This window comes from Styela clava, chromosome 5 (assembly GCF_964204865.1).
Source record: "Styela clava chromosome 5, kaStyClav1.hap1.2, whole genome shotgun sequence".
Taxonomy (NCBI): domain Eukaryota; kingdom Metazoa; phylum Chordata; class Ascidiacea; order Stolidobranchia; family Styelidae; genus Styela; species Styela clava.
In genome coordinates this window covers 5553221-5618708 of record NC_135254.1, presented here as the reverse complement: position 1 = coordinate 5618708, position 65488 = coordinate 5553221, and the positions used below count along the sequence as shown (strand labels likewise).

Below are 65488 nucleotides of genomic sequence, written 5' to 3'. Positions count from 1 at the left end.
ATGTTTTGAAAATGTAAAAATTTAATCCCACCATGCATGGCCGGGGGAGTGTTGAATTGTAAACAAGAGTAGAACGTAAATTCAATCATGAATTTTGCCCTTAACAATGCTTACTAGCTCATTTACGAATTGTTGTGCCTAATATCATTATAAATTATTACATGTGTTGTATTTTGAAGCGTTTTAGCGGTAAATAATTAGGTATGGCGTGACACCATCAAAATCTGTCGAGTTTGCAAATTCCGTATATAAAATTGTGAATTACTCGGTAACGATTTTAGCGATAATAATCGTTGGGGTATTGTTTTGTTGAAAAAAAAAAGGTTGAAACTTGAGGGAATCAGTTATAATTAGCGTCTGAACCTATATCAGGCTGAGATAAACTGCCGGGTGTATTTAATTTTAATACGTATTTTTGGAATCTCGCGAACCTTGTTAATGTCGTTAGAAAAATCTCAATAACTGATATAAAATCCCGTAGAGTACAATTTTACTTCGTACAATGAAAATACATTCAAAGTATATCGTTGAATCAAAAATAGATATTCATCGCCGCGATTAGGACACTTGTTAAAAGAGCTTACAATGAATAATGAGTTTTCTGTTGTGCAAATTAATCAATTCGTGACCGATAAGGGCATATTTAAAATGTCTTGCTTTATTATTGTCTTAACCAGCGGTTGAGTCGACAAAATAAAATCTTCACAATTTTACCACGGCAATCTGCGGACATAAAGTGTGGTAAACTGCCCGAATATATAAAGCTTGATCCTTATTTACAGGACTTGTAACATCAAAAAATCCATAAATCTGCTGTAAAATCTCAGGTTAAAATTTATTTTAGCACAATAATTTTGATTGAATATACATTTGATTGATTATCTTTTATATATCACCACAACCCGGGGAAAATTATCCCGTTTCAAACCTTGTATAATGTTGAAAACAAAATTTTCGACGGCAATTTACAGTAATGGATAATAAGGCCAATCCCGCCCACAATTAACAGTGCTGCGATTTCAGTGACGATATGTTTTCTAAATGCAGACCAAACATAATGTGTTCGGAAGGCACACGAAATTTTGCGATTTTCAATGTCTAAAAAGGCGTTTTTAAACTGTCGCAGGTCTCAATAAAACTCATATTGTCACGGATCTACTCCTCCATTTGTCTTTAGAACCTCGGCGCCGATGAACGTATAATAACTCTCGTCGAATTCACAATTCCGTGCAAGTACAAAAATAAAATAATTATCATGTTTATCGTGGCCCAAATTTTTGATTTAGAGAGAATAAACACTAACGTAAACACGTTTACAGACTAAATAACACGCTGATGAAAGCAATCGACAATTTTAGCAGAAGGCAATTGCACGCGTTATCGGCAACTTTTTCAGTTTTCAGAAAAAAAAATTAAAAGCGGGGGGGGGGGGGTAGGTTCGAACCCACGCAGAGTAATTAGAGGTGCGGAGGCGAGCGTATTCCTAACGCTTAGCCAGTTGAGCCACACCGCCGCGCCAGATATAATCTAATAGGACTAGGATCAAATTTTGATAATGCTCGGATATAAATGAATAAACGTTGAGATACCGGTAGCATATTCTACAATAAGGCTCAAAACTTATCAAACTTTAATATAGCGGTACGGTAGTAAGAAGTTAGAACTGTGGCGCAAACATTCACACGGAGAGACAGAGGAACAGTGAAAACAAACAACAGAACAAAGACTAACTTTCATACCGGCACCGTTAGTTAGAGTTATCTTTTTTTAGGTTCTATAAAACTAGGGCATAAACGAATGTTAGGCTATTTGTAGAGCTGTTTTCATATTAAATTCCCTAAATCCGAAACGACAGAGCAACGTAACTTATGTGCGCAAAGGCAAAGTGCAGTCGATTTTTAGTCGCTGAAGCAACTGTAGTTGAATTTTTTTATTCGAAATTAATCCTACGCGGAAATATTACATATGGCATATATAATATTCGAAATGGGTTTTACTTCAAGTATCGACTTTATTGAATATTTATTCAGTTTTTGTGTCTTCCCGTAACAATGGCTTTTTATACATAACCTAACGGTGATTTACCAATTGTAATTTCAGCAGCTGCTGGAGCATCAATTTTGGAATGGAAGGACTTAGTTGACAAACAGATAAGGCCAGTTATCCCCCTTGTCGCTTTCATTGGACGTTATACGATTTACATATTTATTATTCTGCAGATACTGTGAGATTTATAATAAAATTATACCCGCATGGGCGCTAGTGAAAAATTCGGAAAAAAAGTTTTGTTTTATTTTGCTAATACTGTATAACAAAAAATGATAAGGGAGGACAAGATAGTTGTGCTCACCGACATAGTATGCCATAGTTGCATGCCTTTGTTTTTATTTAGGATATACATCCCAGTGTCAGAACTAGGTAGCAGATAATCAGTAAATAGCCAACAACAGTACAGCCATCAAGCAGCGTGGAAATTATTGGACACGTAGTGGACATAGCGATTGTTTCAATATTATGTTGTTTTCCTCGTTATAGGACACGTAGTGGAAATATTAAAAAACCGCTTTTCCTTTCGATCACTGGACCAATTGCTTTCAAATTTTTAGTGGTTAAAGATGAAATTTTTCTCCAGAAGGGTATTACTTTTATCCATTTCAAATATTTCTGTTAGCTTTGTGAGTTTTGTTTGCTATGACGTCACTGACCGTTCTGCGGACATCGGACGCCATTTTGTGTCTAATGGACCATCTTGCAATTTCAATTCACGCTGTCACAAGACATGAACTTTTAAAGCAGTGTTTCCCAACCCGAGTCCGCGGTCTCAAATGAGTCCGCGGGGCGTTTGAATGAGTCCGGAACGAGCCGGAAAGTCACTGCGGGCGGCAAACGTTTTTGCGAAACTTAGCCATCAGCCAAGTTACGATTTACGTTAGAATTTACATAAAACATAAAAAGAAAAGTTTATTCACATAACATTAATTGAGTCATTAATTACTGAATACTGAGTAGGGCTGGGCATATATTCGAATATTCAACTATTAAAATAGCAATTTACTATTTGAAAATTTGGTAACAGGTGAATGCTAAATCAAATGATTGGATTTCACAACTCACTTGGATTTCCGACGAAAACACGGCGTCGGCACACGCGTGGATATTTACCTAAGTGGTGTTTCTCGCGAGCTCGAACAACAAGAAATAGTTTTTTTTTTCTAGTAGGTGTCAATGGTGGCAACCTAAATTTTCTGAATTGAAAAGCGACGATACAAAATACTAAAAATTAAACAGAGAACACCATGAGTTTTGTTTTATGATGGTCCGAAACCGATTAAAAAAGCTTTTTTAGAAATTACAAATCGCAAAATTTCGGGTGCTACTGTAGTATACGTATCAAGGGATTTTCCCTTAGGATTTTTTGCTTTATTGCCTCCACATTGGTATACGTACAGTACTGGAGCGTCGTAAGTGGCGTCTCAGGACGCGGTGCGAGATGGACGTTTCGACGTCTTTGCGATGATACGATAATAAAACTCGGTTATAGGACTTGGAAACAAATGGTAAAAGTCAGGAACAGTTTATACTCGGAACGATAGACAACGGAAGAATTTTGTTAAAAGAAATTTGAATAATTCTACATGGTACCGGTAATAATATTGAGGTAACATGGTATTTGAACTGGACACAGGAGGAGCGAGGCCTGATTCAATGTATTTCACGGAAAAGGCATGCATACTCAAGACTTTGGGTCGGTAACTGGTGTCAGATCTATCCTATTATGTTAATTTAATGACTGACCATCATTTGCCAATGCTCAGGATTTCAAATTTTTGAATGAAAACTATCTAAATTCCATCCACAAAAAGCAACGCCCGAAACGAGTTTTTATGTTTGTTGTCTACTTTTTGTTTTGTTTACACTTTGTTTGTTCTCCAAGTAAAACAGAAGCTGATCACCTAAATGCTATTATTGGGATTTGCATTTCGGCAAAGGCACCTTCACACGACTTAAAATTGTTTTCAACACTTTCGCTCATCAAAATTTATGTATAATTCTACAAGTAAGCTTTGCCCGTGAATTTTACTTTCTCGTGTTTATGTACATGCCGTTTAATAATTTTCCGTATAATTGCTGTGATGTGTTTTCCACTTTTGTGAGTGTGGGTAAATGGGCACAAACGCTTGCAGCGTTCGCTATAAACCTTTCTTTAGGTTTTGCCCATTTTCCCGATCTTTTCGTCGCCTTTGTCTGTGTTTTTATTTTGTGTTCTGTGTTGTCAAGTTGTAGACGAAAGATCAAAATAAAATTGTATTGTAAGCAATGTTCCCTCTAATTTTTGTAGTATGTGTGCGCAGAAATTTTGGTGTGTGCGCACTTTTTTGGAAATGACTAACATTTGTGCAAAAACCAATGTAGAAATTTTGGCGTTCTAACCGCGTAATAAGTGGGCTTATTAAGAAAATTTTGGTTATTCAATAAGTTTTTCTATAGATTGTGAATGCTTTAATGGGGGGCTATATGTTATCAGTAGATAACAATGAACATACATGGAAAATAATAAATGAAATTAATTGTAACAGATGGTTTTATTTGAATTCAAATAAAGGGTGAAAAAAGAACATTGTTACATTACATCGAAACGTCTGTGCGCAGTAAATCTATGCGTGTGCGCAACCTCTGAAAGCTGTGTGCGCGCGCACACCTTAGAGGGAACACTGATTGTAAGTGTTGTACTAACAGCTCAGATTTGTCGAGTTCACAAAAAAACGAATCAAGACAAAATACGAGAATATCGGTCAGAGACCGAAGACCCATCAACAATTAATTAATAACTTGCTAATTACACGACATAATTCGCCCAAAATCAATAGGCTTTTGGTCCGAGATATGATGAATGCACATGCAAAATCTGGAGCAGATTCGATTCCGCTTCCGTGAGATATCGCGTGCATCTAACAGACATACACACAGACAGGCAAATACCCATCAACATACATACCGATTAAAATCGATAAGTAATAATCGGGCCTTTTACCACGCATTTTTGTGTCCACGGATTATCGTGATATTTTTTGAGTAGTATTACTTTTATTTCGTCAACACAACCGCAGATTAAAATGATCACAATTAAATTAATATTGAAGCAAGGAGATAAATAGTTTTATTTTATTTATTTACTATTATACTTTAATTACATTCGGTTCAGGGCGTGGTAGTGTGAGGTCTTTTCTGCGCTGGTCTGAGCCAGGTATCGAGAGCTCGGCCTGAAAGGACGTGTTCGTGTTGGACTTTACAATTTTCCAATCGACGGTGACCTTGGAAAGAGGACAAGACAAGGGATGTGAACATTTATTACTTTGTGTAGTGAGCGTATACTGGCATAACGTCATCCTACCCCACTTTTTAACATGAGTGATGGTGGGAACGGTATGGAAGGTATTCATCAAAAAGAAAGTTAATTGAGAATGGGAATAGCAATGATGTTGAACCTTCGAGTAGGATAAAGTCGTCTGTGGTTTCTTACGAAAACCATAAACAGACTAAAAGCAATGTTTTAATCAAGGGTACTGCTAAATCCATGCGTACTTATAATCCAATCAAAGTTAATTCATGTCTGATTTCGCTAATTGGGAACTATGGCAATGCTAAAATACTATCATCTGGAGATCTATTGATAGAAAACCTTTTTCCGGAACAGATCAAAGCCGTTCTAGAATGCGAAAAACTAGGTTCTGACGAGGTAAACATTCCAATTAGGGCAACATTCTTTCATAAACGGGACTTTATCGGACGTTGTGTAATCAGTGGGGTGCCTGTTGATATATCTGACAAAGAAATTACAGAGGCTCTTAAATCACAATATGTGACGAATGCAAGACGTTTTCAAATTAATGGTGAAGCGGGTATGAAACCATCTGGTGTGCGCCTTGATGTTAGGACTGAGCGTGTTCCTGCTACATCAACTTATTTTACATGAGATTTAGAACGAGAATTTATGATCCCCCACCTGTGGGGTGTTTTAAATGCCATAGATATGGCCATGTGAAAAAAAAACTGTATGAGCTTCCAGCTTTGCGTAAGATGCGGGGGTCGCCATGAAGCTGATGTATGTATCAGAGTCCAGCGTTTCCCAAACTTTTTCCGCCACGGAACACCTCTACTTTTTATCTCGCCTCGCGGAACACCAAAAAATAAAAGGGTAAAATTGATAAAGAAAAAGTTGTCAAATGCGCGGCGAAAACTAACAGAATTGTGTTAAAATACTTAAAATAGGATTGAATATTTTACATGTTGCATTTATTATCAATGTTTCTTAATTTAAATGGTGTGTATATGAATCAATAAATTCATTTTACCATTCTATGTCGTTTACTCTCCATTACGTAGTGTTTGCCTCTAATGTTACGTCTAATGGAGATAGAAAGTTAGACATTTATCACAGGTGTCGCTGCTAGATAACCAACATTGGTTTTTTCGCGTCACCCTTCACCATGAAATGCCTTTATTTATGTTTTCTCTAATTTTTGTTCGCATTACGTGTATGTTCATTTTGGTGAAAAATAAACGACTGACTGACTGACTGATGTACTTGCTGCAATTTCGCTGCATTTATCTACTTAATAGAGTTTAGCGAAAATGAGTAATTTTTTTCAGCATTTCGAAGTTCGAAACCAGGCAGAGATGGAGGAAGAAGAGTTGACCCTTTGTCTTTATTCTTTAGGTCTACTCGTTTGCCTATAGCAGGGATGGCGAACCACTGACCCGCGGGTCACAAAGTGACCCACCGCGTTTTATTTGTCCCGCCAAGCGAAGGCACGAATAAAATAAAATGCTAATATATCAGTGATAAAAATTGATAAAACCGGCCTTAAATTAATCTAACAATAACTAAACTATTATGATGTCCCGTCAGTTGGACAGTCAGGGAGGGATGCGATCGATCATATTCAAAATGTTTCGGGCCGGTACGGTAATTTTTAAAACCCCTAATCTTGTACGCGTGTATGCACCGCTGTGTACCGTTATGCAATTCATTTCTAGCAACGCCTGTCTTTTTTGGAATTGCATCTGCAGACTGTTTTAGGGAATATACGAGAACTAGATGCTACTTTGCATTTAGTTAGTTTCTCGCCTACAATGCCGTTGTGAAAACAAAATCTTTCAGACTTGAAATAAAAATCTAGAAATCTGATATTACAATGGGGCAGTGTAAAAGTACCTTAATGTGGTTGGAAGCTGATCCAAAATTTTAACACTATCAAAGCGGAATTACCTCCAAACACTAGAACCGTAAAATAATTTAACGCATCATCCTAAACGTTTTTGGTAATTCATATGCGTTTTTTTCGCACTCTAATATCATAAAACCGAGGGCCATAAAAAGTCCCTGATAGAAGTGCTGCATAAGTAAAGCCCAAAACTACACCAACACCAGCTTATAAGATTTGTTTCTGAAGTTTCTTATAAATATAAACGTGAATTAAATATCTGTGACCCACTCTCTTCTGTTCCGCAATAAAATTATAATTTTTGACCCATTCATCGAAAAAGGTTCGCCATCCCTGGCCTATAGCAAAACCAAAATGATTGCTGTAAACTTGATAATGGACTTAACAGTGAAAAAGCTAGGCCGACAGTTATCGAAAATGCCACTATCCCTCCTCAGTTAGTACGATTTAAGCCGATGGTGACGCGACACTGACCGGTCAGTTGGGCGACAACTTCAGGGCTTCCCAAACTTTTGAGCTCGCGATCTCTTTTAATATAGATATATATTTAATAATAATATATTTATATTATATTAAAAATTTTTGCGCCCCTCGTCCTCGTTAATAATGGTAAACAATCCGGAATATGCGTTTTTGATGTTTTGTAAAATTGGTGTACTCTTTGCGGCCTTAAAATTCGTTTAGCGGCCCCTAGGTTGGGAAGCCCTACCATAGATCTCCATGGCGACTATTTAAGACGTTTTTTGATTCCTTTTTCACGGAACACTTCGAAGATGCTCCACAGTTTGGGAAACGCTGTGATAGAATATGCTATCAGAGGATTCGACATCTGTCTACAGAATGCTTGGATATTTTACTGCAACTTTTTAATTCAATATGGCTTTCTGGTCGTGTCCCCACCCCCTGGAAACATTCAGTTGTTATTCCAATATTGAAGCCCAACAAACCAAATCATGATCCAGCGTCATATAGACCGATTGCTCTCACGAGCAATCTTTGTAAACTTGATTGAGAGAGTATGAATAATTATAGAATTAAATTGTTCCTCCACGAATAATCTATTGAATTCAAGTCAAAGTGGATTTAGAAGTAACAGATCGACCACGGATAAAATTCTCGCTCTACATCAGGGGTCTCAAACTCGCGGCCCGCGGGATGATAGTTTGTGACCCCCGCCTTGGTATTAAAGTTTAATGTCAGTGCGGCCCGCAAGCCACTTAGCATGATTAATGCTTTTAATATACCATGCGTTTCCCAAACTGTGTTCCGCGGAACACTAATGTTCCGCGAGAATCTTCCGAGTGTTGCGTGGAAAAGGAATCAAAAATACATCTAAATCAGTCACCATGGCGATCTGAGAATCATGAGGTTGTTGCCCGAATGACCGTTTAAAATCGCGTCACCGTCGGCTAAAAGTGTGCTAACTGAGTAAGGTGGTGGAATTTTCGTTAACTGTCGGTTTAGCTTTTTGACTGTTGATTTCATTATCAAATTTACAGTACTTCTTTTGGTTTTGTTAAACACAAACAGGTAAGTCTAAATAATAAAGGCAAAAGGTCAACCGTTTTTCCTCAATCCCTACCTGGTTTTACTTTGAAATGCTGAAAGTTTGTCGCGCATTTGCAACTCGCCACGGCGAAACCCTTGGGAACCGCTTCATTGCACCGTTTTTCTTTATCAATTTAACCCTTTCATTTTTTGGTGTTCCACGAGGAGATATAAAAAAAGTGTAAGTGTTTCGTGGCCGAAAAAGGGAAACTCTCACGTAGGTCAAAACAAAATATTTTATCATCTATCCCCTGGAAGTAATATGCGGTGCGGTAACCTACCAGCACCATACCTGTAGGCCTGATATTAGATCGCGGGACCGTCTGAAATAATTTAAAAACAGTGTTCCATGATTTGATGTCACAATAACTAACGCTTAGATTTATCTTGATACATTGTAACCATGTTTCCCATGTGGCGAAACATCACTGTACATCGGCTAAATGCTTGATTGAAACATCAGCGCAACAGTTATTACAAGATGGAATTTTATAATTTCGTACATCCCTAAACGTGTCGTTGGAAGTGAAGTTTCAGTAAACAGAAAAGTTGGTGATGAGCACAGACAACTTCAAAAAACTGGGAAATGCAATATTTCGTTGTTGAGCACAGGAGCATCCCGACATGTTTTATTTGCACAGTTAAAGTTGCAGAGCACAAGGAATACAATTTAAACGAGTTGCTAAGCTTTTATTGTGGAAAACCTGATGCGGCCCGGACTCATCCAGACTCTGCCCCAGTGGCCCCCAAGTAAATTGAGTTTGAGACCCCTGCTCTACATGATGAAGTATACAAAGCCCTTGGAAATAAGCGGTATGTGATTGCAGTCTTTTTAGATATTGAAAAGGCTTATGACACGGTGTGGAGAGGGGGTCTGTTATATAAACTATTCAAAATTGAAGTACGTGGCATGATTCATCGATGGATTAGATCATTTCTCACAACACGCTCTTAGTCAGAGTAGATTCGTCGATGTCTGCTACAAATTTCCTACAAAACGGTATTCCTCAAGGCAGTGTTCTCAGCCAAATTCTGTTTTCCGTTATGATCAATGACTTACTACAAAAGTCCCTTCATTGGTGAAACTTTTTGCTGATGATGGAGCTTTTTGGGAGACCGGATTGCATATCCCGGAAATAGTACCAAAAGTTCGAGCTTCCTCAAATGCCATAATAACCTGGTGTGATAGGTGGGGGTTTAAACTTTCCACCACAAAATCCTGTATTATGCTTTTTACCAAGCGCAAGAAAATCCCTACAATCCAACTTAGAATCAAAGACTCAGTAATACCTGTCACATCCGAATTTAAATATTTGGGCGTTGTGTTTGATTCAAGACTCAATTACAAAAGACATGTCGAGTACATACATGAGAAATGTCTAAAAAAAAAATAATATATTGCGGTTACTCAGTGGTACAACCTGGGGATGTGCAAAGGCACCTCTCCTATCACTATATAGGGCACTCATTCGATCAATATTGATGTATGGCATTGAAGCCTACCATTTTATCTCGCCGTGGATTTTACAGAAATTGCAAAAAATACAAAATACGTGTCTACGTATTTGCTGTGGCGCTATGAAGGGCACTCCGATAATATCACTTCAAGAGGCCTTTTACGAAATGCCGCTCCATATACAACATCTTAACTGCTGCCTTGCATACAAATGCCTGCTCTTTTCTCACAAGAATCATCCTAATGAATCACTCATTAAGCAGTCTTGGCATGAGTATTATCCAGACTCTGATCCCTTTGTAACCTTTAATATGCTTACAATCTCTCGAATTTTTTCCAACATAGTTGTCAATAGCACTAAATTTTTCCCCATACCACCCTGAAATATACCTCCGCCTGAAGTGGATACAGTTTTACAACTATGTCTGTTACATCCAACAATCCTACTAGTGTTGTGTTACAATGTTTGGAGTATATTGAAATGGAATATCCAGGCTATCTGGAGATCTATACTGACGGTTCAAAATCTGCAACTCGCCGTGGTGCTGTCTTTTTTATTCCAGATTGTGACGTTTCGAATAAATTCCGCCTCGATTCATTGGCTACTTCCTACTGTACGGAATTATATGCCATATATCGAAGTTTGATATGGATATCACAAAATAGGTCTTCAAAAGTATTAATATTGTGCGATTGTCTTTCTGCATTGGAAAGCATACAGAATATTTGGGATGTTAAACATCTTTTATCGACAAAAATACAACTACTTCATTCTATCATTTGTCACACGACTGATATCAAGTTTCTGTGGATACCAGCACATATTGGAATTAACGGTAATGAGGCAGTGGATCGACTGGCGAAAGACGGAGCAAATGGAATTGTCATCAATGCTGTTCTCCAACGGTCATTGAAGGAAGCTAAGACATTGTGCAAGCAAGCATGTCTTGCAAAATGGAATTTAACATACTAAGCTAACGATACTGCAAGCCATTATAGGAACTTTCAAACTCATATAGCCCAAAAGACTGTCTATTTCAATTTTTCCCGCCAAGAAGAAATAGTATTTTTCCGGCTTCAAACTGGACATATCAGACTCAACTATCATTTATTTAAAATAGGGCTACAACCCACAGGGCACTGTAGTCGATGTGACAGAAATGAAACTGTTTTTCATTTTAATTTATATTGTTCCAAGTATAATAACTTACGATGCGAATTAAGACGTGAAGCAGCAAAAATGAATGTGCCCTGGGAAATTATTTGTATTTTCAGTGTTCCTGATTTGATTCCATTTATTATTAACTTTTCTATATCCACCAAACGAGAGTTGTGAACCTATTTTATTGTATCATACTGACTACTCTTTTTGATATTTGGCGCAAAAGACCCAGTTGTCCAAAGGCGCCATTAACCCTTTTACCTTACATAGTAAATTTGCCAGTAACGGCGCGTGGTCATTTTGACAACCGGGGCAAGCTACTGCGGGACCAAGTCACCCCCATCTACGGGGACAGAATGAGCGCTGTAAGTTCTCTCATCATTTTATGAGTATAAAAACCATTATATCGGTAACAACCAATCGGCAAAAGCGACAATTTTTAACGATAAGAAAGTGTCTTTAAAACCGGTCCAAGTCAAGGGATTAATAAATATAGACATAGTTTATTTTGAAACCTCTTTCAAAAGGAAAGGCAATATTTACCCAGATAAATACAATGACATATTAACAGGAACTTCGGGAAAGCAGACAAAACCTAAAATAAGGTTTAAAACGTTACTATGAAGAAAGGAAAGTTAATGCAAAGATAAGAACAGGCGTCGCTCACTCATAGATATATATGCTGCTAGACTTCTACTGCTTGAACATATATGCAACACGCCGCGGTTTCTTGGAAGCAAAATGCTCAATAACGCGCTGATTAAAGTCATGCATCCCAGAAAAAACGTCTCTGTGAATGGATAAAACAGCCAAGGAATTTAATCTATCTTGCTGCATTGTGTTTCTGAGATACGTTTTAATACGCTTCAGCGTGCCGAATGTTCGCTCTGCGTCGGCGGAAGAAATAGGCGTCGTCAAAATGATGTCAAGAAATTTTGCAGACGCCGCAAAGGTAGTTACTAGAGTGTTATCTATGAGGAACCCATAGAGCGTGCAAGTTGATGTGATGTTCAAAAAAGTTTGATTGGTGTATATACATCGCAATTCATTTCCCAATTTACCCACGTTTATCATGGGGTAAAATTTGGAGACAGTAGCCAACAAATGGATGGGAAATTGACGTGCAAATTTTGAAAAATTTTTGGGGTTCATCAAAGAGAACGCGGCAAGGTGTTCAGTGCGCAGACGATCGCCTATTTGATTCACCAGAATGTCACACCATTCCTTTGCAGACAAAATCAAACGCTGCGTTGTTTGCCCGCGGCGTAAAGAAGCACTCCATGTGTCGTCGTATTTTATTGTTTCCCGGATACGAGATACAGCATCGCAGAAGTCTGAAATACACGACTGCACAGACGCTCCATCCATTAGCCTTGACTGCAATGCGCCGTATAATACATCCACGTGATAGAATATTGTGGAGAAAAAAGCGAGAAAAAATGAAAACTTACCATCTTCTAGCAGACGCTTTAGACCTGCCGCCTCCCTCACAGAGCGTTCGTCCCGAACCGGAGAGCTCTGAATGCCATTGAAACACTCAATGAGCTCAGACCTAATTTCGGACACGCCCTGCACAACGCGTGATTGGAAGTTCCAACGTGTTGGTGCACAAGCTGGGAGACGGCAGCTACATATCTGGCGAAGGAGGTCAGAGCGCTTCGGCGAAACGGAAAAAAATGAAGAAAACCCCGAAACATTTGCAAAAAATATACGGACGAGAGGGGTATCAAGACACATATTTTTAATAACGAGGTTAAATTGGTGTGCATAACAATGTAAAAAATGCGCATGAGGAAAATCTTCTTTTATATAAACTTGAACAGACCCACTCGTGACTGCCGCGCCGTCATAAGTTTCAGCTATCAATTTTGACTTCGCGTTGTAAGGCTGTAACACTTCTTTCAGTACAGCCGATATCCCGCAAGCCGTGCGATCAACGATTGGTACAAAGCTGTGAAATCTCTCGGTAGGTTTACCATCTTTCACAAACCGAAAAATCACAGCCAGTTGGGAAACGCACGTGATGTCAGTTGTCTCGTCAGACTGAATCGAAAGGAACTGGCAATTCTCAATTTCCAGAGCCAAATGTTGTAAATAAATTTTATACATTGAGTCGAGCAAATCATTTTGGATATCCTTAGATGTCCCTTTCGAAACAGTTGCGGCATCAAGATGATCTCTCAATACTGTATCTAGGGATGCGGTGTATTCCACCATATCCAAAATACCCCTCTATTAGAAGAGCCAGCCCATTCATCGTGCCCACGTAGGGACAGCTCGTGACAACCACTGAACTTCAAAACATCTATCAATCGACCGAGAACATGGCGGTTTTTCTCGACGTTTCGGTTGTGCCGACGAATAGAATAGACGAATAGAAACGGGCGGTAGCAAAAAGTAGGCAATAAAAACAAAAAAGTGCATTTTTGTCCTCGCTGTAACACAACCATTCGTGTTTTTTATACCAAGTTTCTGCGCAGAATGTACGCCGACGCTTTCCTCCGTCATGGGATTGTTCCAGTGAACAATTTTTTGGTTGATAAGGCCCAAGGCGTTGTACCTCTAATTTTTGTTCCAGCGGCAGCTGCGAAAACGGAGTGCGAAGTAGTGCATCAACCTTATTCATTATGAGGTCTAAGGCTAAGAAACGCGAAGCCGGAAAGAAGTGAGGAGCTCAAAAGGAATGTGGAAAATCGAAAGCAAATGGACTAAAGGTCTCTAACTGATTCAAATAGCGAAACAAGCGACAAAAACGAGGGCGAGGAAACTATCAACTCTTCAAGCAACCAACGAACGAGAAGGAATGCGTGAATATGTCAACACGTTGATGTAAGAAACGTCGGCATTGTGTCGTCATAATTTCGGGGCTAGCCCCGATGATTTAGTACGGCGTCGCCCCGTCGACGTTCGGCGAAGGCTTTGCGAGCGAAAAATGAACCATGTCGGGAGAATATGGCTAGTGTAGACAGTCTGTGCAACCGATATTGAGGTATTTTTCGAATATTTTTATTATACCGAAAAAACAACCGGGGCATTGCCCCGGTTGGCCCTATTGACGCGCCGCCACTGTGCTTTACCATTACTAAACTATTTTAATATTTTGTGTAAATGTTTTTGCTAGGTAGACTAGGTGACAATTTCGAAGTCAACTCAATTTATTCATTCCTATAGTAGAAAACACATACAAATTACGAGAAAACGGTAATTTTAGTTTCACTGAGGGTGGAAGCCTCATGGGATCGACCTTCAACGTTTATAAAGCCGTTCGAGTGAATGAGATAAGATATAATTTTATCCCAGGAAGTCTAGCATTTTCTTTACATATAATAATCTCAGTTGGATTCGAACCTGCGAACCCACGCTGAGTAATCATGGGCCCATTCGTCAAAATTTATTACTATTCAACGTGTTAGTAAAGCACCAACTTTCTCGTACAATGAAAAATTCGGGGGTGGTTATGTGTGAGAGGATTGCTGGACTCTTGGTCGGCGGATACGGCTTCCTTCCTTTACCATCGGGTCCATGCTTTCGAAAACAACAAACTGACCTAACCAGGGGTGCAACCGTTTTTTGAAGGCGGGCCAAATACGAGTAACTGGGTGGAGCCGCGGGCCGCTCCTAGAAACTCTACCTACGAAAGCCTCTGGATACAAAAAAATTGTAATTTTTATTCGGTATTTCTCTGTTATTTCTTTTTACCATGTGTACCTTAATAAAGAATTTTCTACTTGCGAAGGAGTTTCCGTAATCGGAACAGAATGAAAATGCATTAATCCGAATACTTCAGGAGGTCCGAAAATTGTTTATAACAACTTTAAAGCTATTTAGTGTTTTCAGCGATAATAGTTAATTGTTGTAATGAAATACAGTTTGTTTGCCACTTTCATTTCCCTCGCAAGTGCCGACAATAACACTATTGAATGATTTTGGCAATTGAAGAAACCTATTGGATTGTAACAAAAAAGTGAGAATAAATGCGATAATAATAAGGGCGTAACGTGGAAGGACGAGCAAAACCCAAGCGCGTGATCAGCGGTGCGTTTGAAGACCACGTATTACCCGTGCGGCCGCGCAACTTTTACAAGAATGTGAGGTGCTCCGAAGTTTGCATTAATTTAAGAAAACAGCTCTAATCGGTAACTATTAACCATTCGTTCGCGTTCGACTATCGCACTCTTAATGGGTAGATCCAGAAAGCTATATAGTGTGCCGCAATAAAAAAAAAATGTTGGGAACCACTGCCCTAGATGCTCCAATATTTCTGCGTCGATATTACACGAAATAAATACGTGATTTTATTGCCGTGCAAGTTGTTTTAATTTTTTACTTAATCCCGGGATTATACGGCTCAATACCGGGATTTCAAAAACTGGTCCGAAAGTCCAACCCTAGCAAGGAGGTCGATTTGCACACACGTTCCAGATTAATAAAACTAAGAGCTCGTTTCGAGGGCACATCCTTCAAAATTGGCACTTCTCGGCGGGCCGCACAATTCTTCTTTGCGGGCCGCAGTTTGCACACCCCTGAACTAAACTATTCCCATACCGACATGAACTTGTAACCGAATGCGAGGCCGTGGTTCACCATATGATTAAGACGCCTTATCGGCTCTCCCCCGAGATAAATATGTAAATCTTATTCTATCCTGACGATTGCAAGTGGTTAGATGGTGGTCTTCAACGACGATCGTGCGTAAGATATCGAGAATGTGCGAGTGCGAAAGTTTTTACAAGATTTTCAATGAATCGCACGTTTTTGAGAGACAGTTACGTGATCGTAAACCTTTTTTATGAAGTTAGACAAATGACCACAACGCTCAGCGCAACTATGCGGCCCCGATAAAGTTTTGCGGCTTGCTGAAGTTTTTATGCGGCTCTTCTCGCCGGCAATAATTATTATTCAAATTTAATTAAGAGGAACTGTAGCGTAAATTGTGTTTTAAAAAGAAAATCGTAGCGTGGAATTTGAAGTTCAATCAGTCAAACGACTAATCTTACATCACAATGATCAAATGTTTGATGCTGCGTTGGCGGTTTGTTGTAGCTTTATTGCGGTTAGTCTCAGTAACAGTGCGATATGTCCTGCACTGCATTGACTATATATCTAGGGTTACCATATTTTTGGGACTTCAAAGCGGGACGCCTCCAACGACCCCTTAGCTGTGATTTTGTAACTTAACATTTTCCGATTTTACTACAAAAACCTACATTTAAAGCAAACCCGGGTGTCTTCATTGACCATATTGTCGAGAGTTTATGTGCATATTCTCTGTCTAAATATCGGGTTCAGTTCGAAAAATGGAAAGGAATTGACGTTAACGATACAAGATTTTTCATGTACAACAAAAGGAAGAAAGAATAATAAAATAGTCTGCCGCTTTCAAGCACTGAGACTTTACTTATTTGCCTAATCATACTTTTCTGTAGATAACACCTTCGTCAAAAAGACGTTGTTCAATATTACTTTCACGTAAAAGTCAGCAGGACCAATTAGTATTGATTTTACATGTGATGGGTTCCCTAACAATGGAACAAACAAAATAACGCATTCACCTTGGCGGGACGTATGGTAAGTCTATGCATGCGGCTCTTATATTAAAAAAATTTTGTCCATCCCTTCCATACTGTGTGCCTCAAGAGATTCTCAGGTGTGCCGTGGAGCGTTTTGAATTTTGGAAACTAAGGCTATTCGTATTACACATAGGCATGCATGCAACGGACAGTCTTGTGAGACGCGAGTATGCAGTATTAGGCTGGTGATATTATTGCATTTGCCTTGTCGTTGTAGTAAGGGTGATAGTCACAGTATAATTATATTGTGTCATAATCAACCAGTCATTTATTTTGGTTCTCTGACATGAACAATACAAAGGGTAAACGGACAAAACAAAATGCGGAGATACCTGGGAGACGGGCATAAAGTTGAAAAGCGTACAATGCCTGCCCACCAAAAAAGTAGATAATTGAATGTAATAAAATTCTGACAAATGAAAATTTGAACCACATGTTGGTATCCAATTAGGATTTATAGAGAGATCACCAGAATAAATATATAAATAAAGCCAATTTTGAATACTGCAAATACTGGGTATGCCTATGGAATTCTTGGTTGTCTATAGCACAAATCCGTATAAGTAGAAAGCGAGAGGACATATCGTTGCTTTTAGAAACACACAAAAAAAAATGCAGTGCAGCATTGCAGAATCAGTCCTAATATCCTTAATTGGCTCCATAGAAGCATTGTTGTGATAAGTTTGTGAACAATACCAAACACAGCAAATCTGAATAATGTATTTGTAAACAAGACTTCCACTTTCCACCATGTTGACTTGCGCGCTTAGTTAGGCTAACAGGGGAGCAAGTTTTGGTTTGCAAATTCTATTCAATCATCGGTACAAAAGCCACTAAAACAATTTTCTAGCCCAGTGGTTCTCAAACCTTTTGAACCGCGCCCCTTTTATAGAATAAGCTGCAGATAGTATTTTTATTCAAAAAGACGTTGAAAATATGTGGACGTAATGTAAATAATGGAATGTGAATATCTGAAATAAGACGGGAATGTCTAACAAATATTTTAGTTTTAAGGAGCTTTTTCTACCACAACCCCCAATTGTGAGGCGCGTAGAAGGAAAAAAAGGGAGCGATGTCCCAATTGTTTTTCAAAACAGTCACATACATCGCATTAACATTTGCGGAATAACTTGTTCAAAGACTTTTAACGAGCAAAAAAAGTTCGAGAACCACTGCCATATACACTTCCGTCTCTAGTCCTTCATTATGTTACCGTCATTAGCATTTGATCATTAACACTCCCAGTTTTCAAAGCACAATAAATATTACATTGTCTACATTAAATGAAAAGTAACTGGGATATTTGCGTAAATCCTTACCACATTGTTTACCGACATGAAGATTCTTTCAAGTATGTCTTCGCTCATGGGCATGCAAAGTGGATAAATGATAAATGCTCATCATCATTTATTATAATTAGTGATCTCACCGATCATTTTCCTATTATGTGTACTTTATCAACAACTAGTGCTCAAGTCCAAACAAAAACACGCATGAAGCGTGACATGGCAAATTTTTCTGCCGACACATTCAGATTGGAAGTTGAGATGATGTGTAGAAATTATGCCAGTGGTATATTATCCAAAGAAAATTTTATTAGTTCATTTGACCTCTTTCTTAGCCATTTTAAGTGGTTGATAAATAAGCACGCACCATTACGCCCTCTGTCACGCAGAGAAAATAAATTGTATTCCAAGCCCTGGATAACCAGGGGAATTCGCAAGTCCATCAAACACAAAAACGCCATGTTCAGAATAATGTTTCTGAACGGAAACGCATCGCAGCGTCATTACTTCAAAAAATATAAGAATATTTTAACACACTTGTAGGCGCCAAATCGGAGTCGCTATCTAGCGCCAACACGCGTTAACGGACGGTTGCTCTCTGAATCGTTTCGAGACTCCACAATAAAAATACGCGTACAAATTGCCTTTTGAAATTTCTTGTTGTCACGAAAAAGGTACGTTTAAAATGCAGTGTACGTACGATTGAATGTAGCACGATAGTACCAAGTACGTAGTACGGTTTTCTAAACAGAAATGAAAAACAGTCTCAAAATATGTCACACAATAAAACTTACCAAACATCTAACTAATTAGCACTTAAAAAGCACAATATTTATCAATTTAGAATCACAAATTAATTGAAAAAGCCAAAAATACAGCACAATTGTTTACCTTAAAATTGCAGTTTCATATCACTAAATAAAGCATAAAATACGATAAATCAAAGACTTACTTGACGATGTAGCCTTCAACTCAAAGAACAACCAATTATTTGACTGGAAGCTATTATTTTAACTAGCTCTATATTTGATCAGATCTAACAAATAAACACACAAAATATCATGAAATAACTACTTGCAACTGTTTTCCTAGCCTACTGAGAATAACGAACATCTAAACGCGAATAGAGCTGGGAAAGATTCAAAGGTAACTTTTACTGAATATATGACTTAAAAACCCGGTTCCTTGAGACATTAAACAACTAAAAATCTAACAAAACTGGAGAGCAGATAATCACTGCCAACATTCCCGCCAGGAAAGCAGCGAGCGAAAGAACGAGCGTTGCCAGAAATAAGCAAGAACACAAAGAGAGCTGGCCTAGCAACACAGGACAAATTAGCATAATTATATGTTCTAATTTGTTAACAGTCTGCAAATTGGGGTAGGTTGTCATCAGAAAAATATCATAAATTACACTAGTACTAAACCCTACTTGAGCAGCATTAAATTTGCCCAATACAAACCTAGAAATAATTACAAAACAATACTAGAAACATGGCAACATCAATGTGTGAGGTTATGTTGCAATCGCAGAATACGCAAATCACAAAATCAGTCAAGTGTGAAATAAACGAAAACAAATGCGAGGCGGTTTCAACACTTGCTAAGGAAATCGAAACAGCAGTACTACCACAATATTCTAGTCAACAACAGAGGAGACGTCAAACGCACATGGCAAACCATCAATGAGATTATAAAAATTAAGACAAGAGAGGTCCCCACCGTCTCAGAATTAAAATTGGAAAATGGTACTACTGTGACAGACCCCGTCTATGTGGCCACTGAATTCAACAAATTCTTCTCTTCTATAGGGAAAAAACTCGCAGATGAAATCCCACATAGTACCAAATAGGCTTGCACGTAATTGACAAAAATCAATTCCGTAATTACGGCCAAATCGATTACGTAATGACCCCGTAATTGCGATATTTTTTTCACACATTTAAACCTATCATAACAACCAATTTAATCCACTTCTATTCCGAATGGGACATCAAAGTTTGGTTTTCATATTCCCGGCAGTACTACACGCCGGCGACAGATGTTAAAGATAAATATAAGGAGTGAATTCAAAATAAATTTATTCTGATTTTTATCTTTTGTATTATAGGCCGCGAGCCGAGGCCCTGAAAAACGCCTAGAACGTGAATTTCGTAGCGCACATCAGGTAACTACCTGAAAATGATTTTAAAATGTTCCTTAAAAATTTAGTAACAAATATTGCCTTGTTCCCACTTCCAAAAGTTGCACGTTTTACGGAAAAGACGCTTTTACTACAAGAAATATGTGCTACGATCTGTCCTATATTCTCTACATTTTCGGCAATGAACAATGACTTCTGCATGATGTAACAATTGAATCGAATCAGCTGTTAGCGAGCGGATGAATATTAGTTATTACTGCTCGATCTTGCGTTGAGTTGGGCAGCCTTTCCATAGCCCTGTTTAGTTATTATTAGTTAAGTTATGCTAAGACGTTGTTAAAAAAATGTATAAGTAAGTTATTAAACACTTGTAGATCCTTACCACGGATATGGGCCGTGAGACGAAGCCTTGAAAACGCCCAGAAAATGAGTTTCGTAGCGCACATCTGGTAACTAAATAAATTCTTCAGTTTTGTGTGAAAAAGAGCATAATGAACGCATTACCGCTTGTTCCACAATCCTGATGCGAAATTGAATATAGGAGGTTCCCGGAAATTCATTAACCATAAGTTTACAACACATACATAAGAACTATGCAATTCGAGAGCCCTACAGCACACTAACACAAATGTATTCCTGTAATGTTTTGCCTGACCAAAATCGGACTTCCTCAGTCAATCATAATTTATTAGGTAGATTACGAAAAATATGGCATACATGTAACCAACAACAAAAAATACTTTAATTGTGTGACAGGAGTCGCGAGTGACCTCGAAAGCAGCGACACCAACAACGCTGATTCACATTAGCGAATAAATCTTATGTAATAACCACAAGCAGTTTACAACAAGAACAGCATAAAAAGCTACATCCATTTTATAGAAGCTATCAAACGTATTTATTTTTAAGCAATGAAGTCACAAATTAACATCGTTAGCACGAAAACACAATTAAATTAGTTATTTCTCACTTAGAAATTTTCCAGAAAAGTCAAGAAAATTAAATAAATGTACAATATGTACATAACAGTGAACAGAAATATTACAATTAGTCTTTTTTTAGTTTATGTGGTTATGTATTTGAACAAAGGCAATATTATTTCTAGAAACAGGACTACGACACTAACAAATGTCCGAAAATAAAAAACAAATAAATGATACTTATTAAATCAACTGCAATATCTAATTCACTTTCTTCTGAATTGTTTTCGAAATCCACTATCTCGAAAATCGACTTTTCCTCTATAAGTGTACTGTGATTTTGCAGTCAATACAAAAACAAAAATCTGTGCAATTTAAGTTGATTTTGGCACACTTGCATAAATTATTTTGACTATTTTTCTTACACTTGCAGTTTGCCAACTCAAGAACTGATTTGAGGGCCACATGCTTCTTCAGTGAATTATTGTTGGGTGGAAGAATTTAATCCTTATGTTTGCCAGTGTTAAATAGACGTGCCCTGGTATCATTTACATTCTTCATATCCTCTTCATACAGTGAACAAACAAATTTCTCAGCTTTATTTATTGATGCCTCGTTAACTTCAAAAGATCTTCATAGTTGAGAAAAAAATGAATTGAAAACCTCAATGAAGTAAGTCTCCAACATGAGTTTGATGGGCAAAAGTGCTAAAGTATTTCAATATGAATAGCCCATCTAAGCTGTTTGCAACTATTATGATTCTCATATACCTTTACGCTTCAAAACTTCTTGTTTAATCCATTTTATAGCACTGATAGCAGCAGGGATTAGAGCCTGCGTTAGGTCGGATTGGTGGAACATTGCTGTTTTCTTTTGTAGTGCAGTATCTAAAATGAGGAAGAAAATCATATTGGGAACAGCATGAGTGTAAAAATACCACTAAATACTAACTAATACCTTGAATACATAATGCATTTTATCTGATGTACTCAATGAGCGTATATATGCTCATTGCATGTACTACAGTCCAGCAGTGTTTGCATACCATTACTAGACTATATCTACACTAAAATTTGATATATCACAGTCTGAAATGCCCTATGACAGTATGAGTATGGACTATAGTTATATTTTAAAACATCAACTGTCTGTCTACAACTTGATTTCTCACCTCTCAATCGTTTCCAATGCTACTTTTCTTTCCACTCCGGCATAACTTATCATTGCTTCCCAGGTTCTTGTCTACTCTATGAATATAGATTTAGACCAACCGACATTAGTAAAATTAATTATTTTCTTCTCTTTCACACAACCGTGCATTACAGAAACAGCCATTAATTTTTATTTCCAATATGCTATGGCCTGTATAGTAGTATAAGTCTGCCGAATAGTCAAGAAAAGTCAATAAATTAATCATAAACATTTCATGCAATCCAGAAAATATCGTTGTTTGTGACATATTATTCTAGGTCTAGCCTTCCTTGGAGTTACCGCACCGTACCTATTTAACAACGTGTTATGAGCTAATGCTCAACTAAAATTGCTATTTATGGTAAGAATATACAAGCGTTTAATATCTTACTCATACTTTTCAACACCTCCTTAGAATAAATGAACTAATAATAACTGAAAAAAAAACTATGGAAAGGCTACTCAACGCAAAAGTGCGCAGTAGTAGTACATCTGATATTCATCCGACCAATGGGGATCCACCTACAGCTGACTAATTTGTTTGTTACGTCATGCAGAAGTCTGCGTTCATTGGCCCATGATACCGGAAAAGCAGAGAAAATAGGACAGATGGTAACACATATTTATTGTAGTAAAAGCGTCTTTTCTGTAAAACGTGCAACTTTTGGAAGTGGGAACAAGGCAATATCTGTTACTAAATTTCTAAGTAACATTTTAAAATCATTTTCAGGTAGTTACCTCATGTGCGCTACGAAACTGAAAGATAAATGGCCTCGGCTCGCGGCCTATTAGCTTTGATTTTTTTTTAACCACTTTATCACCAAATTTTATGCGATCAATTTTATCATTACCAACACTGGTAATATATTTAGGAAACGATAGTTCACTTTTTTAAAATCGTATTAACGTATTAATTCGACTTTCGTATTAAATAAAAATTCCGGGTTGCTAATTTATTAATCAACTACAAGCGTATTCTCTCGTTCGATCATACTTTCGCTTGCCTCGCGACGAAGACTTGTTATTTCACCGTTTTTTACAATATCCGACTTTACAACTTAGTTAGCATTTTATAATAATTATTGATGCCGAGTTATTGACGATATTCCGAATTCCATGCTTCATTTTACATTAAATCATTTCGCGGCCTAAAAGTTATAACATTATTTGCGATAAATTTAGATCAAATATTAATTATTCGCGCATTATTTAAACTACCGTACTTATATGACATGCCTTCTCCGAAAATACAAAGTTATATCGCAAAACAATGCATTTTGTGACATTTGTTTTGCACTCATGAAAATATTAATTTATTTTTCTAACTCAAGTCGACAATCCTATTTGCCAAGATTGACACGAGTTTGGTCGAGTGCCGGTGGTATTCGAGTCGACGATAAATCAAAATAAGTTGCCGCATTTGGTAAAGACAGGTAATCATATTTGGCCGAAATATTGCGAGGCATTGCGAAAAACATATTGAGCAATGCCAAGTCCGGACAGATATATAACGATAAAATCGATAACAGAACATCAAGATTTTGTAATAGAAAATGGATCTCTCGCAGAATAAACACGGGAAATCCCGTCGTATTGTTGTTTCTCTGCCGTCTCAATCGCTTTACCGATGCCGAAAAGACTGAGTTGCGTTGGTTCATTACGCAATTTCTCTTCCGTCTTTATATTGCTGTTTGATAAGCGCGACATTAATTATCACGGCATTTACAAATAGATCATGTTTTATAAGTTGATTTCTTACATTCTTTAGTCATTTCACCCGAAGAAGTTGAAACCAGGTGTGTTGACGTCCATCGGTCTCCACACAATTCTATTCCTTATCTACGGTTAATATGTACATTGGCCATCCTAGATAAGTTGATAATAGGTTAGTAAATGACGCGTTATGCCTTCCCCATCTGCCTAACAAGAGAGAGAAAAACGGCTGCGAATACCGGAACTCTAACTTCTTTTACTTAAACTTTAATTTTTTACAATCGACGGAATTGACTGCTCTGAAGAGAGCTCGTTTCAATCGCGAAAGCGCTCGACCAATAATTACGACTTTACGTAATTCGTAACTTCGCTTCCGTAACTCGAAATAATTCCGTAATTCCGTAAATCCGTAAATTACATGCAAGCCTAGTACCAAATCAAATGCTGAATTCCTGGGTGTCCCTTTACAGAACTCTTTTTTTCTTGAGTCAACATCACCTTTAGAAGTTCTCTGTGTAATCAGGGACCTGAAAAAGGGTAAAGCGGTTGGACCGGATGGTATTTCCTCTTATTTTTTGAAATTAGTTGCTGATATCATATCACCAGCTTTGAGTAATTTCTTCAATTCGTCATTCAATTTAGGTATATTTCCTTCTTCATTAAAACTTGCTAGAGTTATACCAATTTTTAAATGCGGGAAATAAGAATATTTTAACACACTTGCTAAGGAAATCGAAACAGCAGTACTACCACAATATTCTAGTCAACAACAGAGGAGACGTCAAACGCACATGGCAAACCATCAATGAGATTATAAAAATTAAGACAAGAGAGGTCCCCACCGTCTCAGAATTAAAATTGGAAAATGGTACTACTGTGACAGACCCCGTCTATGTGGCCACTGAATTCAACAAATTCTTCTCTTCTATAGGGAAAAAACTCGCAGATGAAATCCCACATAGTACCAAATCAAATGCTGAATTTCTGGGTGTCCCTTTACAGAACTCTTTTTTTCTTGAGTCAACATCACCTTTAGAAGTTCTCTGTGTAATCAGGGACCTGAAAAAGGGTAAAGCCGTTGGACCGGATGGTATTTCCTCTTATTTTTTGAAATTAGTTGCTGATATCATATCACCAGCTTTGAGTAATTTCTTCAATTCGTCATTCAATTTAGGTATATTTCCTTCTTCATTAAAACTTGCTAGAGTTATACCAATTTTTAAATGCGGGAAAAAAAACAACCCTTCAAATTATAGACCAATCTCTATTTTATCTTCAATTAGCATCATAATGGAAAAGTTGTTGTATACCAGAATGATGAGCTATTGTACTAAATTCAGTTTGATAAACAAATGTCAATTTGGATTCCAGACCAAACACTCCACCAGTCATGCTATCCTTGATCTGACATCATTTATATATGATAAAATAGACAAAGGCGAGTATGTTTGTTGTGCCTTCCCAGATCTAATAAAGGCTTTTGATACCGTAGACCATAGGTTCTCAAAGTGCTCCGTACGGAGCCCCAGGGCTCCGCGGGAGAAACCTAGGGGCTCCGTGAGCTATCCGATTACTTTTTAAAATAATGACTAGTTTTGTAACTGTTCAAAGAAACAATAACAGCTTTGATAAAATTTGACAACATTATAGCCTCGAAATATGGCAAAGAGGCGGAATCGAAAAATGACATTATTTATAAGCTGGAGCGCAGCCAGGATTCTCAAGAGGTGGGGATTTGAATAGGAAATTTCCGCGCAACATTCTTTGCGATTATAAAAAACGAATAACGAGATTTCTGTTGCGTAAAATATTCAATGTATGGCCGATGCGAGCATTTAAAGTGTCTCGTCGTAATAATTCAATTGTACTCATAGTTACTCAAGTTTCATTCGAGATTACTATTAGGATTACTAAAATGAAGGAATACTATTCTAAAATAACATAAAATACGTGATAAACTGCCACCTATGAATAAATTGGAGTCGTATTTTTGCGATCTTGGAATTTGTCAAACTTGATTTGTTCTTTTGCACTCGAGATTATTATTAAGCAAGATATCGCCGTTAAAAAAATCACAAGATCTGGGCAAAATACGACTTCCGAAAATGTCAAAAGAGAAAAGATTCGACCCCTAGTTTATTAATATGTTTGTCAAGTGTCAAATTTACAGCTTTAGTAAGAGTATATATAATTTATCTTTGAAATTTTGATTTATTTATGACTTGCATTAACCCCATTAAAAAAAGGTTTAGCCTTTAAATTAAGTTAAGTACTTTTAACTTACTCAGGAATATTTATCGGAAAGCTACAATTTTAACATTTCTTTTGGGGCTCCGCGGATAATGGTCAACCTTTTCAGGGGCTCCGCAACACCAAAAGTTTGAGAACCCCTGCCGTAGACCACTCTATTCTCATTCACAAGTTAAGACATTACGGTTTTAGGGGTAATGCAGGAAAACTGTTATACGATTACCTGACAGGCCGGTATCAATTTGTTGAAATAGGTCCCCATCCCCATAGATCCCCAATGTTACCCATCCACTGCGGAATTGTTCAGGGCTCAGTAGTTGGCCCATTAGCGTTCTTATGTTTCATAAACGACCTTTCCAACAGCTCGAATCTTTTGAGTAAACTATTTGCAGATGATGCATGCTTGCTCACCAGCGCGAAGGATCCGACTACACTTCAGCTAAATATGAACACTGAAATAAATAAAATTTATGAATGGATGTTATGCAACAAGCTAACAGTGAATATAGACAAGTCAAAAGTCATGGTGTTCAGTTCAAAATCTCACACTAGATACCCCAACCTCGCAATTGGAATCAATGGCAGAAATTTAGAAGTAGTCCAGTCTTATAAATATCTAGGACTCAATATCGACCACCAATTAAAGTGGAACACCCACACTGCTGATTTGCATAGAAAACTATCAAGAACGGTAGGGATCCTGGGTAAGCTTAGATATTACTTACAGGATACCACACTAAGAACCATTTACTTCGCACTTTTTCAGGCCCACATTCAGTATGCCATAGCGGCATGGGGTTCTACAGCTAAAGTAAACATGCGTAAATTGGAAGTCTTACAAAATAGGGCCATTAGAATCCTTTCTTGGGCACCTTTACGTTCCAATTTAAACAATCTATATTATAAGCATAGAGTACTAAAATTACATGACATCTACAAACTAGAAATTTCTAAGATTATGCACCAATTCCAAAACAATCAATTGCCAGCGGCTTTCGACCAGTATTTTCTCACCCTAACTTCAGTGCATAAATATAACACCCGCTCCTCAACAAAGAGTAATTTTTTTGTACCTCGCTTCTCACTAAGCAAATCCCAAAATTCTTTGAAATATCAAGGTGTTTCAATTTGGAACAGTCTACCCCAAGACCTACGTGAGTCATCTTACATGACTTTCAAATTTAATTATAAAAATACCAACCCACCTGAATTTTCCAAGTCGCTGTTTCATATTTTATCCTTGCTTTGTGTCCATCAAGGTCATATTCAACTCGATCCACAACCTGCCTGTAATGAAGAGACCTGTTTATTTGCTGTTAAATGCTTGTTGTATTTTATATATTGCAATGTTACTGTGGAATCATCATAATTCATCCCTATTCTTGTTATACTCTATATATGTTGATGTGCGCAATCTTATAGAATTTTTGAACTGCTTTATTTATCGCCAGTTTTCTTACCTCCAATCTAACTCAGATTTCCGTGGTCATACAGTCACACACAAGTGCCTATCTTTGAGTTGTTTTTCGTGTCGGAGGGAATCAACTTTATGATCTCGTATCTCAAGAACCACAATGAGTATTTAAATAAATTTTATATTGCATGAAAGCTTGTTATTGGGACTAATTACATTGTAAATATCGGTGCTCTAATATACGATGTTTCAGTAAAATTGTCAATTTGAAAGTGCGTATGAAATTATTGTATGATAACAAATATTTAATATGAAGAATTTCGACTTCTTGCCTAAATATCTACATATTCAATCGACAGTATATGTGGAGAATTTGAATAGCTTTTTATATACGTATCCAAAACGATTTTACGATGAGCCATTCAAATTTTATGTACAACTAGAGCTGCGTGCAGCTTTAACAGGCTTCCCGCGTAAAAAAAACTGAAGACGCGTTTTGCTCACTGGAGCGTGAAAGCGTGGTCAGTCATGCATAAAATTTGCAATTTATGATGGGGGACTTATTATCTGCATGTGATTTAAATTTCAAGTCTCTAAGTAGTGACGTTCTCGAGAAGAAGATGAAAATGTAAAATCCTATATTGCTCACTGGAGCGTATCGCCGAGGTCACTCATGCGTATCCATGACATGTCGTATCCGGAACATGTCCATTAATAATTGTTATGAATTTCAACCCAATAGCATGTATCAATTTTGAGAAATCGCAAAAAAACTGTAAACGCGTTTTGCTCACTGGAGCGTGAAAGCGTGGTCAGTCATGCATAAAATTTGCAATTTATGATGGGAGACTTATTATCTGCATGTGATGTAAATTTCAACTCTCTAAGTAGTGTCGTTCTCGAGGAGAAGATGAAAATGTAAAATCCTATATTGCTCACTGGAGCGTATCGCCGAGATCACTCATGCGTATCCTTGACATATCGTATCCGGAACATGTCCATTAATCATTGTTATGAATTTCAACCCAACAGCATGTATCAATTTTGAGAAATCGCAAAAAAACTGAAGACGCGTTTTGCTCACTGGAGCGTGAAAGCATGGTCAGTCATGCATAAAATTAGCATTTTATAGCTAGCTGAGAACTTCTGCACATTTGAGGTGAATTTCAAGTTTGTAGGTCCAATTTGAAAAAAAAATAATAAAAATAAATAATAATAACTAGAGCTGCGTGCAGCTTTAACAGGCTTCCCGCGTAAAAAAAACTGAAGACGCGTTTTGCTCACTGGAGCGTGAAAGCGTGGTCAGTCATGCATAAAATTTGCAATTTATGAAGGGGGACTTATTATCTGCATGTGATGTAAATTTCAAGTCTCTAAGTAGTGTCGTTCTCGAGAAGAAGATGAAAATGTAAAATCCTATATTGCTCACTGGAGCGTATCGCCAAGGTCACTCATGCGTATCCTTGACATATCGTATCCGGAACATGTCCATTAATCATTGTTATGAATTTCAACCCAATAGCATGTATCAATTTTGAGAAATCGCAAAAAAACTGAAGACGCGTTTTGCTCACTGGAGCGTGAAAGCGTGGTAAGTCATGCATAAAATTTGCAATTTATGATGGGGGACTCATTATCTGCATGTGATGTAAATTTCAAGTCTCTAAGTAGTGTCGTTCTCGAGAAGAAGATGAAAATGTAAAATCCTATATTGCTCACTGGAGCGTATCGCCGAGGTCACTCATGCGTATCCTTGACATATCGTATCCGGAACATGTCCATTAATCATTGTTATGAATTTCAACCCAATACCATGTATCAATTTTGAGAAATCGCAAAAAAACCGAAGACGCGTTTTGCTCAATGGAGCGTGAAAGCGTGGTCACTCATGCATAAAATTTGCATTTTATTGCTAGCTGAGAACTTCTGCACATTTGAGGTGAATTTCAAGTTTGTAGGACCAATTTGAAAAAAAATAATAAAAATAAATAAATAAATAAATAAATAATAATAATAATAATAATAATAAAACACAGGAATACAATAGGTTCCCTGCTGACAAGCAGCGGGAAGCCTAATAAAACACAGGAATACAATAGGTTTCCTGCTGACAAGCAGCGGGAAGCCTAAATATTAGATTATCTGTAGATTTAACAGCGACGCTGCGTCAAAATGATATTCTCATTGAAGAGAGGCTACGTCTCGTCACGCACAACTTTACGTATATTACGCAAATGCAACAAAACGTGACGATATCCGCAATAACGTTACGTCGAGATGTTATTATTTAAATGTCCGCAGGAAGTAATTAATTAACCCGATGCTACGCATTCAAAATTCGCACTACGCCTTGACTTTGACTGCCCGCTCAAGCCCCATTAAGTTGTGGTTACGTGAACGCAATATGAACAAGATTGTGATTTTTTTAGCAAATAACGGAACATTAAAGGCCATGAAAAATGTATGTACATAAAAGACGGCTTGCTAAAATTTTCAAATTGAATATTGCACTTTATTGTGCCCGGAACAATGAAGAACATAAAAATATTATGCAGATAAAAGACACATTCTAAATCCAATATTGCACTTTGTTGTACCAGTTATACCAATGGTTGTAGGTTTCGTTACCTATACATAGGTACTCATTACAGTATTTGCACTTATATACTGTCTCGCATCGTTTCAGCAACGCTTTGTCTTTAGCAGCTGGATTGGTTTTTTGGCAATAATGTAAATTTTGCTGCATACGACGCATCTATTATTAGAACTGGCGTTTTGCGGTTGGCGACGCATATGATCTTGTTGGAATAAGAGTTGCTCTTTCTGCATTATTAGTTCTCTCAGATATTGATTCATCCACTTGCTTCGCCTAACATTCGTACAATCAGATATTTTGATCTGCAGAGCAGGCAAGTACTTATTTTGGTTGATATTTGAACAAATACTGATGGGCGAATAAAACATTTTCCACGTGAAATTTTATATGACGATATTAACTTTCCTTCACTTCGCTATTACTGAACGCATTACTCGACGTCGGACTTCAATCCATACAGGGTTAATATCATATCGAATCTCGGCGACCGATGTCCCACTGAGAACGTCGTCGTGACAGTTATCTTGCGCATTTTGCCACGCAATACGTTTCGAACGTACTTATCAACATCTTCATGACGTTAGTCACGTGATCGACTTTTGCGTAGCTGCGTAATCAGTGCGTCATGGCCGCTTATCGAAGTTGTTCACCCGACACAATGATACACAATTGAATATTTAAATATAAAATTGGTTATATGGCAGCCACAATAGTAATTCGAATATCAACGAAAAGCTTATAAAAAACTCTTTATGAACATCAATTATTGGCAGTATATTTTGTACCAAAATAACCAAATTTCAAGCCAAAACTCACGTACATGCAGAAAAATCACTGTTAGATTAGGGTCAATTTTATTAAATTTGACAAAATGTATTTCAAAATGGAAAATACATTCTGAATGCACGATAAAATTTCCTTTCGATTGAAATGTCACACAACGTGCTACCTATAATTTATAAAAAGTTATAAGCGTGCCAAATAGCCAGTATTTAGACTTATTTTATTGTTCTACCGATACGGCGCCGCGAACCTTCAGGGTGAGCGAGTAACTTCGCTCAGAGCCGTCAGAGTTCAAAGAGTTAATAAACAACTATCTCTTAATACTACAAGCGTTAACTCGTATTATTGTTATTTATTAAGATATTATTATCAATTATTGGTATTTATCAAGTGCAGCTTTATTTAACTAATATAGCATGATACCTTACCGGTACTATAGTGGTTCTCATCATCCTATTTGTATATTTCTAGTGCATTTTGTTGTCTCATGCGCTTTTGTACTGGATCTATCCTATGATTAATAGCTTAGCATTTACCAGAAAAATGCTTATCTTTTACTGCTTTTTTGCCCATTTTCATGTTTACATCTGCCTCCACCTTCGGTAGAGACCTACGATTTTATATTTAAAAATCACACAAATTCTGAGTGCTACTGAATTCACTTATACTTTCCGGCGGTCTCTACCCTCCCATGTCGTACTTCGGTACGGCGTCAAAATATAACACTATTTTCGCATCGATTGGAATAACTAACTCGACTTTATCTTTCTGTTTGTTATTCAATAACCAACTGCTGTTACCATGGCTACCTCGACCAGTGGTGTCGGGAGTCACATTCTCATATTAACTAGAGTGACACCGTGATATCGGTCACTTAAATGTGTAAAAAGGCCGTCTCGACTTTATTATTTTATTTATTATTCACGACTTTTGCTAGTATCCTGTTTGACTTTTTTCTCACTATGATTTGATTTTTAGACTCACTCCCCCAGGGTGACGCTGCTCGATAACCTCTTCTGGTTTATCGCGCCTCCCTTCACACTGAAAGTATTGTTTTATATGTGATTCGTAATTATTTTTGTCTATTGTGTACTTTTGGTATGTGATAAAATAAACTACGTTCGTGCATGCCTTTGTAATTGAGATGATTGTGTAAAACACTTTCCACATTGTTTACAAACATAAGGTTTCTCTCCAGTATGAGTTCGTTCATGCTCATGTAAAATAGATAATCGTGAAAAACTCTTTCCACACTGTTTACAAACATAAGGTTTCTCTCCAGTATGAATTCTCTCATGTTCAGATAAAGTGGATGAACGTGAGAACACCTTTCCACATTGTGTACAAACATAAGGTTTATCTCCAGTGTGAGTTCGCTCATGCTCTTGTAAATGAGATAATCGTGAAAAACATTTTCCACAGTGTTCACAAATATAGGGTTTCTCTCCAGTGTGAGTTCGCTCATGCATGAATAAACCAGATGAATGGGAAAAAGACTTTCCACAAAATTGACAAATATAAGGTTTTTCTCCAGTGTGAGTTCGCTCATGCTCTTGTGATTGAGATAATCGTAAAAAACATTTTCCACATCGTTCGCAAATATAGGTTTCTCTCCAGTATGAACCTTTATATGCCTGTCTGATTTCTGCTTCGATTTGAAGCTCTTCCCACATTGTTGGCAACTATATGTTTTATCCTACTGTGGCTTTGCAAGTTTGACTTCGGTCCAATGTTGGTATTAACAAGTGACTGGGTTTGTGATTTCTCGTCCAGTTCAGTGGTTGTGTTGGTTTGCTCACGATTAGTTTCATTAGCAAAACCACTTCCTCTACATTTTTTAGCTCCACTATGTGAAGAAGTTTTACCTGTAATATATTCTACACAAATCTCTGCAGAGTTGGTATGTTGACTAGTTCCAGCAATATTGTTAGCAGGGATGGCCATTTCCGAATACTAAACTATTCCGAATACATTCTAAAATAATGTTTTCGAATCTGGAATTCCGAATACATTCTAAAATCGAAAATAACACATTTTTGTTTTAGTTGATTAAAACCCAGTAAATTAGGAAATAAGCTTCAATAGAAATATCAGAATAAAGCCACAAACCAACAGTATATGTACACAAAGTTTATAGCTATCAATAAAAAATAATAGCAACTTGTGACACAGTCAGTTTATTAAAATTATTCATTTGTACAAATGACCATATGAAAAGATAGCCAAGAAGTTGACTGACGCTTTCTATCAGTGGTACCATGATATTACGATAATAGTCAAGTCTATTGACAAAAATACTACTTGTATTCAGATAATTGTGTATATTTTCTGAGAGTAATAGAATTTATTTGCAATACAGGCAACAACAATTAAAAATCTATTATGCCTTTAAAAATTCTAATATTTAAGCCTAGAGTATTCTACTACCTACCAGTATATTTGTATATTAATTTATGTGAAACATATTGTTATTATGTGTAACATATTGTTGTGTTTGGAATTAGAAATAAATTAGTAGAGAATAGATGACCACCACTGCCTGCCGCGCAGCCAGGATTTTCGAAATCGGAAATTCCCATTGCCGTCTGTAACGCGCTCGTTATAAGAGCCGTCTTTTCAGCGTATAATGATCATTCCGTTACGTAAATTATTCAATCCATGACAACTACGAGATTCTAAAATATCTTTATATATTAATTTAATGTGTCCAAGGTAACTCGCGGTTGCTTCTTCTTACGTCAAAAAAAAACATTACTATTCGGTCCACGGCGATCTGTGACCTAAAATTACGAGATAAACTGCCTGATGTATTTAATTTTAATACGTGTTTTTGCAATCTTGCCAACTCGTTATCGCCGTAAGAAAAATCTCAAATAATTATATAAAATCCTGTTAAGTGTAGAGTATAATTCATTTCATACAATGAATATACATATAAAGTTTAGCAGTAAATTAAAAATTCATATTCATCGCCTCGATTATGCCACCTGTTAAAAGAGTCGACTTTTACAACAAATAATATAACAACGAATATATATTTTTCTGTTGTGCAAAGTGATGAATTCGTGACCGACACGGGCATATTTAAAATGTCTTGCTTTATTAATTTAATTGTCTTCAATTTAACCTGGGGTTGCGTGGACAAAACAAAATCCTCACCAGTCTTATTATATACCATTGCAATCCGCGGTCATAAAAATCAAAACGCGAGGTAAACTGCCCGATTAAATATTGTTTTGATCCGTATTTTGCGAATTCGGCAAATATTTAGATATACTTGTTAACAGTGACTTCGCTCGATCGAAATGCTGCCACTCTGATTATTTTTAGATAAAACCGTTCGAAAAATCCATAAATATGCTGTAATATCTCAGAGTAAAATTTATTTCATCACAATAAAATTGATTGAATATACTTTAGATTAATTATATTATATACATCCTCCTAACCCGGGAAAAAGTCGCGTTTCAAACCTTGTATCGTGTTAACACGAAAATATTCGACGGCAATTTGAGGTAATGGATAATCAGGCAAATCCCGCCCTCAATTAGTGACGATATGTTTCTAAACGCCGACCAAACATAATGTGTGCCAGAGGCACACGAAATTTTGCAATTTTCACTGCCTAGAAAAGCGTTTTTTAAATTTTTGCGGGCCTCAAAAAAACTTATATTGTTTACGGTTTTATTTTCAGTATTTTAAATTGCCGCTTTTCAATCAAAAAGTTGCGTTGTCTTTAGAAACTCGCCGCCGATGAACGTATTTACCAGATTCACAATTCGTGCGCCTACAAAAATAAAATAAATGTTATCGTTATCGTGGAACAAATTTGTGGAAAATTTTCGTTTTAGAGAAAATAACATAATCGTAAAGGCGTTTACGGGCCTAAATAACACGTTACGCTGATGAGTGATGAAAACAATCATGCGCAAGTTTTTATCGAGAATGTTTTCATTCAACGGAAACGTCTTGAAAGCGGCGTCGAAAATGTGTGACGTCACACAAATATCCGATATTCTTATGAACGTGAATTCGGATATTCGAATGACGAGATATTCGAATACATTCGAATACTTAATTCGAATTGGCCATCCCTGATTGTTAGTCGCATATTCATTTAATTCTTCAGTGCAATAAGAATTTTTATCATTGTCAATGTGCAAAAACATATGCTTTCCCAAACTGGGTCCTGATGAAAAGTTTTCATCACAGTCAAGGCAGGGGAATACATCTTTGGTGGATTCTATGATTTCTGTAAAATTTTCCATAATTAATGACATCTTAAAATAATAGTCAATTTTAGTATTATTTAGAATACCGGTATATAAAAAATAGAATTTATTTATTTTCAATAAACTTATATTTTTCATGCAAACTTTGATCGTCGGCTTGCTTCAAATTGAGAAGCTAGTTTTATGTGGCCCACAGTCTATGTTTAAAATGGGAAAATTCATATAAGTGATTCACAAATGTTTTAGCTTGCTTGATCGTCCGCGCGTTTTACTAATCCGTATACTTTGACGGGCAGTATTTCGTCACTGAGAATTCGTAGTGACATAATTTTTGGATGGCCTAGTCAGATGGAAGTTAGAAATGACATATGCGAGAATGGTTATGTCACGCCAACTAGAAATACTTGGCGGCGTTTAGTGAACTAGCCCCAAAAATGACAATGCATAAGACGGTCATTTAGAAAACTGCTAAAACTTTCCACACGCATTCCACAATTTGAAACAGTGGGTATAACATAAATGTTCTGGCGTTATGATTGTACACGCCAGAACATTCATGTTGTATCCACTGGGCACCGTACCCAAACTTAAGAAATCAAATCTTTATGTTAATTCCTGAAACCTAGTTGGGACATAGATAAAAGCTGCATCATCTACCTGAGCTAGTGTTCCTGCAATTGCCTTCAACTTAATGAAGGTTGAACCGAGATTCTTGTTGTTAAATCTGCCTCAGTACCGATACCGTACGAAAATGCGGATTCACATTAGTATTTCCACTTTCATCAAACTTTAAAAATGATATTATATAACAATTAAACGGTCAGAATCTAAAGTTGACGGTACTGGTACCGGTACCGTATGCATTAGACTTTACTTGTCAGCCCCTGTCCCGTTATTCACACTTTCAGTATGCATATTCACGTTGCAGTATCCAGTTTTAAGCCTCTGGCCCAGCAAGTCTATACCGGTACCGGTACTGTAATCTGTGACTGGCCCACTCAGAAAACCCATTGCCCACCACGGGTATATATCAATGCTAGGATGATTGGAAAGCTTCTTTCATATTTCCTGAATCTAAAACATCATCGAAATACCTTACTACGCAAAGAGCAATCGATTGCCTCGCTTATATTATTTTATTTTTTTAAAGGTCCACGTTGTGGATTCATAACAGTTTTGTAAAAATAAATAAATGATGAAAAAATAATAATCATAGAACATAGTTACATATAATAAACAAATATATTCGTAAACATTATCCAGCAATTCCTATTATTCCATTGTTGATTCCAGATAAAGTTTCCCATGTTTATCAGTAAATATTCATTAATTTATATGTTTTTAAATTATAGCAGAAAAATAAAAATTTATACAATTAGTCATAGATTCTTACAAATTATGTCTAGTTCTTTTTGGACACGTAGTGGACATAACGATCGTTTCAATATTATGTTGTTGTTGTTGTTCTTTGACACGTTTTTAAAAAGTCGCCTTTCTCTTCGAATACTGGACCAATTGCTTTGAAATTTTCAGTGGTTAAAGATTAATTATTTCGCTAGAAGGCTATTACTTTTGTTTATTCTTAAATTTTATATGCATCCTATGAGATATGATATTTCATACAAAATTTCGCGGTATTTATTTTTACTCATGGGAACACTGTTTTACACTTATTTCAAGCGGTTTCGCGATCGATTGTCTTGCTCAGTACTACAGCTACTGTAGGTCGGTACTGGTAAGTTGCCATACAGGTACCGTAACGCAGTGAAATTGACTTATTCCTTCCGCCGTATTACTAATGCTGCAATGCAAGTTTTATAGCCTACCGGTATCGTATGCGGAACGGAATATCAGACCTACAGGTTCGGTACCGGTACTGGTAGCTCAGTACGTAAGTACGATACTGGTACTGGTGCCGGTACCGGTGTCTTACCACAATGAAATTACCGTAACTTATTCTTTCACGGTCCTACCAGTGCAGTAATGCAAGCGTTGTAGCACTTGTAGCCTACTATATTTGTTTATTTTGATGAGAGTCTACTGGAAACAACATAAAATTTGAAAGGGAAGAATTGTTCTGTGATCAATTATCAGTCCTAAAGTGTAAACAACATAAAATTTGCAAGGGAACAACTGTTCTGTGATCAATTACCGTATATGGCCTACAGTGTACAGGTAAGATGCTGCCTGACTGCTAACTGGTGCCGGTACCGGTGTCTTACCACAATGAAATTACCGTAACTTATTCTTTCACGGTCCTACCAGTGCAGTAATGCAAGCGTTGTAGCACTTGTAGCCTACTATATTTGTTTATTTTGATGAGAGTCTACTGGAAACAACATAAAATTTGAAAGGGAAGAATTGTTCTGTGATCAATTATCTGTCCTAAAGTGTAAACAACATAAAATTTGCAAGGGAACAACTGTTCTGTGATCAATTACCGTATATGGCCTACAGTGTACAGGTAAGATGCTGCCTGACTGCTAACTCAGTACCGCTTGACACGTTTTTAAAAAGTCGCTTTTCTCTTCGAATACTGGACCAATTGCTTTGAAATTTTTAGTGGTTAAAGATAAAATGACGTCATCAAAATTATGTGACTCTACGTGTCCATATATTTGAGCATAGCTCTCTTGTATAAAACTAGGATTGTGTTTTTTTTTTTTTTTTTTTTTCATTTCTACGGATCAGGACGACAAGTCTGGAATCCAGACCGAATGCCTTCATACCCAGATTATGCCGACGGAAGTTTTATGGATCAAATCTCTCTGCCATAGAGATCACCATTTTATGTACCACATAAAGAGGTAGACTTCCTTTCATCACATCCGCTATTTGTGAGATGGTATAATCGAATTTTGTTGAGTTTAATGCCATCAACTGGGCGTTTTAATACAAGTGATTTTTGAAGGCCGAAATAAATGTCCCAGAGTAAGAATTTGATTTTGTGGGTCCGAATTTTTACTCACTGCTATTTTTTCTTTTTTCCAACTAACTTAACTTCCAAGGAAGTTGAGAAAGAGGAATCGGATGATGTGGTGTCGTCACGGTATCTTTTATTGTCCAATTTTGGTTGAGTTGAGTCCGGAGTCTTTGGATTTGATTTATTGTATTCAAGGTTGGCTGGGGCTGAGGATATTTCGTCCGGTGTGCTGTCGAAAACGGAAGTTGTTGATAAGTCACAAGGGTCGATGTTGCGTAGCATTACCTTCACGTAGGCATTTCCTTTTGATGTAGGGTGGAAAGGTGTGTTGCCTATCGTTGAAGTCTGCTTCAACCTCGATGACTGCCGGGTTGGTTTTTGTTGTAGTTGATTAGGTGGAGTCGACAGAGGGCTCAAGACGTTTCCTGGATCTTCGCACTCCGACCAGTTATTAATCTCCTTTAGGTCATTAGAACCGGTGGAAGAGGAAAACTCGTGTAAATCCGAGACCAAATCATTTTCCGGTATCCTATTGTCAAGCATGCTGTTAGTTGTGGTGCCGTTCGAGGTATTTCCCATAGTAATTTCAGGTAGTGAGACATCTTGGTCGATCGTGGATGGTATATCCGGTGTGTTTTGAGCAGTCGATGAAGGTTGTACGTCGTCTTGATCATTTTGTTTGTGTAATTCCGAAATCTTTGTTGATGTCATTGCAGGTTGTGTGACACTATTGTTGTTCACACGTTGTATACTCAAATGAGGTGGGTTTGCCGTCCAATCTTCTACGTCGTGGAATTGTCCATGTAGGTAGAGAAAGAGATGGAAAGTCTTTCTTTTTTGATGGGCAGTCTTTTTGAATATGACCCACGACATTGCAGTAACGGCGAACGGCTTCACTCTCGCACTCGGTGTAGTTGTGTCCAGCCTGCAAGCATCGTCCGCATGTTGGTACGTATAACTCTCGGGGTAGGTAGGTTTTACATCTGTTCCCACCAATTACCACATAATCGGGTAAACGGTCCCTTTTAAAATTTTGAATAAAAAAGGTAGTATGACCATTATAGATAGACGTACCTTTATAACAGTTTTTGAATGCATTCCTCACGCTTCCACATCCAAGTTCTTCAATTTTTGATACTGCCTCGTTGTATGATGTTTCCCCTGGTATCCACCGAATAGATATTCGAGTTGGGGCCTCGGTTGGCAGTGCGACTGTGATGTTACCTTCTGCTGTTCGGATTTGGCCGTTCGTTACTTTCAAAAATTGTTCGCGGCAGCTCGAGTTGGGATCTTCCGTAGCAGCGAAGGTGCAAATCCATTGCCCCTTTCGACCTTCGAAGAGTCCCGTTATGTTGTCGACAAACTTTCGGGTGGACGAGTCGTTCTTCAAGATGTCGAGAAGGCGAGGAAAGTCCAGATCTTGAGTGGTCGTCAGGAAGAGTGTACGCGGTCTTGTTGTTGCGACGGAAGTTTCTTCTTTCTCTGGAGTCTTCGAGGCGGCTTCGGCGTAACATTTAGAGGAGGTTTATTTTTGTCAACCAAAAAAGCGAGCATTGCGATATATACAAACAACATACCCAAAGTTTTTCAATATAGACTGGGGGGAATGATACCGTTATCAGAGTCAGCTTCACTCGTATTCACTATTTTTGGTAGGTTAGGGCTAACTGCTGTAGAGTTGTCTGAAATTCTACAAAATATTTTCAGGTTCTAGCACATAATAAATCCGGCAGGATATTCGAACCTGAGAACCTACGCAGGTTAATCGGAGGTGCGTTGGCGAGCGTACTTCTAACGCTTAGCAAAATGCGCCACACCGCCGAGCCAAGATAGGATATACATATTTATCCCGGGGAGGGAAAAGTCAAAAAGACGACTTAACCGTAGCGCAAATCCTGGCCTCTCGTCCGTCGTAATTATCCCCCGCGAGATTCGAACCCACGCAGGGTAATCAGAGATGCGGTGGCGAGCGTATTCCTATCTGTAGTTTGGTTATCCCTGGTTAGCACAATGCGCCTCACCGCCGAGGTAAATATAGGTACTTTTTGTTACGCATTTTTCGATCGGACCAAATCTTGCAAACTATTGTATAGTCGGCTGTTGTTGATCTACAATTTGTCGGTATCATTTTACGCCATATTAGCCGGTTTTCATTTCCAAGCAATTGCAAATTTTCGGCTTGCAAATTATGCTCGCGTGCATTTTCGCGGAGCGCTATCACCCTCTGACGTGCACCTGTCATGGAATCCAGTCTGGGGAGAGGGAAGTCCATAACATAGCTTTACCGGTATCATATGGCGAACCATGGCCTCTCGTCCGGTTACCAGTCCATGCCGAGTATGGGAGTCGTTAGCCAATTATTCTAAATGCATGGATCTGATGGTGGAGGATCAATCAATCAATCAATCGTTTATTTTGTCATCACAAAAAAACACGTTCAAACATAAAGTGACATAATGAATAAATTACAGTACTAATCATGTTTTTGCGTGACCGGAGTCGCGAGGGACCTAAGAAGGTCTTCAAGCAGCGACACCTACAGCGCTACAGGTTAGAATAAATATAATTAAATGAGGGATAAAATGAATAAATCCTAGGAATAAGTCACAACTGATACAATTACAGCGACATTTGAAATGTATGCGATTAGAGGAAACCATAATAGACGGCGGCAAAGAGTCCAGCAAGCTTCTCACACATAATTATGTACAGTACAGGATTCAAACCCACGCAAGGTACCGCAATTAAAGGTGCGTGGCAAGCGCATTCCTAACGCTTAGCACGATTCGATGAATATTATTCATATCCTATGGAAAAACTACAAGCAACCTAGAAGGCGAAACAGTAATAATCATAATAGATTTTAAAATACCTAATACAGGCCCGCCGACCACATGCGGCCCGTCGCTCCATTATGTGGCCCGCGTCGGATTCTGAGAGTAATCGAAAATCCCATTTGATATTGTTTTTATTCATAAAATTAACCGGAAATTCTTTTAACATATTGTTACATCACTAATATCACTCACTAGTGTTGTGTCACTTTTTTCGTCATGAAGAGTTTGAAATCTCACACTAAATGTAGATATAGAAAGACTTTTGCAGGTTTGGTGGCTTTTACATGTTTTTAGCTTTACAAATACTGATCAATGTGTTCGTACCATAAGTGTTTGCTTTGTATTGCAGTATTAACCTATTCTTCGCACTATTGTGTGGTATAGAGCCTCCCTATGTTTCATTTCCTGAATATGTTATGAAATGAATTTATTTGCAATCATAATGTATATTTTGCAGCATAGTTGCAGCAACATTAAGGAGATTTTAACGACCATTTGTAAATGCACTCTGCTTTGCAGCTATACATTTTCCTGTTATGAATGATTTCTGAATCCTTAAAAAGATATGTTTGTGTCCCTAAACTCTCTCTACCGAGTTGTTCATGTATAATGCAAAAATAATCCAGAGCCAACAAACTTGGACCACCCTGACCTAATACTTCCTAGCTAGTAAGATTTATCAAATAATATTAAAGTTTATTTTATTGTAAAATCAAGCTGATAACTGCACAGTATGCGATGGAATGTTTTATTAATAATATACAGTGATTGAGAATATTGCTAATTAAAAATAGATTTGAATTAAGAAAAAATACTACAGTACTTTGAAGACTGGGAAAAATCAAGTCAATTTATGATTAAAAAGTAGAGGCAGTAAGCATAAATGAACAACACAGGCAAAAAATTGAAGATATGATTGCTATTGCATAATGTAAACAAATATAAGTAGAAAGAAAATCAAAGTTAATTATTATCAGAATTGCTGTGCTGGAACTATAGATGTTTACGTGAAGAAATTGGAAAAGCAAAATTATTGGTTACGAAAAAATTTGTATATTGAGAATAATATATCGCAATCAAAATCATTTAGGTTAAAACGGCTCACGATCAGTTATTCTTTGACAGGTAGATTATAGCATTATTTGGCTTTTGCATATTAAATCACTAATAGAACAAAGCAAAATCAACACAAAAAATATATAATTTTAAGAATGATTTAAAAGTAGGTAAATGTTTTGAATATCCAATTAACATACAACAAGAGGATAAAACAATTTGACTGAGCAGCATTAGATAAAAATATGGGTGCTTCCGTAGTATTCGTACCAGGGCATTTTCCCTTATGATAATTTCTTTACTTAATCCCTGCATTGTACGAAAACAGCGATTTGTAGTTACGATCACTGAGTGAAACGTCACATCTTAAGATAACACATAGGAACATTCTCTGGCACATTGATTCTGACATTTGCATATTTAAATTATTAATAGAATATACTAACCAAAAAGGCATAATTATATGAAATGGTATTGAAATTAAATTCTCTGTTGAATACGATAAACACGAAAAATATAAAATTTTAAAATAATTGTTATGACTATGATTGGCAACGATATTTAAACACCAGAATTATAAAACACGTTCGATCGGGCACCGTAGATAAAAAATTAATTAAAGTAGTGAGCAATGACCCTGAGCGCCGAAAATGGGTTGGCAATGCTGAACTAGGAATGGCCAAATATCCTAGTGATCGAAAAACATAAATAAAGATAAATTAAAGAGAACATTTTTCGTTTGTTATCATAGCCAATAAACCCTGTATGCGTTTCAATTTGGAGACATAAGCGGAATAATAAGTCTTAGTCATCCCACATTCAGTAGCTCCCCTTTTACAGCAGAGCACACTCATGATCATCTCCCCATTTCATAGCCCTATCACCTTTTTATACATACATCGGCTCTAAATCAGAGTAGTATTTTTATTTGTTTACTCAGATATATTTTTTTGGGTGTTTTCTCATTTTTTGTGCATTGGCTGAGGTGCAGGCATGGGGGTTTGAATCTGAGATCTCTGGCCTGCAGTGTATTTGGCATTAAAGTGCATTAATAGCATATATGGGAAGTATTACGGCGTTTGGCAGCATCTATTTTGATTGAATAAAGATAAGACACGATTTCAACACAAGGTAATTTCTGGTAAAAATAATGCTATTTCCAGTAATTATTTAATTTTTCGGCCATTAAAGCTCTACATGTCATTTAGTATTTAAGCATGTCCTCTGGTTGGCAAGGTCTTTTTATTGAAATTTCTTTGCCTTCAGCGCAATTAGAAGTGTCCTCACATGATTCATATCAGGATATCCGTTACTGAAACAGAAAATTTGAAATGAATTAGTTTGCTTATTATTTGGTTCGTAAGTTGGTGCATTGTGCCAAGCACTAGAAAGTTAGAAACGCACTCGTCTTCTGATTACACTGCACAGGATGGAATCCTGTAATTATCTGTAAAATTTGAAATGAATTAGTTTGCTTATTATTTGGCTCGTAAGTTGGTGCATTGTGCCAAGCACTAGAAAGTTAGAAACGCACTCGTCTTCTGATTACACTGCACAGGATGGAATCCTGTAATTATCTGTAAGAGAATTATCAAGACTCCTTGATCTTAGGAATACGCTCGCCACCGTACCTCTAATTACTCTTCGTGGGTTCGCAGGTTCGAATCCCATGCAGGGATGGTTATGTGCGAGAGGATTGCTGGACTCCTCGTCGTCGTTGGGTGGTTCACGTAACCGCTGGTCGGTTACGGCTTCCTCCACCACCAAGTCCACGCTTCCGAAAACAAACAATATGACTAATCCCATACCAGACTTGGAATGGCAACCGGACGAGAGACCGTGGTTCGCCATGTGGATAAGCCGTATTGTCGGCTTTCCTCTCCCCCGGGATAAATATGTAAATCCTTAGAGTGGTTCAGTTCATGTACCGCTAACAGCTGGTCAGTTACAACATGCTACCCATCAAATCCATGCATCTGACACAGGTAACTGATTCAAATTTCTCATACCACCCATGGTATTGTAACTGTTTTTTAAGTGATACCCCAAATTGAATTATGTCGGATATATAAGTTTGGGGTCTACCTCTGTATTATTCCTCCCTCGTGGACATCACACATTTCCATACATTTATTTGATTGTAATAAACACGTTACTTGTTGCACCTGGGTAGGCTACATAATTTTATGGTAGTAGGCCTCATGATAAAGTAGCATCCAATTTTTACTGTAACCACAAATATTATTATATCACCAAGATGGCACCTCTCCAATATGTGCTTTGGACCTCACTGTGGGAACGTGTGTGGCCTGTAGGAGTCATATTTTTAAGGAGGTGTTAGTTGGAATTCTGCATATTCATCCTGAGGGAGAGGAAAGTCGATAAGACAGCTAAATCATATTATGGTGAACCACAGGGTCTCGTCGGGTCAGTTCAGTATATTTCAAGTATTGGATTAGTTAGCCATTTTTCAGATGCATGGACTCGATGGTGGAGGAAGCCATAACCTGCTAGCAGTTTTGTGAACCACCCTACAGCGATGAGGAGTCCAGCAATCCTCTCGCACATAATTGTCCCTTACAGCCATGGTTCTCAAAGGGGGTGTCGCGAGGCCTAAGTGAGTAGTTTCAATTTCGCTAGGGCGTCGCGAAACTGTGGAATTGTACCTGCTGTACAGAGACAAAGTCTCGTTTGAATCACACTTGAGAACTGAAGATGACAATATATTAATTATTGTAACAATCAATCTTATCTATTTGTGACCTCACTAACATCACGGGTCATTCAATGCTGTTCTAATTATGACATCACAAACACCGAGTCGGTCAGCTCGAGCCATGCATATCATTCATTTCTAATCCTTTCATGAACATGGGCATATCGAGCAATGTTGAGCGACGCTCAGCACTTGGTCTACGCGTTGATTCGAACGACTCAATATTGACACCACGGCAGTTCTCTTCAGGTATAATTTTAATGAAAGTCATTGCAAAGCAAGTCTTTTATTAAAAGGTATCACGACGTTTTGCACGGGGAGTCGCAACTTGATCATATTTTGGGAGGGTGTCGCAATACCAAGAAGTTTGAGAACCACTGCCTTACAGGTTTCGAAACCTGCGATTCCCACGCAGGTTGATCAGAGACGTGGTGGCAACTGTATTTCTAATATGTGCCAAACTGCTGAGCCTTGTTTATTATATAATATCACTTACTTCTTGGAACCTCCAGTCTTGTTTGTTTTGTGAGGGAATTCGTCATTCCATATGATTTGCCCTCGACCAAGACTAATTTCCAGAATCTTGAAGAGTATTCCTGCATTGAATGCCCGCTCAAGCAAACTGCGAATTTCTTGTTTATCATCAATCCCCGGCAAATATTCCGTAAATTTTTGTCCTTCATAGGAAACCCCCTAAAATATATATTTCATAGCTTGAGATGATGATATTAAGGATAGGATTTACATTTTACATATACATTTACAGGATTTACATATCCCAGGAAGAGGAAAGCAGATAAGATGGCTTAACCATATGGCGAACCACGGCCTCTCGTCCGGTTACCATTCCATGTCGGGTATGGGATTAGTTAGTTATTTTTTTTGTTTGTTTTTGTTTTCGGAAGCATGGACTTAATAAATAAAATATTAATCAACCATTTTTATATATAACCAGGCTCGTCTATTTGTATAGAGTAAAAATATTCTTGAAATTTCAAGTCAACTGCGGCTCAGGTGAATAAGAGTTATAGTCACCCAATATATGGTTACTATGTGAAGTTGGGTATGAATAGTTTAGCCAGCTGCACTTTCTTGGTATATATCAGGAGTATGCAATATTTTTTGTCGATGGGCCATATAACCTACTTTAGACACCTAGCTGGGCCACACAAAAAATTCAGCGGAAAAGGCAAGAGAGGAGAATGTGGCTATCGCTTAGCCTTACAGTAATAAAAGCACCTGGCAAAAGATTTAACGCAGCGACGAGAGCAATAAATATAACATTATGTATTTTCCCATGTGCAGAGCTTTTCAAACATGGACTGTCATATTAGGATTTTATGCTTGATGGGAAAAATGAGTTTGACAAGCGCCACACTAAATTGCTTTGTGGCCCGCTGGCTGCCTGGTATTTCCAAACAAATAGTTTGTGTAAAAAAACGTGTGGATATGAGAATATTTATCCAGATACCAAAGCTTGTACCTGATTGGCAAGAAAGTCTGGAAGAAAATTTTTTTTTTTGATTCACCTTTACATTTCCAGGAGGAAACAGGTAGGTGATCACAATAGTACCACATTCGGAATGTCCTGGTAATGATTTCAGCAAGAATCCCACAGAAAAACTCCCCTCGGAAGGTTGTTGGTTGATAATTCTAAGACCAGGAGTAGTTGTTCTTTGAGGCTGAGAAATTCCACCCCCTAAATCAAAAATAAAACTCAGTAAAATAATGATAAGAAAAAGCTTAAAAGTCAACCATTTTATGCAGAAGGATTCCATACAAGGTGATCAGAATAATAAAACAACTCATAAATATCATAATTGCTTATACGAAAATTTATTTAACACTTGAACTTCTGTTTGTGTAAAAATTACCCAGAAGTTCAGTAATCTAGGAAGATTTGCACGCAAGTTATGTTATGTTTAAAATATGTTCTGAATGACCTGAGTCCTGTTTTTGTGGGGTGGCCCTGTATTTGGTTTAGAAATCGATGAAATCCAAGATATAGTGCAGAAAACTTACTTTTCAAATCCAAATTGCCTCTCCTTGGTCCTTTGGCAGTTGCTTGCGATTTCAAGCCCTGGCTTGATAACTTGGATCGATTCGAAGATGATTGGCTTGAAGTTTCCGTGTCTGTAGTTTGATCATGCTGCTTGGTAGGAGCCCTTGACATTACTTCGTCCATTAGTTTATCTTTGCACTTCTCAGAAGATCTGACCAATCGATCATATCGTACTGTTGTTTTCAGGAACTCTACTGGAAATTTTTCAAGGTCAATATGCTCAAATAGATCCTGGAAATCTGTCTCTCTTTTTTGAATGTCATATTTGACCCATTTGATGACCGCATGCCATTTTACTTTCTCAGAATTGCATTTTGTATTGGATGATCCCAGAAGCTTCATAACATCATTTTTGCTGATATGGCAGAACTCATTTTTCTCAACTATCTCCTCAAAATGAGACTCCAAAAATCCAATTAAAATAGCGACTGTTGACGGATCATTGACTTGGTAACTTTCAGCTAGATTTTTCAGAATAAAGCAGTTGTCAATGTCGAGATTGTTTTCAAGATTATTGACATCCAAAAATAAGTCATGGATTATTGTATTCCTTGAAGTTTCGTTCATTTTCACAAGTGGATCCTCTAGCACTGTTCCCAGAATGAATTTGAATGGGAATTTTCCTGTGTCAACTATGAAATTAGAAATATCGGCATCACCGTTTCCTTTTGCCCAAGTTTTGACAGCTTGCCATACTGTTTGGTAAGACTCATTTTTCAAGAAACGCAAGAGATCCGATCTTTTAATGGATGGAAACATCTGTGAAGGAATCACAGACTTGAAATCGGTGACAGCAACTTGTTCTGCCAACTCTTTTACATCTTGGCGATTGTAAGTTTCAGCCAATATCATAACAGAAAGACAATTCATTGGGGAAATATGTGATTGAAGATACTGAAAGCAATATTTCATCAAATCTAACATTTGTAAAAAATGGGATGCTTGCAGGATATGTTGAATGTTCTCCATTCTCAAATCTGCCTTTCCTTTATACATGAACTCTATGCATTGTGCGATCCCATCCTGATCGACATCCTTCATATTAACGTGGCCATCATTAACTTCTTTCATGTTACTTGAAAACATGGCTTCAAAGTATTCTGAAGAGGCTGCCAACACAGCTCGATGAACACGAAATGATTTTCCACCAACCTCAACGGCGAAATCACAAAGAAACCCATTTTGTTGAAAGCGATCGAATGATGTCATAAGACGATCTGACTGTGTGGCCTTTACCAGCTCTGCTGATTTAGGAATCATTTTCTAACTCAACAAAACCTCCGGATAGATAACCTCACTCAAATAGAGGTGGATTAAGCTAAAATCAGGTACGGTACCGTATGACTGTGAAAGTAATTTACAGTTCTTTAGTGGCTGCTCAGCTAATCCAGGTTTATGCCAGACGCCACGAGGCATGTCACAAAAACTTCGTGGCACTATGCCGGGTATGGGATTAGTGAGCCAGTTATTTGTTTCAGATACGGTTCGTACGGAAATGAACTTGATGCGAAAAAATACTAGCATAAAATAAAAACATAAAAATGGAGTTCCACGGTGAAAGGAGATTTGAAAAACCGATCAGAGGTCATAAAGGCATCTTTGTATTTTATACAGTAAAGCAGCACACTATCCAAATTCCAAGAATTCCCCTCCATTTGGCTAAATAAAACAAACTCTATGTGTCTCACGAACGAGGGGCGTCTGGCACCACGTCAGATGAGTAATATCGCGCCATGCTTGTCTCAATAATAATCTAAATTAATCGTGGCCGTCACATGATCAAAATTGTTGTTTTTTGCTAAAAACTCTCGAACGCTACAATAAAAAAAATTTTCCTTCAGTAAATCGGATTATTTTTTCCCTAGGAATTCAATGATGACGTTACTAGATTGCACTTTTTTGCGAAACTTCATTATACTGTATTATTACCGATATTGAGGGACAACAATGTCCAGACAACTCCCAAAGAAGGGGTGTCTGATCATCTGTAAAATGGGTTTCTCTGTAACGGGACAATGTCACCCGATTTGTATAGTGTGCCGTACTGTTATACGGCAATATTTTTCATTATACCACATTGCCTGCCATAATATTATAACAGTGTTGTCAATATATATATCGTTTGTGCGAGAAAAATGACCTCGGTTAGGGCCTGTTCACATTCACACTGACGCACAGGTTTGCGTAACATAATCCAACGGAGTTGCGTTGGGGGTGTTCATACTTATATAGATAGTTTTATTTCCAAACTCACCAATTTGACAACACAAACAAATGAAAAATGGAGAATTCCGGAGAGTGAGCAAAACCTTTAAAAAAGTTTAAAACAAGATGAGTATCATGTGCCCGCTCACCAACACGCATTCACAAAAAACATAAACTTTGTTAAACACGGCTTGGGCCAGAAATAAGCATACAAACATGCGCGAATGTAATAACTTTTGGGCTGTTGTTCACTTTTAAAATACTCAAGCTAATAAGGACCAATTCAATGACAACGTGTGTAGGTGTAATGTAATGTGATAAGGTGACGAGAAGGGTCAAAAACAATGAAAACTACATTGATTTGGCATTGGTGACAATGTGATACAGTGAATGATAGCCTACATATAAACAAATCAAAACAATGCTGGTGCTAATGAAGCCAATGTTCTTAAAAACAGTGAACACACAAAACAAAAAATAGAATTGATAGGATGGAATGCATGTCTATGGTATGTGTATCACAACATTGCTTTTCCTACGAAAATATGGAATAAAAAAACCTCGTTGTCGTAAAATGGTGATGCCGTAGTTCAATCTCATCGCAAAAACAACAGTGACAAAAAAATTGTTACTAAAAAAACAAGCTCGGTAAATAGATTGAATGTTTCATTATAGTCTATGCACCATCATGGATTGGTGGCACGGATTATTTTGTCATTTTCGATTAGTTCAATTTGAAATCATTGTATCCGTTCCAATGCTTCTTACATTAATATCAAATTTCCACGAACGACTACCATTCCAACAGTTGCAGTGGTCCCGTCTTATCTGTGCTCTGTTCAATCACCCACAACTGGATTCATTTAAGGTTCGAAACCTCGCCAAACACCCGTAACAGATCGTACACTATTTAACTTCAAATTCAATCTTTTATCCATAAACTTCCTCAATTCCGGTGGATGGGCCATGTTTATGTTGATATGACGCGATTCGAATCAGACAGTAAATACCGAAACACAGAGCACGTGGCATTCTCAGTCAAAACCAGCGCGTTACGGTTCACTTGTTACGTAACAATGGCGGGAAAATTTCGTGTTGTCATCTGCGAACTATCGCAAACCTAGTAAATGAACCTTTCTCCGAGCATCGACTTCCTTGTTTACTTCGTGACGTTGGCCAATCAACAAATTGCAAAAAGTGACGTAACAATGCTCCCTTTTCGCATCCGCTCAGACACCTTTCTCACTCAGACAGATTTTCAAGCGTGGTCGTAAACATTACAACGTTTTCGCATGTTTGAACTCTATTCGTTAGTTTTCAGTTGTGTTTTGGAAACTCAAATGTAAATCAGATAATTCAATCACCCTGTCTTCCTAGGAGTTTTAATTTAATTGCAGTAATAAAAATTAATGTAGAAATAGCTGTGATAGACTAAGCTAAAATTCTTTAACGGTACTTTTAGAAAACAGATTGTTGTATGCGATGAATCATAATGATGGTTTGAAACACATACCCCATTTCACAGGCGCCAACTCGCAAAAGCACTCTTAAAATAGCCCCGAAAATTTTGCAAGGATAAAGTATAGGAAGAATATTTCGGGGGTCAAAGGTCGCGGAAATTTCCATTAGGCAGAACGGATTTTTTTAAAGGATCTAGATTTCATATCTCTGTTGAAAATTTTGTTGTTATTGTTATTATTTGTCTCCATCAACACGTTTTAAAGAAATCGCTTTTCTCTTCGAATACTGAACCAACTGCTTTGAGATTTTCAGTGGTTAAAGATAAAGAATTTCTTCAGAAGGCTATTACTTTTTTTTTCGCTATGACGTCATCAAAATTATGTGACTCCACGTGTCCATATATTTATATATTTGAGCATAGCTCTCTTGTTATACTGCTATGATTATAAAGGTATTGTTATAAATGTACCAATACTTAATCAATCCATTTGGTATAATAGACAGTTACAATATAGTAGTAAACCTCTTTATATTTCAACCTGGTAAGAACATGGTATGACTAAATTGAAGCATTTAGTTTCTCACAATGTGTATTATACTTATTTTAAGCTACTTGATAAATATTACATGCAGTATGATGTTATTGATTATAGAACTCACTACAAAATCATAGGTAGTATTCCTGAGAAAAAGAATGAGATTGTTCAATCATACGTTGAATTTTGTGATTTTGATTTCAGTGAATTTCTTTCTACCACCACTGAATATTATTCATGCAAAAATGCCTATAAAATGATAATGAAAATTTTTGTTCCCCCAAACAAATACAAATCCTTTTGACAAGAATCTTTTAATATTTGACAAGAATCTTTTAATATGGAGTCGAGACACGACGCGGTGCGGGATGGACGTGTTGGCGGCTCTGAAATGGAACCGAAGATAACAACTTGGTTGCCGGTATTGAACCTGGAAACAAATGGAATAGAAAAGTAAGAAACTGTTAACATCCTAAATGATGGACAACGAAAGAATAGGATTTGAATAATGAAGACTGCCTGAAGGCTCGTTGTCATTTCAATTTTACGTACTTGCATCACAAAAATACTAAGGAAGATAAATGACAGAGTGACCAGGCACAGCACTAAGTCGGATTTTATTTATGATGAAGAATTCCATATAAACCATTATAATTCATTTATTACTTTTGCTGACACTGTTTTCACCTAATACACTATTTGGCAATTGTTTACGATTACGTCAATCAAATTATTTGTTCGCTCTAAGGGTCTCACGAAAAACAAATTTGAAACGATACATAGGCACAACCTAATCATGTCCGTTCGATGTAAACAGTTTGGAATCTACCACACCTTTGTTTCTTACATAAGTTAGACGACGCCCGAACGATATACGTTCGTGTTTTGGTTTTGTAATATGTTTGTGTGCGTGAAATGGGTGAACAGGCACATGCATTTCTGCGTGTTTTAAACCTTACTTAAGGTTTTGCCTGTTGTCCTGATTTTCCCCATTACTCTGTGTGTTCATTCTTATGTTTTGTGTTCATTGTTAGTTTCGTGTATTTTTTTAGGGGAGATCGAAATAAACTTATACTTATTCCTAGTGTACAGTGAAATAAATATTTTACAAAATCATATTCATCAAATATCGAGACAAAACTGAGATATCTTCAAATGAAACTGTTTTATATGGATTTGGACTAGTAGAAACAAACCTGTGTAAATTACATATTGAAACCCTTTTGCATTTATTTTATTATTGTGAAGTAACCAGTAAATTTTGGTCTGAGATAGACCAATGGATTATTTTCAAGACAGAAAACTCAGATTTTGACCTTTCCATCAAACAATGTTTTATGGGCTTTGATAACATTCTTGATATACATTTTATTAATTGTACGCTTCTTTATATATAGATGCCGAATCCAGAAACATAAAGCAATTTTCGACGTTTCCCATAAATTTATCTGTGACAATGAGAAATATATGTCACAAAAAAAATGATAAAATTCTTATACACAAAAGAAAATGGCATTTATTTATATAAACTTGGATTATTTGATTTTTGCTGTAAACTGTCTAATGTGTTTTTTTTTCTTATATCATTGGTGCATTTATTATTCTTATATGCTATATAATATATATATATATATAGAATGTGAGATTTTTTCGTACCATAATGGGATCAAAACTACAATATGCCATTGCAAACAATAGTGCTGAATAATTGTTCAATGCAATATTATTTTATTTTATAAAAATCTAATAAAAAGACTAGTTAAAATAATATATGTATAAAATCGTGTGGTATGACATTGTTATTGTTGACTTATAGATATGATGAAATGGTTTATGGAATTTATTAATATTGGGTACTCCCGAAGTATGCGAACCAAGATGGCGGACATCGGAACGTAACATGGGTAACAGGTTAGAGTTAGGCGATAATTTTTTTCCAATTTTCCTCATTTTAGGCCTATTATCAGTTCGAAGACTAGCCAAGAGCTTCACGTAGTATTTATACCTAAAATTATGGCCTAACCCTAACCTAGTACACATATTACATTCCGATGTCCGCCATCTTGGTTCGCATACTTCGGGAGCCCCTAATATTGTTTATTGCAATAATGTTCTATGATTTATAAAAATGCATGTCCTATAGAGTGATCTGAAATGACATGTTATTTATTGTTTTTTATTTTGATCGATATTGTTTTTTGCAATATTGCTTCTATTTTATAAAAATCCAATGAAAAGTTACGCAGAACGGAAAAATGGACGTTGGACACTTGATAGAGTTGGTGAGGGAGAAGGATTGTTTTGTGGGCGGTTGGGGCGATGGATTACAGGAACAAGATTTTGAAGGAAAAAGCGTAGATAGAGGTTGGCGAGGGAATGCGAATGGGGGGTAAGCGTATATTGCATTCCGGAGATACAGTTATTTTGAGTCAAATATAACCTGAAATAACATTGCCGGTATTGTTGTTTCAACAGAGAAAGAATGCAAGACAAGGTGGAAGTCTTCGAAAGATAGGTACATGAGAGAAAAAAGACAGGGGGCGTTTGAGAGTAGGGGGTGGGTGTAAAAAAAGATGGGAGTTCATGAGTAGTTTAGAGTTTTTGAACTCGTACAGCGAAAACAGGAGGTGGGGAAAACTTATTTACTCTGCCTATACCGTATTTCATTACTACAAAAGCCCTATTTTAATTTCTACAAAAATTGACTAAAACTTCGTAAAATATACACTCCGCCAAGAATACTGTTATGTCAATAAAATGACACTTTCATAGCAACAAAACTCTTTATTTGAAACGAGGTAAAACAATGAACTGAAAACTTGTTTTTCCCATCCTGTAAGCATCATTGACCTGTAAAAAACAAAGATTCCGTACTAAGTAATGAGTATGAGGTGACATATGGCCCGTGCTTAATTTTAGAACATCTAGCAGTGTGCCTGAAGATGTCACCCTCGTTGTTTATGAAAATGATGATGACATCCAAGTGCAAGAGGAGCTGGGAGAGTCTTCTTCCAGCTTGAATCTCGATTAGGCCATTTTACGCCTAATTAATAAAGTAGTATTTAATTACTATTTATATTTAATTTATTGCTACTACAAAACTCTGATAGACACAAAAGTAAAGATATCGATAATTAGAATTATTTGAGATGAACAGTACAGTTACGTAATATTACAAAGTGACGAAACAATACCTACTTCTATTTTTTTTTATGTCATTTCCAGAACAAAATGATGCTGAAATAATTGCTCAATTTCTTGTGCAGACGTTTAGTAATTACCGAACAAAAAATTTCAACAGGCAAAAATGGAAATTCAAAAAGTTTTATTTGATATGGAATTTAATAGTAATGATACCGGTACCAAACCTGGAATCTGCCCACTCTAGGCTACCGGTACTCAACTAACTAACCCCATACCCGACATGAAATGGTAACCCAACGAGAGGCTGTGGTTCGACAACGGCTAAGCCATCTTTCCTCTTCCCAGGAATAAATATGTAAATCCTATTCTCACCGTACGATCTCTTTTAAACGTTTGTGCGTATAATGTAGTCTACTGTACAAAATAAGTTTAGGTGCCACATACCGAACGGTACCGGCACTCTGATTATATGAGCAAACTTACAGCTTTGTACACACCCAGCTGTGCAATGAGCAACCTACTGTCAATCAATCAATCATCATTTATTCGTCAACACAATTTCAACATATTATAGGAAAAAATATTACAAATACAAGTGAAAACTAACATAAATTGTGTGACACGAGGGACCTCAAGAGGTCTTCAGGCAGCGACACCTACAACGCTTGTTGATTCGGGTTAGTAGTTTAAAAAGTTAATGAAACACCAAAACATTTCAATAAATATTTTGAAGGAAAAAGAACATTTTCAGAAAACAAAAAATCATCACTCCCGGACAAACCGAAGTTCATACGATGAAAACACCAAATCAGAATTCAAAAAAAAGGCCAACGCAAAAAGTTTTCTCTTCCAAATGCGTTAACGCAGCAACGCACGATTAAGTTAAACAAACAAGGTTTGAAGGTAGGATAGGATTTACATATTTATCCCGGGGGAGAGGAAAGCCGATAAGACGGCTTATCCATATGGCGAACCACGGCCTCTCGTCCGGTTACCATTTCAAGTCGGGTATGGGATTAGTTTTTACTGTATTGTTTGTTTTCGGAAGCATGGACTTGGTGGTGGAGGAAGCCGTAACCGACCAGCGGTTACGTGAACCACCCAACGACGGCGAGGAGTCCAGCAATCCTCTCGCACATAACCATCCCTGCATGGGATTCGAACCTGCGAACCCACGCAGAGTAATTAGAGGTGCGGTGGCGAGCGTATTCCTAACGCTTAGCCCGTTGAGCCACACCGCCGCGCCGTGCATCAACGCAATGGTGTGAATGGGCCCCTTTATAGATAAGCGAATATTCAAGCACCCAAAAAGTCGTATCGTTGCCTCCCAGTCATCTGTTTATTTAGATATTTATGCATGCATTGTGTGTTTCATGGTATGACAAATGAAACTCGCTCTGTGTTACGTCAACCATATGTGTTGTATAGTAAACATTGAAACGTTCGATGGACTCATTGAGCACCGGTTGGAATGAAGCGAAACAACTAACGACAATAATAAGATCTTGAGCATGTGCCTTGCAAACGTAGTAATAGATATCAGTAGACAGTGACGTAGAATTGGCAATATTTGTCATCGTTTGTCAACTTTTGATGTTACGGAGCCCTTGAAGATGTTGACTATTCTTCACGGAGTCCCACAAATAAATTTTAAAAACGAAGCAAACAAAAAACACATTGTTATTTACCGATTACTATTCATGAGTAAGTTAAAATTACTCTACTTAATTGAAATGCTAAACCTTTTTTAAGTCACTCAAAACGTGCGCGATTGCATTTTGGTAAAATTGTTGTTTGTAAAATCGCCGATTGTTTTCGTCAGTGTGGCGTGTTTTTTAGACCGCAAACATCTTTATGCGGGGGTTTGTTCTCTCTAAATCACAGATTTTCCTCGGCATGTGCATCTATTGTTTCACGGGGATGAGGATAAATATTTTTTTGTTCTTGTGCGAAATTGTGAGCTCAGCGTGAAAAACAAGTTAGTATATCAAAATCATCGGCGACAACATGCGAAAAATAAATAATAAAGAGGTGAATCCGCAACCCAAATTTATTGATTGAAAAGCGGCATTATAAATTACTGAAACTAATACCTAAACGGAAGATAACACCATATGTTTTGTTTGAGCAGACTCTCGACAGATTAAAAACGCTTTTTTAGACATTGTAAATCACAAACTTCGGTGTTATGTCATGTTATCTATGGAAATTATACCGTAGTCACTAAAATCGAAACACAGTCAATTGTGCGCTCGATGTACCTTTTTATCCATTCTAAATTTACCGATGGAGCCCCATGCGATTTCTGCTCAATATGTGACGATATATAAGATAATTGTAAAGATTATTAATCAATTTTCTATTTCGCAAAAAATAAATTTCAATCCGTTTTTTGTATAGATCTTGGGACGGTTATATCCTAAAAGGAATCTGAGTGGCAGACCTGTGATATGGCGGAGTCAGTGTTATAAGAACGTCCCAAATTGGTAGAATTGGCTAAATCGCTGTGATCTGCCGCCCAGTTAGTCACGATTTGATTTAATCGGGACGGACACAAATATCTTAATCAAACTTAATTAATCTTGTGTGCTGAGAGAACAACTCAAATTTGCAAATATAAGCTTCCAGTCTATTTATAGTTGGCAGTTTACCACGTTTTTTTATGTTATTTTAGAATCGTAATAGTATTTTTCATTTCAGTAATCGTAATAGTAATCTCGAATCAAAGGCGAGTAACGATGAACAATCAAATTATTATGACATGACATTATAAATGCTCGCATCGGCCATGGATTGAATATTTTGTGCGACAGAAAACTCGTTATTCACTGAACAAGTCTTTCCTTAACGAGTGGTCTAATCGCGAATAATGTTGCCCGGGAATTTCCAATTCCAATTTTGAATCCTGCCCACTCCCTTTAAAAAATCCTGGCTGCGCTCCTGCTTATAGATAATGTCATATTTGAATTACTGTTATTGCTTCTTTGAATAGTTACGGAATAGCCAATTCAGTAGTTTGATAAGTACGGTAATCGAATAGCCGCGGAGCCCCTAGATTTCTCTCACGGAGCACTTTGAGAACCTATGATCTAAGACAGTGGTTCCTAAACTTTTTTTTTTCGCGACCCCAATTTTCATAAAATTGAAGCCCACAGATACTCGCGACCCCACAACTAGAAACGCTGAGCAACGTCAGAAATCAGTACTGTATATCAGTTTATTTACCTCAATGTGAACAATGTACCTGTATATCGACTGTGAGTGGACGTCGACGGTGAACATCGGCCCAAAAATATACGAACGAGTCCGGCAATGCGCCGGAAAACAGGGGAACCTGCGGAAGATTTGATAACACATGGCATCGTATGAACACCACAGTGTGAAAATCTCATAGATCAGAATTATAACGATTCTTTGGCAAAACATAGACGGACTTGATAAAATGTGGTAGATTGTAAGGAAGCGTATGATACTTCGGAAATAGTAAGATGCTTCTAAATATACATACATTTTGAATCTTACTTAGTATATTCCAACAGCGTCTTTATTATTTTTTGTACAATGTATCTTGTATCTACAATGTATCAATCTTTCATGTGCCTTTTATTATGCTGGAACTTGTTGTGGTATTGTGTACTACTTGGAAAGCTTCGAAATTATGTATTAAACGTCTGAATGCGTAATATTGCAATACGAAAATGTTTACTTTTTTGTGGGGGCGATGTGGACAAAACACGCAATCGCAAGTTAACGAAGCGCTTTCGCAACTGATCGAAACCCAGAGTTCAAATATTTCGCCAAGACACCGCCTGGTAATCGATATCAAACTTGTCAAACACCTAATTAAGGGCCGATCACCAAATAAAGTAACTTTGCTTTGAATATTCCATAATCAAGCGGCTACACTGATACAAATTTACAAACCAACATAATTTCTCGCAGACTGCCAAAGAGTCCGTCTATGTTTTGCCAAAGAATCGTTATAATTCTGATCTATGAGATTTTCCCACTGTGGTGTTCATACGATGCCATGTGTTATCAAATCTTCCGCAGGTTCCCCTGTTTTCCGGCGCATTGCCGGACTCGTTCGTATATTTTTGGGCCGATGTTCACCGTCGACGTCCACTTACAGTCGATATACAGGTACATTGTTCACATTGAGGTAAATAAACTGATATACAGTACTGATTTCTGACGTTGCTCAGCGTTTCTAGTTGTGGGGTCGCGAGTATCTGTGGGCTTCAATTTTATGAAAATTGGGGTCGCGAAAAAAAAAGTTTAGGAACCACTGTCTTAGATCATAGGTTCTCAAAGTGCCCCATGAGAGAAATCTAGGGGCTCCGCGGCTATTCGATCACCGTACTTATCAAACCCAACCCCGTGTAGCTCCGGAAATTTCTCCCTATGTTGAATTACCGACACGATTGACTTGGTTTTGACAGATTTTTATTGCTTCGAAAATCATCGTGCGACTTCCTGCGTTTTTCTGTGTTCTGACGGCGCTGTCTCGCGTCAAGATTAAGTGAGTGACTTATAAATAAGTTACAGTCGGATGGATCGAAGCCGCAGTTTCTGTTTTGGGGGATCCCCTAACTCTCGATCGATAAGTCTTCGGTTTCCAACCGATATTCTCGTTTTTGTATCAAAATGTCTCGTTTTATTTTTTCCTATCGTAACTTTAGATCCGAACATTCACCGATATTGTTTTGTTAGCGTTTGTACACTCCGCATCGTATATAGTCGCATGATAAATATTACTGAGCATCAGTGGCGGCGCGTGGTCATTTTGACAACCGGGGCAAGCTACTGCGGGACCAAGTCACCCCCATCTACGGGGACAGGATGAGCGCTGTAAGTTCTCCCATCATTTTATGAGTATAAAAACCATTCCATCGGTAACAACCAATCGGCAAAAGCGACAATTTTTAACGATAAGAAAGTGTCTTTAAAACCGGTCCAAGTCAAGGGATTAATAAATATAGACATAGTTTATTTTGAAACCTCTTTCAAAAGGAAAGGCAATATTTACCCAGATAAATACAATGACATATTAACAGAAACTTCGGGAAAGCAGACAAAACCTAAAATAAGGTTTAAAACGTTACTATGAAGAAAGGAAAGTAATGCAAAGATAAGGACATGCGTCGCTCACTCATAGATATATATGCTGCTAGACTTCTACTGCTTGAACATATATGCAACACGCCGCGGTTTCTTGGAAGCAAAATGCTCAATAACGCGCTGATTAAAGTCATGCATCCCAGAAAAAACGTCTCTGTGAATGGATAAAACAGCCAAGGAATTTAATCTATCTTGCTTCATTGTGTTTCTGAGATACGTTTTAATACGCTTCAGCGTGCTGAATGTTCGCTCTGCGTCGGCGGAAGAATTAGGCGTCGTCAAAATGATGTCCAGAAATTTTGCAGACGCCGCAAAGGTAGTTACTAGAGTGTTATCTATGAGGAACCCATGGAGCGCGCAAGTTGATGTGGTGTTCAAAAAAGTTTGATTGGTGTATATACATCGCAATTCATTTTCCAATTTACCCACGTTTATCATGGGGTAAAATTTGGAGACAGTAGCCAACAGATGGATGGGAAATTGACGTGCAAATTTTGAAAATTTTTTGGGGTTCATCAAAGAGAACGCGGCAAGGTGTTCAGTGCGCAGACGATCGCCTATTTGTTTCACCAGAATGTCACAGCATTCCTTTGCAGACAAAATCAAACGCTGCGTTGTTTGCCCGCGGCGTAAAGAAGCACTCCGTGTGTCGTCGTATTTTATTGTTTCCCGGATACGAGATACAGCATCGCAGAAGTCTGAAATACACGACTGCACAGACGCTCCATTCATTAGCCTTGACTGCAATGCGCCGTATAATACATCCACGTGATAGAATATTGTGGAGAAAAAATGTAAACTCACCATCTTCTAGCAGAAGCTCTAGACCTGCCGCCTCCCTCACAGAGCGTTCGTCCCAAACCGGAGAGCTCTGAATGCCATTGAAACACTAAATGAGCTCAGACCTAATTTCGGACACGCCCTGCACCACGCGTGATTGGAAGTTCCAACGTGTTGGTGCACAAGCTGGGAGACGGCGGCTACATATCTGGCGAAGGAGGTCAGAGCGCTTCGGCGAAACGGAAAAAAATGAAGAAAACCCCGGAACATTTGCAAAAAATATACGGACGAGAGGGGTATCAAGACACATATTTTTAATAACGAGGTTAAATTGGTGCGCATAACAATGTAAAAAATGCGCATGAGGAAAATCTTCTTTTATATAAACTTGAACACCATGTTTCGACCCACTCGTGACTGCCGCGCCGTCATAAGTTTGAGCTATCAATTTTGACTTCGCGTTGTAAGGCTGTAACACTTCTTTCAGTACAGCCGATATCCCGCAAGCCGTGCGATCAACGATTGGTACAAAGCTGTGAAATCTCTCGGTAGGTTTACCTTCTTTCACAAACCGAAAAATCACAGCCAGTTGGGAAACGCACGTGATGTCAGTTGTCTCGTCAGACTGAATCGAAAGGAACTGGCAATTCTCAATTTCCAGAGCCAAATGTTGTAAATAAATTTTATACATTGAGTCGAGCAAATCATTTTGGATATCCTTAGATGTCCCTTTCGAAACAGTTGCGGCATCAAGATGATCTCTCAATACATACATCTAGGGATGCGGTGTATTCCACCATATCCAAAAATACCCCTCTATTAGAAGAGCCAGCCCGTTCATCGTGCCCACGGAGGGACAGCTCGTGACAACCAATGAACTTCAAAACATCTATCAATCGACCGAGAACATGGCGGTTTTTCTCGACGTTTTGGTTGTGCCGACGAATAGAAACCGCGCGTCCTTCATCCAACTGTGCTGCAATATTAACATTTCCGAATGTTCGGTATTTTACTGCATTGTCCAGATGCTCCATAGAAGATTGATGATCCCTGGCACGCTCGGAAAGATGTTTAAGATCTCTAAAACCAAATTTACACCAACGCGAGTCACGGGCGGTAGCAAAAAGTAGGCAATAAAAACAAAAAAGTGCATTTTTGTCCTCGCTGTAACACAACCATTCGTGTTTTTTATACCAAGTTTTTGCGCAGAATGTACGCCGACGCTTTCCTCCGTCATGGGATTGTTCCAGTCAATGAGCATATATACAATGACTGGAAACTTGCAAAGATTTGCTCATTGTGGCATTGTTCCCTGCATTTTTACGTCGTCCAACTAAATGGTTCGTTGCATATTAAGAAAACGCATTGCTCGCTGCCAAAATTCCTTGCTTCAGCCGAGTCGGGTGCGAAATTGGCCGTATTATCTTGACTTGAGGTCTTTAATTCTTCAATACATATTTGATTTTGGGTTTCGAAGTATGGTACGCTGAAAGCATACAACTATGAGCATATGCTTATTGGGAATGCATATCTATTAGACAGAAAACGTATCTACAGAACAGAATATGAAAGTGCGGTTATTTATGTATTTATTATTTGATATAACATTGGATTTACATATTTATCCAAGGGGAGAGGAAAGCCGAAAAGAAGGCCTAAATATATGGCGAACCACGGCCTCTCTCAATCATAGCTCTGTGCTCCATATGAATCACATGGCTCTGTGAGCTATTCGTTTGCTTATTAAAAATACTGATTATAACTCTGGGACTAAATTACTCTGGGATATCTTGCCATTGAAAACAAAAGCCAGAAATTGGAAGAAAAGCAGGGAATGAAATGTGTGTATTATGTTATGGAGAACCTGAGTTTGTTTCACATATTTTCATGTATTGTGAATTTACAAAAAATATTGATTATTAAAATTGATTAGAATACATTTTGTTATCAATATGATTCTTGCATATTATTTAATTTTAACGATCCTTTATATAGTCGTATAGATACTGTTGATTTGGATGCAATTATACTTTTGTAATCAATAGTGAGAAATATTTCATGACTGCTATTAACTATGTGAGCTATTTTTTCTGCAATGCAAAATATTTTCTTCGTCTGCTATTTACTATGTGAATTAATTTTTCTGTAATGTAAAGTATTTCCATAACTGCTTTTACTATGTGGGCTGTTTTTTCGGTACTCGTAGTATGTGTACCAGGTTAGGTTACGATTCTCCTTATTTTTGTTCTATTAAAAGTTCGGGAATTGTCTGTGTTACACAAGTGAATATCCCCTTACCGATAGAATTTAGTCCATTTACACAACTTGATATAAAGTAGGCGAACAAAATTAGTTACCTTCATATTGGTACACATACTTCTGGAGCAACATTTTTTTTGTAATGTGAAATATTCAATATGTGAACTAATTTTTCTGTAATGCAAAATATTTTCTACAGCTTCTGTATTTTTTATATGTCACTTTTCATTTCATCGATAATACACATTGTTCATTCTTTGTGGAGTTTTTGGTAACTTTACGGATGGAATAAGACCGACATTCAGCTTTTACTGTTTCACAACTGTAATACAAAAAGGTACTCTTGAAGTATGTAAACCCAGTTGGTAGACACCGGAACCATGTGTACCAGGTTAGGGTCTACTACATGCAAACTTTTCAAGCCGCATCCCTTTTTAGAATTTGTGAAGTCTTGCGCCCCATCTCAAAAATAATTACCTAACAATAATAAGCTACAAATAACAGTAGTAAGGCGTCAGTATGTTTTATTGGAAAAACATGTGGAAAATACATGGATGGAACGAAATAAATGACAAGTTTTGACATGCAAATATTTACAAGTTTTGATATGTATAAAATTAGCCAAGTCCAGAAGTCAGTTTATTTCGTTTGTCAAACCATGAACATATATAAATTATAATAAAAAAAAAACAGATGCTCAGGTGTTTGACTGGGAGACAACGTTACAACATTTGGGGTCATTTAACAGGTTCGGTGTTAAATTCTTCTATACCTCTCATATACCGTATTCACTATATACATTATTCACAAGAATTTTTGATTTGGAAAGTACTAAATAATCATGTTTCGTTCTAGGATCATCCTTTATTCAGCTGATAAGTTGACATGTATTGCATATCAACTGCATAAAAATGGGTTAGCGAGGATACCTATTATTTGGAAAATTTGTCTACTAAAAATGAATGTAATAGGACATGGTTTTTTTTTTAAGCAAAGATGGGGAAAATTCTATTATTATAGCACTTTAGTTATAAACATTTGATAATAGTAATGAAATCATGAGTAGATTTCGTTATACACTATAATTTGAACACATCAAATTATAATACTTGATTATGACTGACAAGTGATTTGGAGGATAGTAACACACAATAATACATGATCAGGATTTGACCCTTCTCCAGCAGATATATATTTATATGAAATAAAGTGCTCATGTACATATCTATATTCGGCTACAGAGCACGTAACATAGAATGAATTTTAAGGCGAAATATTGATAATATACTGAAATAGCAATGATACCCAATAGGTTATTTTAAAATAAGTATTACCGGTACTAAAAAATAAATAAAGTGCTCATATACATATAGATATTTGGATACAGAGCAAGTATCAGAGAATGAAATTTAAGGCAAAAAACTGATAAAATACTAGAATAGCAATTATAATAAACATTATGATACTTTTAAATGAAGTATTACTAAAAAATAAATAATGTGGTCCTGGTCAATGTCATGTACATACTGGTAGATATTTGGATACAGAGAAAGTGTCATAGAATGGAATTTAGGGCGAAATATGGATGCAAGTATGATAAACAATTTGATATTTTTATAAAAAGTGTTACTAAAAAATAAAATAATAGATTATGGAGTTCCAGCAAGTGTGCTCATAACAAATAAAAAGATAGCAATTCATTTACCACAGTGAATTAAATTCATTACACATTACTACTTGCTATAACACAGCAGGCACATGATACTCATCGTGTTTTAAACTTTTTTAAAGGTTTTGCTCGCTCTCCAGAACTCTTCATTTTTTATTTGTTTGCATTGTCAGATTGTGGACTTTTCAAAATAAACTATCTCTATCTATATCAATGAATACAATATCCCAGGTCTCCACTTGGCTGGTTCATATTCTGTTCTGCAGATAAGTTTTCTGCCTAATAGATGGTATGTATTCCCAATAAGCATTACAGTATGCTCATTCGTTCACTCAATGAGTGATTTTAATTACGGTAAATATAAAATAATATATATAATATAAATAAGTTTATATTCCATTTTGCATCCATGATCCAGTATTTATTTTGTTCAATTCCAGTAGTAATCCATACCATAATTAGGTTATTTTATTAAATGCATTAATATAAAACAATAAAAATAAAATTAGTAAATATAAAATACATATCATAAACATATAATTTTCTTTTTAAAATAATGCTTTACATGAATTTTTCAATTCCCTCTCAAATGGGTTGTTTATTCTATAATTCTCTATATTTTTCTACATATTATGGCCATTTTTATCTGCTTTTTGAGAAAGGCAAAATGTGGTGTTTTATTTTCGAATATAATAGAATTTCTCATGGTCAAAATTTTATATCTCACTATTGATTACAAAAGTATAATTGCATCCAAATCAACAGTATCTATATGACTATAATAAGGATCGTTAAAATAAATAATATGCAAGAATCATATTGATAACAAAATGTATTCTAATCAATTTTGATATATCTAAAACAAAATCTTCATAAATATTTTTTGTAAAATTACAATACATGAAAATATGTGAAATAAACTCAGGTTCTCCACGACATAATACACACATTTCATTCCCTGCTATTCTTCCAATTTCTGGCTTTTGTTTGCAATGGCAAGATATCCCAGAGTAATTTATAGGTAAAATCAGTATTTTTAATAAGTAAACGAATAGCTCGCAGAGCCATGTGATTCATATGGAGCACAGAGCTATGATTGAGAGAGGCCGTGGTTCGCAATATATTTGGGCCTTCTTTTCGGCTTTCTTCTCCCCTTGGATAAATATGTAAATCCCATGTTATATCAATTAATAAATACATAAATAACCGCACTCCTCTCGGCGACTGGT

At 37.1% G+C, this 65488-nt stretch overlaps 3 protein-coding genes and 1 long non-coding RNA gene across 4 annotated transcripts; 1 reads left to right on the top strand and 3 right to left on the bottom strand.

Annotated features, from left to right (window-relative positions):
• The first annotated feature begins 10651 nt into the window (after positions 1–10651).
• LOC144422826 (uncharacterized) lies at positions 10652–11203 on the top strand. Its single transcript, XM_078112682.1, has one exon. It carries the CDS (start codon positions 10652–10654, stop codon positions 11201–11203), a length of 552 nt encoding a protein of 183 aa, XP_077968808.1.
• Positions 11204–24936: 13733 nt separating this feature from the next.
• LOC144422750 (uncharacterized) lies at positions 24937–27978 on the bottom strand. The gene is made up of 3 exons (XR_013475360.1): positions 27671–27978; positions 26689–26917; positions 24937–25274 (listed from the first exon to the last, which is right to left on the bottom strand). It is a non-coding gene; the product is annotated as an uncharacterized LOC144422750 (long non-coding RNA).
• Positions 27979–32373: 4395 nt separating this feature from the next.
• On the bottom strand, positions 32374–33186 carry LOC144422825 (uncharacterized). The gene has a single exon (XM_078112681.1). It carries the CDS (start codon positions 32929–32931, stop codon positions 32374–32376), a length of 558 nt encoding a protein of 185 aa, XP_077968807.1. The 5' UTR covers positions 32932–33186.
• An 8504-nt stretch (positions 33187–41690) lies between these two features.
• LOC120330282 (uncharacterized) lies at positions 41691–50567 on the bottom strand. Its single transcript, XM_039397170.2, has 4 exons — positions 47045–50567; positions 46552–46721; positions 45519–45715; positions 41691–43618 (listed from the first exon to the last, which is right to left on the bottom strand). Exons 1-4 carry the CDS (start codon positions 48342–48344, stop codon positions 43549–43551), a joined length of 1737 nt encoding a protein of 578 aa, XP_039253104.2. The 5' UTR covers positions 48345–50567; the 3' UTR covers positions 41691–43548.
• Positions 50568–65488: the final 14921 nt, after the last annotated feature.

Coding starts and splice junctions, on each gene's coding strand:
- LOC120330282 (XM_039397170.2), bottom strand. CDS start 48,344: ATGATTCCTAAATCAGCAGAGCTGGTAAAGGCCACACAGTCAGATCGT. Junction 46,722..47,044: donor AGGCAATTTGGATTTGAAAA/GTAAGTTTTCTG, acceptor TTTTTGATTTAG/GGGGTGGAATTTCTCAGCCT. Junction 45,716..46,551: donor TTCCTCCTGGAAATGTAAAG/GTGAATCAAAAA, acceptor TATATATTTTAG/GGGGTTTCCTATGAAGGACA.
- LOC144422825 (XM_078112681.1), bottom strand. CDS start 32,931: ATGTGGGAAGAGCTTCAAATCGAAGCAGAAATCAGACAGGCATATAAA.
- LOC144422826 (XM_078112682.1), top strand. CDS start 10,652: ATGTCTGTTACATCCAACAATCCTACTAGTGTTGTGTTACAATGTTTG.